Raw genomic sequence first — 71,727 nt, 5'->3', positions numbered from 1 at the left:
TTTCATCTATTTAACATGGCTAATGTAGATGAAAAAAATTATATAAATGTGGACTGAACTAGATATAATACTAGCTGGTGGTCTAATACACCATAGAAACTAGAAAAAACATCCCCAATTTGTAACTTGTAAAGATTCAGGCAAGTGTTTTCTAGCAACCGTTGAATGTGTACACCATTCACTGTTTTTTCTTGTTGTAAACAAAATTTAGCAAAACCATCAGCTACAAGGGTTCCTTTCTCTGCAAGTACGTCCAGTGAAGTTTGAAAGATGGATGGGATAGAGAGAGCTCCACAATATCCATGTTGATTGAACTAATTTCCCATGGTAGTGTCTGAGAGTTCTTTGTGAGGGCTCGTTTATGGAGGATATGTTGAAGCCCAAACATTCCTTAACACAATAGTACAAAATATTAGGATATGGATATTTATCGATATTCAATTTCTAGATATGTATCGTGGATATATCTTTCTCTTTAGAGATATTTGATATTGTTTCACATGCAAATATCGTAGATATATCCAAAATATCAACAAATATCGTAGATATTGTGGATATTTCTTGATATATCATGATACATTATTTATATTTATTTGAAATATAATGCTAAATATTAAATAAAATTGTTATATATACAAAATATCACCAAATATCGCAAAATATCCCCAAATATTACAAATATCATAAATATTATCAAAATATTACTGATATTTGCAGTTGTATATATCTCTAAACATATCGTGATATTTATATATTTTTTTCTGAAATATGGATAGATATCTCCAAATATCGTGATATATCGGGATATTTTGTACTATGCTTAACACTCCACAAGCTCCTGCAGAACCTTTATTGCCAATACGAGAGCCACCTAATGACTATAGAAGTTGAGTTAATCACCCAACTATAAACCCTTATTATAAGATCTAATTAAATCGCCACGATGTCACATGCGAAAACAGATACCAAAGATTAAAGGAAAGAGATTGAAACCAGACTAAATACTTATCATAGAAAAGATGGTTTTAGATCTGATGCGATAAAGTCTTCTTTGCCTTGAGGTTCCAAACCTCCACTGCGTACTGAATATATGGCTCACATTTTTGAGAAGCTCTTCTGAAAACTGTTAACTTTGGTGCCAGAGTTTTTAAAAAAGGACTGTAACAAAATTCCCCTTCTTTACACTTGGTAGTGAAGACTCTACTAAGTACTAGTAATCTGAGAAAAACCAAATGAAATTGTATGTAATCCATGCAAACCCGTATGTAAACATTGATATTTCCAGAGGTTACATCGCACTTGGAGACTTGGGCTTGCAGCACTAAACAGACCGTCTGACATCTCTGTAAACTATTTTAAACTGAAAACTATTTTCAGAGCATTAAATGAAGAATACACCCAAATGTAGGTGAGATGAAGAATCAAACTTCAAAACCATCTCAAATTTCCTAAGAACAAATCAACTACAAAAAGAATTAACCAACAATACAAAATCCAATACCTACTTCTAAAGTTTCTAGCACTAAACTCTAAGTCTAGCATTCCAGTACTCTATCCCTTTTGTCCCTCTTCTTCCATTTCTCTACTCGCTACAAATATTTTCATCTACTGCTTCTATCTCTTTTGGCCCATCTCTGTACAAATAACACAAGAACCACAACACCTGAAAGAAAGCCAGATCGAATGAAAGGAGAAAAGAGCTCATCGCCTAATGACGTATGCCTGTCCATTCACATGTATTCATTCCAAATTCTGAAGCCTGGCAAGAACTCAGTTACTGGCTCATCCATCTCATCGCTTGATAACTCAAAGTCAGTCTTGTTCCTCATTTCCAACACTTTCTTGTGGGAGTTGGAATGCAGTTTTGGAACAAAAGTTGGGCTTGCTGCAGGCCGATATTCAGGGAACAGCCGACCGGACTTGTAGCGAACACCACATGCATTACAAAGAGTCTTTGGCCCCAAAGGACCTGCCCTCCACTGAGGAGTCTTTGTTATCTCACAGTGCAAACATTTCCTAATAGCCATAGGATGTGCCGACATTGATTGGTCTATTGAGCTTGAGTTGGGTGACAGTTTTTTCTTCTTTCTCTTTTTCTTGTCAGTAGAAAAAGGTTCTGCAAATTTTGTTGACAGATTGGACTCTGCGAAATTGTCAGATTCTGAAACTAATTCAATAGAAGATGAGGGAGGGGTAGGGTCAGTCACTGAGGAGGTGAGGGAGACAAGTGAAATGACTGGGCGAGAGTTGAAGGTGGTGGGACGTGGACGTTTACTTCGAGCTCGGCCAGGGACAACAGTTTCAGGACTAATAAGCATTGTCCTTCCTCCAGAGGAGGAGCTGCTACTCTCAAGGACAGAGACGGGGCTGGGGGTCCGAAATTGATGGATGTCACTATTATTGTTGTTGTTGTCGTCATCATCATTGATGTTGCTATTGTTCTTCTTGAGCTTCTTCTGGTGGTTGTTGTTGTTGTTGTTGTTGGTTCTTACGAAGTCTTCATTAAGAGTGATAGTGCCTGCTGAAAATGAGTCCTCCACAAAAGTTGACAACCATTCTAGCTGAGCAATGTCTTCATCCTGAAATGAGAGTAGAAATTTCAGAGGTGCAACTTGCAAAGCAATTGTAAACAATAGTGTGAATCAAAGAAGAGGTATTGCATGGAAGGTTATTAAAACAAGTAATTAATTGCGTTGATGCTTAGTGTATAACATTGTACGATCACTTAGGGGTATGTTTGATTCCCTCACAATGAAGAAATAGAACCACTATTACCTACTAAAAGAGTTTTTCAATTGGAAATGTCCCACAAATCGAACACACCATATAAAATGGTGTAAACATTGCTTCATTTTCTCAAGAAATTACTGATGCAACAAAATAAAGAGAATGGAACTTAAATCTCAATTTTTTTTAAAAAAAACCACTCAGTCTTGTTATTGCTGTAAAGACTTTTCTATAACTTGTAAAAAAAATCATAGTACAGCTTATCCAATTCTTAATGCCCTGCCCAATTGAATTGCGCAAACTTGGATTACGATTGTTGTTCGACACTATGTTTAAACATTTGAAAATTAATAGCACTGATACAATAAGAAGAAATAATGGATTCATAATACAAAACTAATAATTCTTATTAACTTCAACAAAAAAAAAAAAAAAATAGATTTAATATTGGCATTTCCTTGGAACATAAAACATAGGAATTTTTTGAACAAGATTTTCAAGTTTTATTTTTGGTGCCTCATAGTAATATTCATAGCATGCTGAAATATATAAATAAAGAAAAGGAAAATAAAAAAGGAGAAACAGAAACTCACCGGAACAGAGAGGTCAGTGGGAAAAGCAGAATGGTTGTTGGGGTTAGAAAACAAAGGGCTGCAAGCATCAACAGGAGGAGATTGCCAAACACCATGAAACCCTCCATTAGTATTATGAGAAACAACACAATCCCCACCAACAAGTATATCACCACCACCTTGAATATCTTCAGCAGGGAAATCAAGCAAATCATCAATATGGTCAAATAAGTCTCCACAAAAGTCCAAGTTCATATCCTTATCATCCATGCAACCATGTCCTTCTTCCGTACTACTCATCTTTCCTTAACCCTGGACATATAAATTATCAAAACACATAAAAATGATAGAAACAAATGTTTTGAAAAAATGAATAAAAATGATAATACAACGCGTACTTTGACTTTTTGGGACATAAAACAAAAGTAAAACAAAAAAAAACTCTGGAACGTTCTTTGTTTAACTTTGTTTTATTTCGGCGGTGGCAATGGTGTTCCGGGCTTTTCTATTTAGACTGAAACTGAATATTTACCTATACAGCTAATACACCGCGTTGGTGATTCACGTGTGGCGCATTTTTGTAGTTATTGTTTTCTAGCTGTTACTCTTTTTTTTTTCTTGATTATGAATGAGTTTGAAAAATTGAATGGCAATGCCCATTGCCAAATATGTACCTAGCTTATTTTAGGCCCGGCTCCTATTCTAGAGAGAATCTAGAGTGTGTGATTTTGAGTGAATCATTTACAAAGATTTCCCCAATATTTGTCATGTTTATTTGGTGAATCTTATATTTGTTCTCTATTTGTTAAGGGTGGTAAATACATAATCTTACATTTATTCATAAGAACATATTGTTTTCTTTGGTAACTAAGAACATATTGTTATTATGGGTACATATTTTATCATTTACGGCGAACAATTTCTGAGTATTCGTAGCAACTCGCAAACCCACCAATAAAATGTAATCACTTGACACAATGGAAGCATAGAATAATCAAGGACTTGCCACGATGCATTCGATATGAATTTATATCTAATGTTTCGTTAACAAAAAAATTACTGATCTTTAGTTAGTTAGTATGTAGGCTGCTTTACGTTATCGAAAAAAAAAAATGTAGGCTGCTTTGGATGTGAATGAATTAGCATTGACTTGTTTATAAAGTTACCATGACTAATTTGGATGCAAAGATTAACGAAAATCAAAAAGATTTGGACTTACATTATAATAATAATGAAGAATTAGTAAAATAGTTGACCAAACAGTGGAAGGAAAAAAAAATCTTGAAATATTGACTAAGACAATAATTGAAGGAATGTGGGGACAAAAGATCAACAATCTCGCATGTTATCATGCTTGAGTACAGATTGAGTAAGAAATCATTATTAACGAAGAAATTCAGTGAGCGTAACATGCCACATGATACCCAGCCCACTAATTGCTTGTCTAGATCACTGGGTCAAACTAAAATAATTCACTGGACCCCCAATACATCACCATCACTAGTCTGTCGAACTTAAATAACAAAAGACATCTTTTATCATGCTTGAGTACTTGAAAAATAACAAAAGACATGGATACCCAGCCCACTAATTGGGAAAAACTAAAATTTCAACCCCAATTTAGTCTGTCGAACTTAAATAACAAAAGACATCTTTATATAACAAAAGAGGAGTATAATTGGATTGCCCCAATAAGCTGGTCTAGCCGTCTAGCAACCCGAATATAACATTGCTTATTTGAAAAAACAAACAGTGTTAAAATAAGTAAGATTGACTAAAAGCTTTCGAAAAATTGCAAACATAACACATTACCACCTCATAGAAAAAAATTCATAATTTTCCTTTGGCATTCTGTCAATTTAAAATGTACTCAAAATTTAAATGGGCTAGCTCCAAAATAAATATACATAAATAATGTAATTTTCGTTAGGTGGTATGTAAAAACTCAACGACTAGAGTTGTTTCTGAGCATTTCTCATAAAAGACAAAAGAAACGCCATTTCTGGAATTTAGTAGAGCACATTTGAACTGAAGCAATCAAAAGCAGAAATTGAAGGTTACAAAATCAATCAAATTTGATGAAAGTTATTTTTCCAAAAGTTTATTATTTGAAGATAATAAACACCCAAGTCCTAAGACAATTTACTAAAAACAAACAAAAATAAGAAGTTGAATAATCTGGTGGTGAAGCAAACCTTAAAGTTATCTGCTGGAAGCTAAAGTAGTCTCTTTTTTAAGGTTTGGGTACTGGTCAAAATCCTAAATTGGACACAGAGGGTGAAGACTTGAAGGTGAAGCAGACCAAAAATGTTGACTAATAATGCATTGTGGAAGATAACTGAAGCTTCTCAAAGTCCTCCTATACACAAGAAATAAACCAACAGTTAGAAAGAAACAATATTTGCAAGATCCAAGAAACATACAGGACGAAGTGCAAACCTGTGTTTAAAAACTCTAGACGAACACTGCAACTAGACTTGATGAAAATGTGTGAACGAAAGAAGAAACTTCTAAGTCCTACACCTAATAAGATTCTTCTAAGAAAACTATATGCTTCTTGGTATGAAATGGTTAGGCGGGTATGTAAATAAGAAGAAGAGAGAAGGAGTGAGAAAGAATCCTTAAAAAAAGGGAGAAGAGAACGTGAGGAGGGAGAAGGGGATGGATACTGCTTCTTCTTCTGGTAGGTGAGCCTTTTGCTTTCACTGCTGAGCTGTCTTTTACCTTCTTCCTCTTTACTGTCTTGATGTTGAAGTCTTCAACCACTGTCTTAGCTATGCTCTCTTTTTTCTTCTTTTTTTTTCTGGTCCCACACTACTCACCGTTGGATTTTTCGTCAAGTTTTTTTTTTTAATCTGGCAGTTAAAAGAAGACAGAGAAGATTCTCCTGTAAAAAGTGGGTCTAACTTTTAGACTTTTATTCAGAATTTTACACATGTCTCGAGGCTAAAAGACCAAATGAGTAAAATATACACCAAGTCTTGTATTTTTATACTAAACAACTACACTGTATATACACGTATGTGTGTAAGTCTAAGTCAATGATGAGTATAGAGAAAGCACAGTAGATGTCGATGGAGTGGGCTCCATTTGATAGCAGGCAAGACTGACGATCTGGCACTTTACTTCTTTACTTTGAAATCGAATTGATCTCAAGTTTGAATCAGAACAGTGCATTTGCCGTACTCTTTTTGTTGGTTGCGTGTAATCATATAGCTTGGGGAATATCTCACAATAGAATACAGTAGTGGATCACGGTACAAAATTCTGCTTTGGGTACATTTAGACAACCAAGACGAACGAAAATATCGAGAAATCTTTTACTTTTTAATATTTCACGGGTACATAGTTTTGATATGTTCTGATTTTTTATGGACATAAGTTTAACTATTTATGTCGATATCTTCCGTGTTGGGGCATCTTAATTGGAATACTTTTTAGAAAATTATTTTCAGGTATGTTTGTCAATCCCAATGTTTGGAGCGGCTCCACCTGATTGAAGTCTCAAAACTCAAAAGTCCAAAACTTATCTAATTTAGAACGTGTCTACATGACTATGCATCCGCATATGTTCCGAAGTTAAAATGCTACTTGTAAATGTTCAAAGAAAAAAAAAAGATAAAAAAAAGAAGAAAATAAATGATATTAAGAAAAACAAACATGATACATGAAAGATGGCTTGGTTTGAACCTAGTTTAATTTAACTTGAATTTTACTCTTTTCGGATGCCTTCTGATTGAAAAGCTCTCTGCAGATTACAGACTACAAAGGTCCCATTGGCATTGTTATATCTCAGCATTTAGAAAAGGTTGAGCATCCAAGTCTTGTTTCATCTAATAACTTGGGTTGCACTCTTCGCACCATTTCCTTCTAAAGTACTCCCTCTTTATTTCGCGCACCAGCTGCACACACACGCTTTGAAATGCTCGCAGGAGTCACAGCATTCTCACGCCTCTTTAGTCTTTACCATTGAAAGAAATCATTCCATGCCCTGGCCTCCTGATTTTCTGATAAGCATTGGTTGTAAACTTGTAATTTGAACCAACTATTTTAACGGTTTCCTTCTGTGTGGGTGCTCGACCATACTCTGGGCCTGTGGCCTAGTAGTTAGCTAAGTGGGTCTTAGCCAATGATTGTACTGATAGTTTCGTATTCATTTCTCCTCGACCCTGATAAGCGTAAAATACTTCCCGAAAATATACACATTGTCTAGTTTTACTTAACAGTACGTTTAAACTCCATGTCAACTGCCATAAACAATTAAACACCCACAAGTTTCGGCCAATAACTTATTTTTCAAAAGTTAGTTGGAACTTTCACTTACAAGAGAACTAACAAAAGAAAAGAGAGTAAACTGTTCACAAAATTATTGCTGTTAATGGTATTTGGCTTAAATGGAAAGAAAAAAAAAATCTATATCAACTAGAAATACGGAATAACTTTGTGGTAATATGTCTCTATTCGTTACTAAATAGCTTCACTTGATCAGGCTGATGAGTAATGACAAAGAAATTGAATTCAATTTACCTTGAATGATAGAAACATGTCATCAAATAATTGTTTTATTAGTGTGTTTTGCTAAATTGTATTCTGTTTATTAGGCAATCAGGAGCTTTGTTTATTCTATTTTTTGAACAAACTCAACCCTATTTTTAGTGAATCAGTCCCTTAAAAACAAGACCAATGGATACAAGAATTAGCTTTTAAATGTATGAAGGCGACTAGCGATGAGTGTGATATGATGTGAATCAAGACCCAAGAGATCTACGTTTTTTTTTTTTGCTCACATTCCAACTGGCAATATATCATAATCACCTGTAATCAACTGGTTGATAATGCCATTAACGTGTACATGTTTGATGATTAGGAAAACAATCTTGCGTGTATGTGGTTCTCAACACCTTCGGTGTGTCGGTATTGGAATAATATTGATTGTGAATGAAGAACTAATAGCACGAGAGATTGCAGTGCTGCACCATGACTAAGAGACTACCTGGCTAAGCTTATCAGTATCAACGTGGAATATAGGGTTATTTAGGTTTTAGTCTTACTTTTTATGTGGTATTTAGGTGTTTGTCCTAAAATTATTGATTATTAGGTTTATATCCTATTTCCATCTGTTGACCGTTAGTTGTCTCACTTGACTATGGTCACTCTGTTTAATCCTGTTCGATTTTCTCAAATGGCCATAATACCCTTAGAGCGTGCTTGTCACGCTACTTGAAATTAGGTAAAAGTAGGACCCAACCCTAATTTACCCAATTATAGTAAGAGGAAATCCTAAAACTGAAATTCTAACATTTTCTTAACATGGAAGTAGGATTTTTTTTTATAAAAAAATAGGTGTATGACAATCCCATCTTCATTTTACTTTATAATCAGAAATTTATGCAAAATAAAATCTATTGAATTTTGAGCATAAAATATAAATAAATAAATAAAAACATCTCCATTTTACTTTTTTAATATGAAATTTAGGCTAAATAAAATCTATTGAATTTTGAGCATAAAATAAAAATAAAAATAAATAAATAAATAACAATCAGTTGCATTAATCCGAAATTTCTATGAATGGCTAAATAAAATAACAAAATCGCGCAACGCCGCGTGCCCAAAGACTAGTATGGTTTTAAAGTGTGACCCTTCGCCTTTTGTCCAACACTCCATCAACAGTGTCAATTAGCTAGTGTTAATCTTGTTTTAAGACCAAAATCGGGTATGTCGTTAAAGTTGTAGTTTGTTTATCACTTGTAAATGGTTGTTTCCATTGGTTCATCATCTCTTTCTTGGCTTGCTTCTTTTTCTTCTTGTCATTCTAATAATCTTACGAGATTGCCCAAGCTATCTTATTTTTTGGTCTTATTAAATTTATATACTTGTATCATATCAACATAGCAACAGGGAAGTTGGACATGCTTTTTTGTGTTGTTGTATTGTTTTTTATTATTGAATCCCCAACTCTTCATGTCATTCGAATTTCTGATGTGCAAGGAAGTTTATCAAACGGATTGTTTGATAGGTAAGAATCTGGTCTTACACACCTGTGTACTACGGGTAAGTGGAAAATGGGCAGTTGGAAATCTTTATCCCTAAAATATAATTTGTAAGTTAGCTCACTGGGTTTAGTCACGATAATAAAATTTTATTATCAATTTTAAGTCTGGTTTTAGCCACAAATTTATCAATTTTAACTCCACGACTTGAAATTTAGTGCATGTCAAAGTTGTTAGAATTAGTAAATTAGGGTTTGGTCTTACTTTTACCCAATTTCAAGTCGCGTGATAAGCATGCACTAAGGGCATTTTGGCCATTTGAGAAAATAGTAGAAGATTAAATAGTTTGACCATGGTCAATTGAGACAACTAACGGTCAACAACAGATGGAAATAGGATATAAACATAATAATCGATAATTTTAGAACAAAAGCCTAGATACCGTACCCCATAAAAAATAGGACTAAAACCTTAATAACCTGGAATATAATTGTGATTTCCACATTGTCACTTAACTCTACAGTAAAGCCACATCCCTATACCTGTTGGACGACTGTTATTGATACTTAATTAATCTAAGCTTTGATATTAAGTTGGATACTTGAGCATAAATTTGTGAGATTATTTAAAGCGTAGATTATTATGAGATTCAAATCTATGATATACCCCCATGTAGTTGGTACCTCACTGTCCTTTGTCCTTATTATTTATTAATTGTTTATTTGTTCCACATTTGCTTCTGAAAAGAAAAGGACAGTGTAACCTATGGATCATATATTCGGGAACCAAATTACCCTTAATAAATACTCCAAACACCCCAAACACCAAATGACCATTTCAATGGGGCAGTTAGATTTGTGATCTTGTTTAGCAGCTGCCATAATTAAGTTGCGGGAGACAAATGGTATAATTAAATTGTAACGGACGGTAGAAATTCTACCATCTGTCTATTTTTAATTTAATGGATGGACGACAGAAACTCAGTCGTTTACATGGAAGCTAAACGAACTGTTGAGAATTCTTTTATCTTCTTTCATAAACTCCACAATCCATGCAAACATTAATCCATTCCACAATCCATTCAACCAAACACAATCCATTAATAAAACAAACATAATTCATTTATTAATTAAACAAACATCCATCCATACAAACATAGAACACATAATCCAAACTAACTTCGGCTCGAGCGCTCCAAACATAATCCAAACTAACTAATTATTAGATACCATTATCTTCCACCAAGTGTTCACAGATTGCCAACTGTTGGATAACTTTAATCCTACATCTTTAACATGCTAATCTAGTATTGATCAAAAAAATAATTAAAAGAAAAATACCTTCAAAGCCGCCGAAATTAGAGATTGACAGTAAATAGAAACTTTCCAAAACTGAATCCAAATCACGTAGTCTTCAGCCTACTAGTAGTATTCACCACAAAACACTTTTGCTTTTCTCTTACTTTTAGTTGTACTTTTTCTGGAAAGACTAATGGTCCATTTCTCCAAAAAATTATTCTTAGGATTCCAAGTCTTATCTTAAGAAAACAAGTCCTTGTCATACAAGTACTTGTACTTGATATATTAAAACCCCTTTAATATATATCTCTTTAATATGGAAAGTGCCCATTAACAAATTCATATTTACAATAAGGCCCTTGAAACTTTCAAGAAAGTCCTTTCCTACCATTAATTATATCTAAGTCTCTCTACTTTACTTGTATTCACAATTAGACCATTAGGAATTTGTTCTTCACTGTCACACCCATGTCTAATTGACTCAATTTGACATTTAACATCAATTGAGCATTAAGAAACTATTTCTTATACCGGCCGGGTTTGAGCTCAATTAGTTATGTCACAATTTCCTAATACATAACTCCGTAGAGTGGTGGATCCTTTATTAGAATTCATGATTCAAGACGTTCTACATTCATTATCCAAAATGTCAAGTCTAGTCTATGAATAGACATTACTTTTTAACATCTCAAAGTAATAAATTTGAGACACAATGAATTTTCACAATTTCTCAAGTCTAGGGATTAATTGGTAGAGTGAGATTTGCACACTAACCTTAACAGCGAATTTATAGTGTGTTCTCACTTTGATCCCCTTAGTGTCAGTCATGTGACTACACCAATATACAAACTTAGAGTCATACTCAAATGATTGAGATATCATCATCCTATCATATAGCAATTATGTATATTACAGCCTTATAAATGAAGCGTCCGACTTCACCCCTAACTGTGAGCATTCTAGGTAAATAGATATAATCAAATCTCCTGCACATGACTCTCCATATGCTTGATTGTTCTAATTCTATTACTTATGGAACTTATGGTTTCATCATATGATATTAGTTCACCCATATGCATAATAATAAGATTCGTGTATTTAATTAAACATCATCATGTATAAACAATAAATGTTCATTGGCTTTGTAAAGGCCAAATATCCCAACAAGCCAACAACATTGCAATTTCATCTCCCCCACCTCATAAGAAACATTTAATCAAACACTTTGTAAACAATAAACAAACTACTAATTTTCTACCAAAAAATAAAATAACGATCAAATGTTTACCATGTTAACGCTCACACAAGCCAAAATGTTAGTTTCTGGGTTTATGGCCAATGTAGGGTGCGTGAGTGGATCGATTGTGTTGGGAAACGGAACGGGGTTTAGACGAGTGTATTGCTCGTATTGTTCTTCGTTACCAAGCCTCGTCGTGGACTCTTCTCTCAATCTACAAAGAGATTTTTCGACCGAAAAATCTCTACCCTATGTTACTCATTTTGATTTCGTTTGTTTGGTTGAGAATTGGAGTGTGGAGAGGTTGGAGAAGTTTGAGAGACAATAAAATGGGAGGGAAGGAAAAAGAAACTTGAGTTTATGGTATGGACTATATATATACATATGGTACAGTTTTTATCGTTTCTACCGCTCGTCCCTCGATGTTATAACTGCTAAAAACACTATGATTAGAATGGTTTTTTGAGTTTGGCATGCCAAATTCAAGCTAAAAATCCTATGTGGCACCATTTTAGCAACCCATTTTACTAATTGGACTTGCTCTACTATAAAAATTGTCCTCACAATGCATACATGCATGTTTAACTAAGCATGTTTCCAAATGGATAGGAGAAATCTTCCGAGTTGTATGCAGAAGCTTAACTTGAACCCTGTGTTCCTTTAAAATATTTAATATATATATATACTAATAATAATAATATGTCGGGTTGAAACTTGAAAATTTGAAAGTGTTCAAATTTTTTTTCCACCAAACCATTTTAAGCTCTCAAGCTTTTACATGAGTTCATCTATATTATTACATTTTGGAATTATTGATATAGAAGTTCACATGCATATTTCTAAATCAAAATAGATAAGGTGAGAAAACACATTAGCAACACATTTTAATTTATGTGATTTGCCACTTGAAAATAGCTATTATGACTCATTTATTTGTTGATGTAATTGTAAAGTGTTTTTTCCCTTAATTTGTATTTCAAACTCTTTCATAATTCTCTTATTTTAAACTGAAACTATTGTCCAAAAATTGGTCTTAAAAGTATGAGTAGAAAAGTACTGTACAAACAAAAAACTAGTTTATTCATCAAATCCTAAGAGCAAGTCCAAAGGGAAGCTGTTAAAATAGGGCAGCTAAAAGGGTGCCACATAGGATTTTTAAACTTTTTAGCTTGACAGCCAAATTTGGCATGCCAAAACATGAAAAAACAGTCCAAAAGGCCTTTTCTAGCCATTTTTGTCATCCGTCACTGTTTAGTTAAAAGTGAGCAGTACTGTAAATAGTGACATACGGCAGTGAATACTGACCATGTGAACAGTATAGATGGTAGAAAATTGGCCGCCTGTTGCAATTTATGGCACGGACGGTAGAAATTGTGTGTTGTCAATCTCCTGGAACTTATTTTTAGCAGCTGCTAAACAAAACTACAAATTTACCGGGTATATCATACAAGTCAAATTTATGACTCGATCTTCTAGCTACCCTATTGGAATGGTTATTTGGTGTCTAGGGTGTTATATGGGCTGCCGTATATAGTACCGATTGGACTTGCTCTAATGTTTTAGATTGGGATTTGTATTTTTCTTTTTGATCAGTAAAAAGTGTTATATTATATATAAAGTAAAATAAAATTGTGTTACAATTTGGTACTGGCTCTCCGGCCATGTCGAGAGCCATGTCAGTGAAAGACAGTGTGACTGCGATTTGTATGGTTGAAACCATGTTATAAAGATCAAACAATTCATTGGGGTTAAAACTACGAAAGTAAAGGAAGCATTTTAGAACTTCAGTTATGCCAACTGGGGCCTTAGCCCATGCGACAGTTCTCGTGCTATTAAGTTTAAATTCAAACTTTACATCAGTTTACAACATCCAGACCCGCACACCATGTTAAGACGTCAACACTCCACCTACATAATTTGGTGTCGGTACGTAGTATGCTTTGTAACAATCATCCTTAAAGCCAACCCTTAACACCTGTTTACTTTTAATTAATACGAATCATGTAACAAAATTGGAGTGTTTTATTTCGTGTGTACAGTATTATATATAGAGTGTGTCGGTGCCGACAGCATGCATGGCATATAGGCCTACGTACAGATTTGCATGTTATGTCAAGTGTGAGTGTGATACGATCTAATTAGTCCCATTCCTCCTCAATTCCATATTATAGATTTTGAGGAACAGGAAGCACGTGAAGGTAAGTATAGTAGGGAGGGAGAAGTGAGGGGATGTTGAGATCAAATATTGAAATCTAAGGTTTGAGGCGAGGGGTGTCGGTGCGTTGTTTATTTCCATGACTTTGGTGGCTACGTGTTTTTTAACGGCTGTATTCCAGGTCCTCGACCGTTGACTTTTTAATACTTCTTGTTTCATATTTTGTTTTCTACTTTCTAGTCAAGTTAACTTATACAATTAGAGTCCGGTTCCTCTATAACCGGTTACATAGATTGATCTTTGTACCACATACACATCTTGTATCTCGGCGCACACACACGTCTCGAAACACACACACAGGTATCGAGGCACACACACACATCTTATATTCGGATCAACGGCGAGATAACATGGTTACAGAGATGATCTCTGTACCTGGTTGTAGAGAGCTCGAGTCCATACAATTATACGTGGTATCAAGGGCGGACCTAGGAGAGGGCTGGACTAGGCTTCAGCCCAGGGTCCTTTAGCTACAAAACAAAAAATACTATACTACCTAAACTACCTAAAACCCAACTGCTCAAGGCAAAAAAGTCTGCCCACATACTTAGAGCATCTCTAGGTGGTAGTATCACCTCTAAATTTGCTTCCAAAACTCGGAATTTTGTGAAAAACCAACTTTAAGTGGAAGCAAATCTGGTAGTATCACATGTCTAGCCGCATCCCTGAATGCAAATTTTCGATTTCGGATGTGGATCTTGCTATAATGGTAATAATGTCGCCGCCATTCCAAATGTCGCGTGGGTTTTTTTTTTTTTAGGCACAACATTCGCGATTTGGGAATTTTATGTTTTTTTTTTTTTTTTTTTTTTAAATTTGGGGCTTACATTGAGAGTGTCGCGAGAAGATCTAATGACGCCACAAAAATTTGCGGCTACCTAGAGTTAGTCAGATTTTGAGAAAAGTTTTGTCAAATTTCGGAAGCAAATCTGCAGGTGATACTACCACCACCTAGAAATGCTCTTAGAACTTGGGCTTGAAGGATTACACAATGGCATGACTATCATCTTTTAGGCTTTTAGCCCGGAGAGAGTTGAAGTCCTGGGTTCGCCCCTGCGTGGTATGTGTAGGAGACGTGCTCGCCATGACATGTGCTTAGAAATATATGGTGATCCATGATGTTGTTATTATTAATAGTATTATATTTTCATTATTTAAAAAAAAATCTTATTTAATTTTTGCAAATGATAATGAAGTGTCAAGTGTCACTTGAATGTGAGGCATTACAAAAAAAGTGCTTTGATTTTTATTTGGGTTAACTAGTATTATCCCTGACTAGATGAGCCAATTAGGATTTCCCTCTCACTAGAAAGGAAATTAGGATCCTCCAAAGTACACAAAAAAAAACCAACTTGGTTTGACCGTATTTTTTTTTGTGTGTATTTAGGGATGGGAGTGAGAGAGATTCCTAATTTCCCATCTAATATGAGGGAAATCCTAATTGGCTCATCTAGTGGGGGTAATACTCCTTAATTCTTTTTATTTTCTCACGTTGCATCTGGGATGATAAATAAAAAGTGCAATAGTTTTCTTTGATTTCAAAATCTAAACCTGCCTACGTTTATAATCTTTACACTCACAAAAACAAATGAAATCCTAGCTTTAATTTACAATCTCCATTAGCTCATCGTGCTTGACTACTGCTGATCATGTCTAAGTACAAAAAATAAACAGGGAATGATCAAAGGGCCGAAGGTCAGTAAGCTACAAAAGAAAGAGAAAGGAAGAGTCTTCTTAATTTTAGCAATGACAAAGAGGATATGATCCAAGTGTTGTTGCAAACTATATTAGATCCAAAATTCCCAAGACAACTTGCAATTCATAACTAGACATTAAGCGTTTTAAAGTGTTAGCTTAGCCTAACAATACAAAGCTGCCGAATTCCAGATTCAACTATGGGAAAATAATATGTCAGTTACAGCATACGGTTCTGATTGGTACTCGACGGCTACATTTGGATGTTGACAATAGAATCAAGTTCCGTCAATGACGCTGTGAATGGGAACATGAGAACTGCGAAGGAGACTTTTATTCCATGAGAAAAGGAAATACATTTTTACATGTTGAACTAAGACGCAAGTCCAATGGGTGCTATATGGGCTGCTGAAGGTGCTATACAGGGCCGGCGCTTGGCCTATACGGTCTAATAAGCCCTTATATGGCCCCCCCCCCAAAAAAAATCAAGATCAAAGCCCCCATTCAACCTTTAAAAACCCATTATATTAAGCAGATCCAGTACAAAACCCCATATAATTAAACAGATAAAATAAACAAAAAAAGCCCAATTGAAGAGTTTGCATTGGGACTTTTGAAATTCAGGCCAGCTCTTGTATAGCACCCCAAACACCCAAATGTCATTATAATGGAAATGCTAAAAGGGTTTTAAATTTGGCTAGTGTGATAAACCCAATTAAATTTGTAGTCTTGTCTAACAGCTGTCATAATTATATTCTGGGAGACGGACGGGGTCTGTATGTTAAATTTTGACAAACGATACACTTTCTGCCATCTGTACTTTAAACTTTTAATTTAAAGTTTAGAAAATATTGGACGGACGACACACTTTCTACCGTATCAATTTGACACTTCAATTTTAAAACCTCAATTGGAACTGTTTTTCAGTTTTCACATGACAAATTTGACTTGGCTAATTAAAACTGTCAAAAAAAAAAAACTTAGGTAGCATGTTTTAGTAGCGCCCTATTGGACTTGCTGTAACAAATTATCTTAAATGTGACTAGTGCAGAAAATCTAATTCAAGACACAAGAAGACATTTCAGATAGGTAGAGTACAACCATATATGCATCTCATTCAATCTTAAATTAATTTAACCATCCAGTGTAGTGCACCTAATTGATCATTCGAGTAGAAAATGCAGAACGAGTTTATCTTTAGCTATTAGAATTACACTAGCTTTCGAACCCGTCCTACGAACGGGTGCCGTTATATTAAATTATTCTAAAAAATATTAGTAACTATTCATAGCTATGAGATATGAAAATTATATTAATCACTTGTTCAAAATTTCTAGCACCACTCTCTATCAAAAGAAAGCACCAAACCTTGGTAAAACTCATCGATTTATTTTTGTTGTTATGTTTAATAATAGAAGTTTGATTGAAATTTTGTGAGAATGCCCAATGTGGCGAAGATGATATTGAAGCTACTTAAATAGCAAGGCATTTCCAATCATAATAAAATAATTATAATAAACACTACTTAAAATGCAAAACTATACTTGTTGAAATATTATATTCTCCCTATATATAATACAACTATGTTTCGAGGTTAGTTTAATGTATTTGCATCAAGTTTCCGATTTTACGTTAATTATTCTTTGAGGCTAGTTCAATGTAGTTGGATCTAGTTTTTGATTTCCCATTAATTATTCTTTGAGGTTAATTCAATGTAGTTGTATCAAGTTTCTGATTTTCCGTTAATTATTATTTGAGGTTAGTTCAGTGCAGTTGCACCAAGTTTACGATTTTTCCGTTAGTTATTCATTAAGGTAAATTCAGTGTAGTTCCATCTAGTTTTAAATGTTTCGTTAATTACTCTTTGAGATTAGTTAATTGCATTTGCATTAAGGTTCCAATTTTCCGTTAATTATTCTTTGAGGTTAGTTTAATACATCTGCATCCAGTTTCTGATTTCCCGTTAATTATTTTTCGAAGTTAGTTCGCATCTAGCTTCAAATTTCCGGTTATTTATGCTTTGAGGGTAGTTTGATGTAGTTACATCTGGTTTCCGATTTCTAGTTAGCTATTCTTTGAGATTATTTCAATGCATTTGCATCCAGTTTCTGATTTTCCGTTAAATATTCATCAAGGATATTACATCCAATTTATGATTTCCTGGCTTGTTAGTTAATATATGATTTTAGTTTAATACAGTTGCATCCAGTTTTCGATTTTCCATTAATTATTTTTTGAGGTTAGTTCAATGCGGTTGCATCCAATTTTCGATTTCCGTTAATTGTTATTTGAGGTTAGTTGTTTAATGCATTTTGCAAAGCAAGTTTTCGATTTCCCATTAATTTTTTTAGGTTTGTTCAATACTGATTTGCATCAAATTTATGATATCCCGTTAATTATTCATTGAGGTTAGTTTAGTGCATTTGCATCCATTTTTTTTTTATATTTCTATATTCGTTAATTAGTTTTTAGATTAGTTCATTGCATTTGCATCCAGCTTTCGATTTCTCATTAATAACTCTTTGAGGTTAGTTCAAGACATCTGCATCTAGTTTATGATTTCTGATTATTTATGCTTTGAGGTTAGTTCGATGCAATTTCATCCGGTTTCTGATTTCCCATTAACTATTTTTTGAGATTATTTCAATTCATTTGCATATAATTTCTGATTTCCCGTCAATTATTCTATGATGTTAGTTCAATGCAGTTGCATTTGGTTTTTTATTTTCTATTAATTATATTTTGAGGTTAGTTCAATGCATTTGCATCCAGTTTCTGATTCACCGTTAATTATTATTTGAGGTTTGTTTGATGCATTTTTGCATACCATTTTCGATTTCCCGTTAAATATTTTTCAAGAATTTGTATCCAATTTCTAATTTCCCATTAGTTATTCTCTGACATTAGTTTAATGCAGTTGCATCCAATTTCCGATTTCTAGTTAATTACTTTTTGAGTTTAGTTTATTGCATTTGCATAAAGTTTTTGATTTTCCATTAATTACTCTTTGAGCTCAGTTCAATGTATTTGAATCTAGTTTTCGATTTCCTTTTAATTATCCAATGTGGTGTGTAACACCAACTTTCTACCTATCTATCTGTAGTGTCCTTGCAAACATGACATAAAAATAAATCATGTTTGATATACTATATGGGATCATCAAAGATTATTCAGTTCCCAATTTCCCGTTAATTATTCTTTAAATTATATACCTGACTCACTATGTGGGATCTTCAAAGATTATCTACGAACGGGTCTTGTCATATTAATTATTCTGAAAAATATATGCATAACAATTATATACAAATATTATATTGATCACTCATCCAAATTTCTTATAACATGAAAACCCCACATACTCTCTATTAAAAAAAAACTCGCTATTGATAAAACCCTTCAACTTCATTTGTTGTTTAATAATAGAAGTTTGATTGAAGTTTTGTGAGATTGTCTAATAAGACGAAGTTCATATTGAAGCTACTTGAATAGCAAAGTGTCCCCAATTATACGAAAAAATATAAGATAAACACCGTTTTAAATGCAAAACTATACTTATCGGGACATTCCCACAATATATAACACAACTATATTTTGAGGTTAGTTCAATGCATTTGCATCAAATTTCTGATTTTCTGTTATTTATTTTTTAAGGTTAATTCAATGCAGTTGCATCCAGTTTCCGATTTCTTGTTAATTATTCTTTGCAATCAGTTTAATGCATTTGCATCTAATTTCCAATTTCCTACTAATTATTCTTCGAGCTCAGTTCAATGTATTTGCATCAAGTTTTCGATTTCCCGTTAATCATTTTATGAGATTAGTTTAATACATTTGCATCCATTTTCTGATTTCTTGTTTATTATTCGATGAGGTTGCATTTGCATATAGTTTCTGATTTCCTGTTAATTATTGTTTGAGGTTAGTTTAATGAATTTGCATCCAGTTTTCGATTTTTCGTTAATTATTTCTTGAGGTTAGCTCACTGCATTTGCATCCAATTTATTTTTTGAAATTAGTTCAGTGTAGTTGCATCCAGTTTTCGATTTCCCGTTAATTATTTTTAAATATTAGTTTCACGCATTTGCATAATGTTTCCAATTTATAGTTATTTTTTTTAGGTTAGTTCAATACAGTTGCATCAAGTTTTCGATTTTCCGTTAATTTAATCTTTGAGGGTTAGTTTAATGCATTTGCATCCAATTTCTGATTTACCGATAATTATTTTTTGGTGTTAGTTTGATGTATGTGCATCCAAGTTTTGATTTCCCGTTAATTATTATTTGAGGTTAGTTTAATGCTTGCATGTGCATCTAATTTCCGATTTCCCGTTAAATATTATATGAAGTTAGTTCGATGCATTTGCATCTAGTTTTCTGTTTCTCGTCAATTGATCTTTGACATTAGTTTCAGTATTATATATATTTTAAAATATTTGTCATTATTGGGGGGTTTTTTTTTTATTTGTTATTGTATATTTTGTGATGTTATTTTTTGTATAATTTAATTTTCCACATGTAATTTGTTTTGGTTTGATTTGGTTTGGTATATAATTTATTTAAGCCCAACGTCCACTTTAACTAAATCAATAGTTATATGATTTATTTAAGTCAACGTCCGTTTTAACTGAATCCGATTATTCCGCTAAAATTGGAAATTATAAAATTCATAAATTTAATTAGAATATGTCGTAATTATTGTGGCCTATGATTTTTGAAATTCTTAACTATGACTAAATGTCTAAATCCCACAGTGGATGACACCTCAAATTGATCCAACTTTATTTGTTAGAGCCATATATATAGTGCATACAATACAATTTTATTGTTTTGGGTATACACTATTACTTATTTTGTGATTAGTTTATTTTTTTTTCCTTTTTTCCCAGTCACATGTATGGTTAACAAATGCATAAAGTAAATGTTCAAGCAACTCAATTCATTTTTTCCTTTGTTCTTTCATAGTTTCATTATCATTTTCTAGAAATAAACTTTGTTATGTTAAACTTCACCTGAGATTAGTGTGGAAACTATTCTTTTTGATGTAAGGATTTTAGGAAAATCATTTTTGGTTGAAAATAATGTTTTTTGCAATTTAGTAAATTTTTTTTTCGTAATTAGCTATATTGTTTAGGAAAAGTTGGAGACTATGTGAAATTCTAGATGGGATTGTTTCTTTATTTATATTATACTTTTTCATAATTAGTAATAGAGTTTAGAAAAAACTGGAGTCTCTGTGAGTGCTCCAAAAAATAGATTAATTGGTGAAGGTATAACTATAATATATATCTCAGGATTTTGAATCCTTTTTTTTCATAATTAGTATTAGAATTTACAAAAAATTAGAGACTCTATTAAGCCTTGAAAAATAGAGCAAAAAAGGTATAACTATAATATACTAGCCATTTGGCCCGGCCTATGGCCGGACTTGCTACATAGATAGCTAATTACTAAAAAACCTAAAGTCCACTTGAATAAATAATATATATATATTGATAGCTAATTATTCATTACATATTTTGTTTGAAAGGTTTATGTTTTTCTAATATTTTTTGAAGGAGATTGCAAGCTCTCAAACCTTGATCTAGTAAGTGTAAAGCGTACATATATCTTTTCTGGCTGATACATCAGCCATGAGCGAAAGACAAATCGATATCAATTTCAAATCTAGATGAGAGTCCTACCTTAGCTTTCTCAGCTGCTTGACGAAGCATTTGGACAGCTAACTTGGCGATTATATTGTAGCATCAATCCCATGAATGCATTTGATCTCACTCACCAAATACTCCACTATGACATTGCCAAAGTCCTCCCCACCCAAGAAAGGATCGTGTTTTCCTACAATGTTGACCGACCGATCGATAGCCAAAAGAATCGATTTCTTGAGAGGTCAATCTTCAGGAACACATTTTATAGTCTGTTTGATATGCAAATAAATTGGATTTCCAGTCCCAATTGATGTATGGATGAGTTGCCTGCCAAGTTTTGTGAGTGTAAATCCGGATATCAATCTTAGAACTATATCGAACCACTACTTGTATCTAAAATTGACTTCTTCCAAGGTCCACTCAATGCAAGATCATTTAGAGGACCAACAGAGTAGGGAATAACATACAAAGAACTATTCAAGGGAAACCCGAGCAAGTTGGCATATAAGTGATATGCCACAGTTGCTCTTAAAAACAAATGGCTAACGATATTTCAATTATGTAATCTTTACTCCTACATACTAATGCATCATAATAGTTATAAATAAGAATCGAGATCCTATTTTAATCATTAATCAAACTAAACGAAGTTAATACACAATTGTTTGTGTTGTGGCGACAATCAATGATTTAATGACATTTATTTACATTCGGAGTTCTATACATAGAAATAATGAAAATCAGTAAACTCATAATGACTCTTTAGTTACCTAGATGTATATACAATTTTACAATTTATAAAAGATATATTTGAGAGCAGAATCCCAAGTCTCAACACACATTTTACAATGAAACATTCAATACAAAAGCAGTGTAATCTCCTATATTGTGACTATGTCTTTGTAACTGTCCCATACCTGTAGCACAATTACTATGAATTAGTTGGATTACAAAGTAAGGTAACAAAAGTGTGCATGTTAGTGTGATTATCAGCTCTATATCCAATCACAACATTACAAATCTAAATTAAATATCCAAATGCAACTCCCTTTGAGAACTCAAACAAATCCAAGTATCTATAATGAAATCAAACACCCTTAATGAACTTGCTATCCTCACCAAACTCATCCACAATTTCACTCTCACCTCCACCACAATATAATGGATTATTCCCAAAACTTGTATGATCAAAATTCCTAACCAGATATTGTTCTCTATAACTCCATGGCGGCTGGTTTTGCAAAAACCGACAATTTCAACACGCCATAACTCTTCATTAGAATTGTCCACTTGGGACTGTATCATTATGACTACTTATTCCCATCTCTTCAAAGTAAGGCATGTTCAACCAAATTAGTTTGTTTTCATATTTAAATTTGCTTGGATTTAAATATGAAAACCAAAACCAAAACCGACCACAGTTCCACATGCTTTTTCATTCTTCTTCCTGTTCTTATTATTTTTATTAGTGAAGCCATCTCTTTCACATAATCACATTAATCTTGACAACCAAGAAAACACAATCCGCGAGGCTAATGTTGCTCCCAACGTTAAGGTCAATTAGACCAGATTAAGGCAACTAACTCAAAGATAAGATTAAGGCAATGCATGTCTTGTTTGTGAGTGTGCCCAACTTCCACAACAGGTACCACCTTGACCAATCTCATTCTTACTAACTGAACTGTTCTGTTTCCCAAAAGATACACACAGACCAAGAATCCCACATATCTTTACATCCTTCAATGTCACATCAAAGTACTAAATTATTTACGATGTGGTAGTGGGCTAAGGTTTCAAGATACTCACTTCTCCCCACCCATCAAGTGGCGATTAATGGATGTGGTAGTGGGCTAGGGTTTCCGATCCAAGATACTACAAATCTCAAGTATATGGCCATTTGTTATCCAGAGCAACCATCACTTTGTATATAATAGCCCCCAAATAACTCTCCCAAAGAGAAAGCATCACAATGAAGGCAAAGATGGTGTATGTTTCAAGAATGACATAGTTAAAGCCAATTAGGACTTATTTTGATAAAATACATTAGTTTTACATTGGAACATCTTAGTTGTAATAGAATTTATTTACAAAAGAGAGTAGTGATGATATTGTGTGGATGCTTTTTCCTTCGCCTTTTTATAGTACTTCCCCGAGCAATTGGATTGGACTTGGTTCGAATACATGGGGTGACCTCGATGGTGATTGACGGCAAACCCCTCGTCGAATTTGAGGAGGAACATGTCGCCAGCTATAAGCAATTACCACTGATTCCTTTCAACTATCTGCAGGTTTTATTGGATTTCATATTCTTAAAAATTGATGAGATTTGTAATGAAGCCCGTGGTCTGAAAGCTTCGGAATGGCCCATATATTTTGAAAAAGATATTCGGAAAGCCCGTAGGCAATCCATTCAACACACCTAATTTTAAATGCCAGCCCATCCCTCAAGTTTAGAGGGCTTCATGTTTGTTGTTGCTCCCCCAGCCTTGCCCATTTGACAGCGAGTAGTGATGGCGATGTCCATCTAGAATTCTAGAGTCTAGACCGAAACCCGACCAAAAAAATTGCACCAAACCTAAACCCGTAAAACTCCCAACCCGAAGTCCCGAACCCAGACCCAAAAGCATAAAGTTTGGTTTGGATATACTGAAATACTATATCAGAAAAAGAGAGTCTTCCAAAGAGAGAGTGTGAGATAGAAAATAGTGTTCTATGCAGTGATATCTAATACAAAGCTTGACATCAGTAACTGAGTCTGATCACTGTCACTGAATTATTTACTTCACTTTCTCTCTCTTACTAACATCTGCAGGTAATGACCAAACCAATTTAGTAAAAAAAGTGAAAGTAGATCCAATTATCAGATTCTCATAGCCACCATTTCAATGTTTTGTCATTTCTTTATCACAGTGTCCACCAATCTAAAGTAGAAAATTTTGAAACCCCCCATCCAGTGATACACAGGAACATGGCTAGCTTCTATTTCAATATTTGGTCCTCTCCTTTTCAAATGTTCAAATTCAGAATTTGATTTATTATCAATCAATACGAAAATATACGATTATCTCAAAACATCCTAAGCAAAGTCGTTATAAATTATCAAAAGACGATGAAAGATTATTAAAAGACGGGAAGGGGCATATCATTAGCAGTCAACATATAATTATTTTGGATGAATAGTAGAAGTCAATAACTTATACTTCCCGTCCAGATTTATCTCTTAATTAAGTTTGTAGCCAAATCTCACTCTTTTCCTTTCATTTATTTTCGTCTTTACTTCAAACAATGGGGACTGTACCTATTTAAACATAGTTATTCAGGAAGATACCATCAAATAACCCAGTTTACCTTACGAAGAGTGTAAAAGGATTCTAAGTATCTGCAAAGTGAAGGCGCATCATTCAAATTCCGCAGAGGTTTGAGAAGGTTCTGTAGCACAACTATATCTGATAAAGCTACTGTCATCCCTCCACCAGTCAAAGGATGGCACATGTTGAATGCATCTCCCATTAATAGAGCACCGGGAGTCAGATGGGGAGCGGCTGGCATGCTTCTGTTTGGCATTGTTTTTATGTGTCCTTTATCAATTGCAGCTATGAAGGAATCATATAGCTCAGGAGGGACCTGAAATGCAAATGTTGCCAAGTAAGTAATGCCTTCAAAAAAAAAAATTTAAAAGATGTAAAAAGTCACGTACACCAGCTAGTATATACCTGAGGAGCTACCACGGTCTTCAAATAATTGGCCATTTCACCGCTATCGCCAACTCAAATATGGTATTCATTCTATATATCCTTACAAAGTCACAATGAGATTTCAAAAGCAATTAGGTACTCAACAATGTGCACCTTCTGATTCTCATATTTAGTTCCGACATCCAAGCTCAAATGGAATTGTTTCATGTCATACCGAAGTAAACTGCATGCGAACCTACACGAAGAAACAAAGATATTCAGACGCAGTAAATACAATAATGAACATACATTTTAAGTATCAGTACGGTCCATCCGCTTGGCCATGGTTTTCTAGTGAAAAAAAAGGTTAGCATGTACTAACGAACTCTTTCTGAAGGTAAGTGTAGTGGTATAAGGAATTAAGGATAACCATAAAAAACGAACTGTGCAAGAAAACCACTCATACCCAATGTTGACTGCAGTCTCTTTCTTATCTCCTGTGAGTAACCAAATCTTCAATCCTGCTTGGGCAAGTTTGTCTATGCAGTTAGGAACCTGAATTTTAAGTTGACACCAATCTTCAGTAATAATCAATACAATTCAATTACGTACTATATTAGACGATAGGTGAGACTGAATTGGAGATTCATTTAATAAACTCACTGACCCCATTTAAAGAATAAATAAAAGAGCGAAAGCTATAGAAATAGAAGTCGCAGCTATCATACGCACGTTGAGACATTTATCTTCTAATCGCTTATTCGAGCACATCATTTTTACCCCCCACACCAAAAAAAAAAAAAAAAACAGAGTCCTTTTTAATGGTTGTGCAATTAATCACAGGGCTTACAGTAAGAGCGGCAAAGCGGCAAAAAGCAGATCCACTGGCATTAGTACCAGCGTACTCATCATATTGGGCCTCCAATAAACGACGTTCTGCTGCTGCCATTGCCACAAACCGAGGATCATGCAAACCAACAGGAGTTCCAGATATCAGCCACCCTCCACTGAAATAAACAAAAAAAGGGGAATGTGAACAGTGCTGCTTGGATCTTCATTCAACATGTTAAATACTAAATAAGTGTCTTTCAATCTTCAAAGAATAAAATTAAATATAATAAAAAATCAGAGATAAAACTTGCCTGATATCAATGGTGGTATCATCAGGGCGGGGTTGAGATGGAACAGGCGCAGTATATCCAGGCTGGTAAGTCTGAACTTAAGAAAAAATCTGAGTTAGCAACTGGTCCAAACTCCATCATATTGCAGCAGAAAACAAATATGGGCAAGTTTGGTTGATTGATATACATATCAAGTTCAAAGCTCAATGAACATAAAAAGCAATGAGAGAGGAGCATATGGATGTAGATAGGGTTGTAGGGAAAAAAATAAAGAAACACACACACACACACACACAGAGAAAAAGAAAAGAAGAAGGCCTGAAGCCCTGAGCAAAATGAATCATATTCCTAAAAATCTTTTTGTCAGAAACAGAACAGTAGCCACCAACCCAGTTGTGCAAAGAGCTAATGACCTTTAATTACAGACAGCTGCATCTGGTAATCTTTGCGAATCATGTAGTCATGAGTTGCGACCCAAAAGTTTTGGGAATGACCATCATCATGCTAAGGTCCTCAAAAAGATAGAATGGTAATCTTTCCTCACCAGTGCATGCTCGAAGCTCCATTAAAGATTTCCAACACTGGTTTTGTTCCTCGAGTTCTAGTCAAGCAGCTAGAGTTGAACCGGAGGCCAATGGTCGTGCTTGCACAGTCATGGACACTATGAGGCTTTCAATAGTTCATGTATGTAAAGCATCATAGTAACTCTAATCTAGTAATCCTGCCGACGTCAGACAGCTTCCAAGTCTCTGTAATAATTTGAAGAACTTGACGTATTACTGTTGAGTGTCCAATCTTTGGAATCAGTAATCCAGGCTATTTGTAACTCTGTTTTCATGTTAAACAGGTTTAAAAGCATCAGTGATGTTTTGCAGCTCTTTGGAGTCTATGTTAATCAGCTTATTGTATAACTATAAACTTTTCAATAATGGTCTGTTTTCGTCGTATGTAAATGGTTCGACTTAATATGATGTTGGACTTAATGGAGTTCTTGGAAGTTTGTGCGTAACTGGGACTCTTTTCGTTTTTGTTTTTGTACTGTAATTCCCAGCCATTTCTCCAGTGTCGTAATTCGTCTCTCTTGTTTCTCAAATCCGACAAATGTTGGTTGATTGACATATAATCTTTTCTCTAAGTGTGGCCACCTGATGAACAGAGGTGTTTACATTACAACCTCACTTTAATTCCAGTCAGCTTACTCTGCCAGCCAGAGTGAAGACAAAATCCATAACCGGTTCTTCAGGAATAACTGTAGGTCATTTGTGAATCACATTATTCATCTGCTGATATGCTTGAATGGGTTGGGTATCTCCATTTTCAAAACTCTGACAGGCAAAACGCAAAGCAAAGGCTCTTTCATGTGTCAAAGCAAAGGCAAACGCAAAGCAAAGGCAAAACGCAACTATATGGTAATTTGTGAGACTGGAATAGAATAATATTATACTATGGATTAAAAATGATACTATACAGTTGAGTCCTTGAGGCTAGTGTACACATACATAGAATCAGCCATAACCAGAAGAAACAAAGTAACACAAAAGTGACACCCTTCTTCAGTTGAATCAATGTAAAACTCTACATGACCTGCGATTTCCTTGCAAAGCAACTTTGCCTCCGCTGCCAACTCCATTGCATGGAATTTTCCTCTAAAGCTCGTTTTCCATTGTAGTTTACAGCATTATCAGGATTGCCGTGTCTAGGTTGTTCATAAATAGCACCACTTTTTCCACTAATAGAATCCACTGCTTCATGAAGTACAGCATCTTCAGGAGAAACTATGGAGTTTTCAGCTGCAATTCCCTCTTCAATGAAATTTCCAGCATCGTCAGCATTGCTTTTTCTAGCCTCTTCATGAAGAGAACCATCTTTCCCACTAACAGCAACCATCGGCTCATGAACCACAGTGTCTTCAGGAGAAACTACACCATCAGCTGCACATATTGTTACGGCTTGAGGAAGGGACTTCAATGATATCTCCTGCTGTGAATAAATAGGCTCCTGTTCATTCACCTCTATGCTACTAATTGCTGTTTTGCAGGCCGTGGAACCTGGAAAGCCTTCCATTTCATGTGATTCTGGACAGAAAGGCATTGTTGCCCAGGGTAGGCCAAGTTCAGGTTTTCCCTTGTTATATGGACATATGTCATAACAATCATATGGAAACTAAAAATTCCATGATACCTTGGCAACGAAAGATAGTAAACCTGCCAAACCTACAGGAAATGCCTAAGAAGGATTAATGACGACAAATAAACTATCGAACTGAGACATTACACTGAAAGCTAAAACTACCTACTTCTGTTCAAATGCCGTATCGAACCGAGACGTTCCCACTATCAATTAGTGATGCAAATAGAAATATCAACCACAACACAATTGTAAGCTTTTCTATTAGCAGGAATCATAAATAGCCGATGCGTCCAGATAGAGAAAAAAACCCTTTCAGGTATAGGAAATCGGCAACAGGCAATACGGCAGTCACAGCTGAGCCTGAAGTAACTGAGACAACTTTAACTTATGAAGATGAATTTTTGGTAAGCACTCTATCTGCCCATCAAACTAATTTGGAATGATAATTTTAATCCTTGGAAATGTCAAGACGGGTGCATGTTCAGAAGCCTGACAGAGTAGGATGTGGCAGCTAGCACAGTCTATAAATCTACTATCTTCTCTACGGTTTTAATGTCTCCTTGAGATTGTTTACTTCAAAACACTTGGGGAGCTTCATTTATCCAACTCCCTAGGAATGTTCAAGCTCAAATGTTGTTTAAATTTATTTTTTCATCTTTTTTAGCTAAGCCATGAAGTATTGAGCCTAGTATTTTTTTAGTTAAGCCGTGAAGTATTGAGCCTAGTAGGGGGTAATACTAAAACATCCTAAAACAAATAGTGAAGTAAACTGAATATGGTGTAATTTATTCTGAGCTTGGTACCTGATCAAAATTGCAATCCAAGGTTGTTGGCTCTGTGGATGTCTTTGTAAACAACCTTTCGAGCATGACATCAATTAAGTCATGTAAAGCTCCATTCTTGACCAAACTTTGGCTGTAATTTTTAAGACTCCTCATGACATGTAACTGCTCATGACTCAACATGGTCCAATGGTCCAATAAGTAGATACCAATCTGTAAGTAGAAACAGAAAAGCACCATAAAACAAATACACTAATATATAATGCGATGTCTAATAAAAAGAAAAAACTAATTACCTGTTGGAAAGTGTTGAGGGAGGCTAAAAAACACATTTCTTGTTTTTCAGTTGTACCCCTAGAATAAACTTACGATCTTAGTTTCTAAATTCCTTCTTAACCATGTTAATTTTTTCTAAGAAACTCCTTCCCAAAAAAAATGAACAACTAACAAAACCACTTCGATATCCGACACAGACTAACAGCTAGCTACGAACATGTTGACTACGAACATGTTGAAAGCCTTCACCACTACACTATCACCAAATAGCTGAACTGACCCCATAGATATCAGTAAATCACACTTCAACAATGTTCACCTAAAAAACAACATAAATCCTAACCAAAACAACTGACCTCACAGATTTGAGAAGCATACACAAAAATAAAAAATAATGAAAAAAAACACCCAAAAGAATCCCAGAAGTTCCAGTTATCAAAAAAATAAAATTCGATAAGGAAATATTCCTGGTGATTTGAGTCGTCCTCACGACGATCGTGTTCGTGGGAGTAGGGTTTAATGTCTGTATTTTCTCCTTTGGACATTAATCCAAAACGATGGAAGTTTGAAATCAATTAGCAGTTCGAAATCTATTTGCACCTAGATGCCGATTAGGCATTAATTAATCAATGCTACTTTAGAGGCTTCACTCAAACTCACAGAATGGACTAAATCCACTATCTCCAAATAACACTGCATAAGCTCGAGTCTCGTAAGTCTTGACCATTGTCTGAAGAGAACTATGGCCACATGAAACATGCTTGACCATTGTCTGAAGAGAACTATGGCCACATGAAACATGCTTCGGTGAACAACTCATGCTGGCTAAACCTGCAACTTCAATCATCACAGAAACTGAAATCCAATGATTCTAGGGATACAACAACAAATTCATAACAAAATGTATAGAATTTTGCTTAGATCGCTTATACATACATTTTGTTTTTTATTAGCAAATGTATTTTAGTAGATAGTTGGAACTAAAAGCAGCTACCTGACACACTCAAAAACAATAAGAGTTGTAATTAGTAATTAATGACGAAGCTTCTTTTATTAGCTGTATCACAAGAGACATTTTTGTTGGATTACGGTATTAATCAGAAGACATGAGAGGCATACCTCCTGCCTAGCAAGCTTGAGCTCTGCCTCCAGTGGTGCAAGAATGGCTTCAATTGGTGGCATTTCATCATCCTTTTGAGCAGCATTCGAAGAGTGGCTTCTGCTGCAAATTGAGCAGCCATGGACGCTTTCTTCTGTAAATCAAGAAATACATAACTAATTGTTTTCGTGCTTGTGATAAATAATAGGTAATGGCTAGTGGACTTTGGGATGTGGTTAGCAATGAAGACGTTGTATCCATTATCAGAGACACTGTTAAAGAACCCGGAATATGCTCCAAGAGGATGGTTACAGAAGCTGGTGAACGTGGCAGCAAAGATAACATCACAGCCATAGTTATCTTTCTGTGTCCCGTCTCTACTGCCGAGAGGATTTACTGAACCTCCTCTTTGTATGTGTTAAAGATATACACATTAATAAAAATTAGCCTACCAGGTGTTAAAGGCATACACATTAATAAAAATTAGCCTACCATAAAAGGAAAAGAACTACTCAACTACTAATAATATTGGATGATAGGATTCAAAGTTTTAGTCTCAACAAAAACAAATGTACAATGAGAGGAGAAATGCCTTGAACCCATATAAAATACTTTAAAATCCATCAAAAACGTCAACTCTATTAGTAACAGGTGTCGTATCGAACCGAGACGTTCCCACTATCAATGAGAGAGAATGTAGGGGATTTTAATCAGTGATGCAAATAGAAATATCAACCACAACACAATAGTAAGCTTTTCTATTAGCAGGAATCATAAATAGCCGATTTATAAGACCATACTAAACAAATACTAACTTCTGTAACATAAAAAAACACTGGTTATGCCAGGCATGACACACTCAACAATCTCGATACCTTTTGATCCTTTAGTATCTGTGGAATAGGATAGCATAGTGATCAAAGGACTCTATCCTATGGGACTCGCTGTATAGCATATTAGCATTACATCCTTAAGTCTATAAATTAGACTCATCAAATCAAGATGGATATAGAATGTACTATCAATGAGAGAGAATGTATGGGATTTTAATCAGTGATGCAAATAGAAATATCAACCACAACACAATAGTAAGCTTTTCTATTAGCAGGAATCATAAATAGCCGATTTATAAGACCATACTAAACAAATACTAACTTCTGTAACATCAAAAAACACTGGTTATGCCAGGCATGACACACTCAACAATCTCGATACCTTTTGATCCTTTAGTATCTGTGGAATAGGATAGCATAGTGATCAAAGGACTCTATCCTATGGGACTCGCTGTATAGCATATTAGCATTACATCCTTAAGTCTATAAATTAGACTCATCAAATCAAGATGGATATAGAAAGAAATGTATCTCATCATAAAAGAAAGGATAAGAAAACTGAAAAAACATCATAAAATTGTGGGCTGACAAAGACATCATTATATTTTTAAGAAAACTGAAAAAACAAACAAAAGGAAAAGAAATCAGTGGGTGTAAAGATTGTGGGCTGACAAAGAGACGAATGCGTCAAGAATACCTTAAATAGATGCTTGTGAGGGGAAATGCATCATAAAATATATGCACAGGTAATTAAGTATAGGTAGTCCATTCTGACCAAGAGTTTGGGATAACCAAGACCTTGATGAACCAAGAGACTGACCAGTGAAACTTCATTAAACTTGAAAACCAAGCAATCAATACTTTAAATCCCAACTCGATTTATTAATTTCCAGGAGGCCATAACCTCAAGTATCTATAAATTAGACTCATCAAATCAAGATGGATATAGAAAGAAATGTATCTCATCATAAAAGAAAGGATAAGAAAACTGAAAAAACATCATAAAATTGTGGGCTGACAAAGACATCATTATATTTTTAAGAAAACTGAAAAAACAAACAAAAGGAAAAGAAATCAGTGGGTGTAACGTCAAGAATACCTTAAATAGATGCTTGTGAGGGGAAATGCATCATAAAATATATGCACAGGTAATTAAGTATAGGTAGTCCATTCTGACTAAGAGTTTGGGATAACCAAGACTTTGATGAACCAAGAGACTGACCAGTGAAACTTCCTTAAACTTGAAAACCAAGCAATCAATACTTTAAATCCCAACTCGATTTATTAATTTCCAGGAGGCCATAACCTCAAGTATCCACAACTTTAAACGAAAAGATTATAATTTTTTTGGTCTTATAGCCATATACCCAATCATTTCCATGAGTAGACAAATACTTAATGAGAATTTCTAGAGCAAGAAACGAATAGAAGGTATAAGCAAGTCCCAAAAGCATAAAGCATGATTGACTTAGTTTCAAAATCAAAAGAAACTAAACTTTACATACCGTCCATGAAGAACATGCACATCATCTTTGGAAGAATTAGGCGATATATCTAGTTCAATTACTCTGACCCCTCTTTTCAGCGCCTTTTCAATTGGGACTTCACTGCATTCACTACTTAGTTGGTTCCCAGTTAGATATGAATTGTGACCTGTATATATGAAATAATGGGACAGCGGAGCCATCATATCATGGTAACCGTTTGCATACCTGGTTTCGAATAGCGGAGTTAAGATCATCAGAAAAGAGATAAGACTGAAAATCTTCAGGTGTCTAGCCTACCATTTCAGAAGCAGAATCGGGAAAATTGGTAAAGAAAAGGACTTCTAGAAAAGTAACAACCCATCAAAAAGATGATTGTGCGTCAGAGGAGTTTCTTTGTGGAGAAGAAAGGGTTTTGGTGAATGAAGAGTTTTGGAGTTTTTTGTTTTAGTTTGAACTTTTTGAAGTCGAAGGGGTTTTTTTTTTTGAATCAATTTTGCTGTTTGTATGATTCGTAGATATTGTTTTCTCATAATTTTATGGATCTCGAAAACATATAACCAATCTAGAGCAAATCAAAATACTGTCCTAATTTTTAATTAATTTTGGGTACCTACTTAAAAATTGTGCTGACGTGGCCTCCTTCTAGCGATGGCAATCATGTATATGCTACTGAGAAGTAAAGTTCTCGCGGAAAAGGTTTGAGAAGTACCTTGAAGTTTCTCTCGATCATTTGATATCTTGCCTCTCGTTGATTGTATGCTCTACAATTTGCCTCTCGTCTTTCAAATGCAGTTGTTCAGAGCTCCTGGCAAGACGGTATAGAGCATCCCGGAAACAAATACGTGTTTCTTGCGTCAACTACTCAAAGGCCAAAAGGACATAACGTTAGATAGAATAATTAAATTATGCCGTCTTGAACTTTTTCAACAATCAAATTCCTCTCCTTATACCTGTGTCATAGCCACTTCAAGCTCCTCTGCAGCATTTTTCTTCCATTGATGTCTCCTCATCCAACTGTCCATCTGCCATGGGGGATGTGTTTGTTTCACTGCCCAATGCCTGACATTATCAGTTTATTTCATCAAACCTAATTATTAGTCGAAATATCAATGAACATAGAATAAAAGCAAGTCTATTGTATGGAAGTAACAATAAGGACATAAAATGAGGTACGTTAAATAAATGGTTTGTGTTTATGCGCCTTACCTTGTCATAAAAAAATGAAAATGAAAATAAATCATAAACTGGTTCAATAAACATTGATGATTCAAGACGCAAATAAGAAATATTCAGGTCTGAGTTCATCTACTCAACTGCCTCTGCACCCCTTATTTTTGTATACCTTTTTTTAGCAAGATAAGATTGAGAATATTCAAGTATTTATCTTATTGAGCCTTTACCAAAGAAAAAAAAAGGTGTAGTCTTATTGATCTTAAGTATATGTTAAGTAGGAACAGCCAGTTTTCCTCTTAAAAAAGGACTGAAACAGATGGGTGTTATCAAAGCAAATATTCTGTACAAACCTTTTCAAAGTAGCTGTTAAATCCTGCTCCTCTTTGTATTAAGATGAATGAAATGGATGGCAGCAGTTTACTGGATAAAACCAACGACGGCCCAGAATCCAGGTTAAGTGGAAACTCAAGTATCAAATCCCCTTCTGCATCCAGTTCTCATCCTCTCAAATCTGTTGTTACTAAAAAATCTGAGCTACTTGCTGGCACTAAACGATCAGCCCCATGCTGGCGAGAAAAAGTTTTATTTTCAGTTGAAGGTTTTTGTTTTTTTAAGGATTTGTAGTTTGAGGCGATGGGAAGGTTTTTTTCAGCTAAAGGTTTTTCGTTTTTTGAGGATTCATAGTTTGAGGCGATGGGATTATCACATTGAACCAACATAGGACTCCACCATAATTGTAACTGTATTGTGAAGGAATGTCTTAACTTTCAATACCATAGAAGCATCTTCACTTGGTTACATGTATAGGGAGACAGACAGAGTACATTGCAACAAAAAAACAGCAATCAGTTTGCTTATGTGGGTTTACACTGGTGCAATGCACTGGGGTACACATGGAGTATTTTTTCCTCGAACTTCTAGGTTCAATAATAAGATGTTAAAACTATAGCAGCACTCCTGGTAACGTTTCATATACATTTCAATATCAGTTTAACTTATTCCAATATTCCATTGGGGCCACAATTCATGAAAACTGAATGAGATTTGAAGGTATATGGACATACCTGGTGGCAGATTTCACAAGTGATGCCCTTCTTTTCGTCACACCATCCCTGTACACAGCTCCTGTGAGCATACTGAATCAAACAGTATTAGAATCCACATAATTCAACTGCATGAAGATACTTACATGACCTTTTTCTGGATTAAAATTATTATCTGTAAGCTGCCTGCAGTCTTCTTCATCCTGTTGTTGTTCAAAGCATGGTTCACCTTTTTCTGAATTCAGTGCTCACCATAGAATTTAATCACGATAAATATGGTACAGAATACAGAAGAAGCAAGTCAAGTTCAGTTTTCATATTTTGTTTCTCTCCATGACTATATTATCTTTAGTTCTAAGGCTATTTCTTTCCGGTCACATCAAATATATCATGCAATGAAGACAAATGAGTTAACAATACCCGAAAGATCTCAAATGAATCCAAGAAGATCTAGCCAAAGCAATAACATAAGCAATTGTTCCCCAAACAATTCTGGAAACCGTTCTCTACACTTGGAGAATATCTTCCTCTTGAACCTTGGCACTCCTCTTTCTTGAACTATTAGTATTCTCATCACCTTCAACATAAGCATAGTACCTCAATGCAAAAGCAAGTGATAAAACCACCCATTCTAAGCAAAAGATCAAAATACAAAGACTTCCAGCTAATCTCAAGATCATAACACCATCTTCTTCTCTAACATAAGACTTCAATTTCCCAAGAAATTCACCACTTCGTGTAAAAATGAGTACAGATACTGATCCTTGAAATATAGCTGTAAGTACTGTAAACACCATGTGAGAAGCGTACCATTTATTAGTCCCATTCGACGCAACAGTGCAACCGAATACAACACCAGTAATTGTGAAAACGTGAAGTAAAATGAGGAAGAATCCACAAAGTGAAGGGAATAGACGAAGGGAGAGTGTGAGGAAAATGCAACTTAATGCAGCACCTAAGATAATGTAATTGCTTAGTAAGAAGACCTTGTGAGTACGGTGATGTGATTGGTTTATCGCAGATGACCCATTGTCAATTGACAATCCCATTATAAAAAAATTGAAAGAATCAAGGAAAGAAAGTTGCTTTGGATGTTAATTTCAGTTGATGGGGTAATGCGAGAGATTTCAATGACCTGAAATGGTGAGTGGAGGAGAGAAAGATAAGCAGAGAGATAAATGAAGTGGGGATATACAGCAGTGAGAAGAATTGAGATCCGAATAAGAAGAAGATAAATTTGATCTGAAACACGGTAGTAAAATGAAAAAGAATGAGATAAGATTTAAGAACGGGTTAAGAATGGAGATAAAATTTAAGAATTGAGATAAGATTTAAGAAAGGTTTTTATCAACTTATCTATGGGCTACGAACAATTGAAATCGCAAAAAAAGGGCGTAAATATGGGTGTAGAATTCATTTTTTAGGTAAAATATGATGTGTCAGTCCCAGAGAAAAAAGAGGGGCTGACGTGGGTCACTGGGAGCATTCTCCACTACTCAGTATTAATGGTCTTTGATATCTAAAGATAATTACTACCTCTTTCGCTCTTGACTTTACCTCGAAATCCTATTTCCTTTGCACTTTTTTCATCATAATGCCCTCATCATTCTCATTTTATCAAACTGTGAATTGCGGTGTGGCTGTTTTCACTCCTACGAACAAAACTACAACCCTGCAACACCATTTTTTTCCTTAAATCCGGTTCATCATGGCAGAGTCAATAGGCATAGAACCACTACATAGTAGTCTCTGCCTAAACATCCATTGCAAAGAAGCCAAAAAACTTATATATGAAGCGTCAAATCCAGTGATCCACATGGCAATGTCTTTAGCATGTATTTGGGAGTGGACTTGACTTATACATTGCAGTGATTTGTAGATTTGTTGCATAAGGACGTGTTACATGGCACAGTAAAATTTTCCTTAATCCACATTGACAATTTCATTGTCATTGCACGATAAGTTGACTGCAAAAGCGTTCGATCTTTTGCCTCTTTAGCTGTTTAGTGGTATGATTAAGGTTGTCGGTGAATACCGTTTAATTCGTGAATGGGTCTTCTTGGCCAACAAAATTTGGTAACGAATAACTATATAGATTGCAATCAGAACTACAGGGCTTAAGTTTAACTGTTTAAGGGACACAGGGTGCACGCATGGTCGGAGAAGTTTTTCACTTTCTAGTTGTCAGAACATCTCATCGGCAAGTTCGTTCTCGAAAGAACACCAGAACACCACAATCTGACCCCTAATCACCCTTTTTCTTTTCCCTGATTTTTTTTTTTTTTTGTTTTGTCCACAATTCGTGCCTTAGTGAGCATGCCAAAGGCATACAGCACAATCTTTCATGACCAAAGAAATCACCATTACCAAAGAGTACACTTTTGCTGGCACACGTGAAACGCACCCTAACTTGGCGAGAAACGTAGGGGTTTTGAAAGAAGAACCAAAAGAGTTACTTTGTCAAATTAGTATAAACAATGTGCATGCAACATTACCCTAGGAGGGCAAAAACACGACCCCTGTAGCAAAATGTTTCTGTATAATTTAGCAAGCCGCACAAACAAGCTATAGAATTTGTTGTTTTTCATTTTTTCTTTGAATACTTAAAATGCCATAATTTTTCATCTCATGTTTATGAGTTTCTGACCTCTCTCCTAAGTTTAATAAGCCAAGTCAGACTCTAATCAAACAATTCTACAATCCTACTCAATCACGAGCGAGTGCTGCACATGAAATGCAGTCGACTTACAATTTAGTCATGTCCTGCCAAAGTTGGAGTCTACGACACTTGCATTTTAACATCTGAAAAGTATTTCACGGTTGCACTATTGAAACAGATTTCAAGAAATTTGTTAAGATAACAAAAGAAGAAAAAAAGAAAGCCAACTCCTGGATAAATCCAACATACTTCAGCTGCAGCAGAAACAACATTCTCCCACTTGAGCACAGAAAACCTTTCTCAGCAGTACTATACCTGCACATAAATCACGATGAGCCTGGGCTGAACATCCAGTTCCAGGCCAAGTTTCTATCTACCCAACCCTCCAGCTGCTTTTTGCAACTCCTAACCAAAGAAATTAATTTCATATTTTGAGTTTCAACGTTCTTCTTCTTACGTTTACAATCATAAATATAAGAACAATAAATAAGATAATTGAGAACCCTAACGAAAATTCCTTCCACGAAATGACTCTATATGAGTTGCTGAATGCATACTGTTGCCTCTCCTGCAATTTTGAACAGTATAAATAACCGAATTAAGCATGGAACACGATGAAGATAACAAACATGAGCTAGTAACAATTTTTCTTTGGTAAAAACTCAAGATGGCATCAATAAGACCCAGTTCAAGTAAAGAACAAGAACTCAAGAAGTCACGAACATATTGGTCACCACAAAGATCCCCACCCCATTGTTGGAGGAGACCCAAGCCAGAAAACATAATACTTACCAACCTAATATTTGTCTTTATATGGTCTACCAGTCAAAACCAAAAGCTTTCAGATGGGTAAAAACATATGATGTTCTTGTGAATTTGTCGGTATCATCGCTCAAGTATTCGAGATCGGCAAACAAGAAGCTTGTGTGCAATCCAATCAACATTATAGTCTTTACATGAAAACAGGCCGTAACCAGATTCTGATTTATGGCACCTCCTTCCCCAACAAGAGACCTTATAGGAGTTATAGCTACCCAAACAGTTATCTCAAGACCTTATAGCAAAGTTTGGAATAATAGAGTTCCATCCAAAGTGTCATTCTTTGTTTGGGCTTTATGCTTGGGGAGGTCCTTGACGTGCGATAATCTTTGAAAGAGAGGCAAAATCCTAGTCAACAGGTGTGTCATGTGTACTAAGGAGGAGGAAACCATTCAGCACTTGTTCATGGATTGTGAAATGGCACAAATAATATGGGATTATTTCATGCATTCTCTTAAGTGTCATGGTGACGCATCACAAGGTCTGATGGGCCAGTTCAACTGCAAGCCAGATGGTAGAATTTCCACTGTCGGTTGGATACCGTCAAAGGTTATGCTCACGCAGTTACATGGTCCATATGGTTGGAACGCAATCTTTTTTTTTTGGTTGGAAAGCGAGGTTTTTATAGAGGTCCCCTACCCCTTTTCATAAATAAAAATCATAGCTTGTTACATTCTCTTACATATGGTTGGAACGCAATCGTCAAACTTTCGATGATGAGTCTAGGGATGTCCAACAACTTATTGTCAAATGTAAAACACTTATGTGGGCATGGGTGTCTTTCTTACCTAGTGTTAGAGGTTTGAAATTGGATGACCTCATTTTTAGATGGGAGTCTGTGGTTGAGGGGTAGCATTTATATGTAATTCTAGTAGTGTGAACCTCTCACACTACATCTTCATTATTATTAATATAAAGTATTGTTTTGCTGATAAAAAAAAAAAAAAAAAAAAAAAAAAGTTATATCAACTCAACCAATATTCATACTTGATCAAACTGTGTATAATGTTTATAATCTCTATCCTGGTCAAACCCATGGGCAGACCTACACTAGGCTCAGGATGGGGAGCCGCCCACCCGACTATTTGGAACATTGGTCACCCAAATAACAGTTTTGATGGTGTACTAGAAGTCGAAAATTTGACAACAGACTGCCCTTGACCCCCATCAGTCAAAAGCTTGGGTCCTCCCTGGACTCAAACCAGTATACAAGTATACAGCACTAAAATTGAATCGGTGTACGACACGCTGACCTACAAAATAACTTGGTGCATAAATTCAAATGAAGGGCATCCACGTGTTTGAAATGTTGGGTATCACAAAATGGTGTGCTTTGCTATTGTGTAAATGTAGAAATTGAGACCAATTTTGGAAATCTGATCTAAAGAGTCAGCAACACATTCAAGATGAAGCTCGATTAAATTTAGACAACAACCCAATCTTAGAAAGATAGAGGACTTACTGCTTCAAAAAGTTTTTCTGTAAGACGTTTCCCCTGCTGTGCAAATATATATTTTGCATGCTTATAAAGCTCCACATCGAGGCTGTTCAGTGATATTATGTTCTGGAGGACCACTTCAGAAATCTGAAGACGTGCCTGTGCTCCAAATTTCCAGCAATCAGTGAGATACGATACAACAGAATAACATATGCAAATTTATAAAGAGCTCCCAGTGATATAAAATAGAAGTGCCCAACTGCATGACCAAAACTTTCACCAAATGCTTGAAAACAAAACACCAACTGTCATATTGTTTTCATTCTTTGGTAAGAGTTTACTGTTATGCCAATGGCACGTGGTACATCATATTGTTTTTGTTTTCTGGTCAAAGTTTACAGTTATGCCAATGCCACATAGCACTTAACCCGCATGAGACATTCTACCATGTTTCTTATATGCATGTATGGGAAGGGATAGGCCGACAAACTAGCTGGACATTTTAAAACTCCAGTAACTGTCCGATTCCAAAAGTGGGGTACATAATGAACTTAAGACTGATTTTTGTCAAACACGATCTCCTACCACGGAGATCTCCTCACAATGTCAAGTTTCGAATATCTTGAATCTTTGTGAAAACTTTGGCGAATAAAAAAAAAACAGCACAATTTCTCAATTCTTTATGACCTCATTTGAGTATTTGACAAAGAAAAAAGTATTAATCCAATCCATGTGAAAGTCTTTCAAGTTTCACCATGGTCAATGATATCTACATTCCGGTTCATACCATCATATGCCCTTGTCTAATAATATCAAGCATTTCATATATCTCACCGAGAAGGGATCATGAAGAGGGCCAGACTGCCAGCACAATGACAGTACACAAATAATATCCATGCTGTGATTCACTCAAATGTTTCACACGCGGGTATCTTAATCAACTGATTAATCAAATGAGAATTTTTTTCGTATTCACCCCAAGAAACCATGCCAACACGTCGGAAGCAGATGAGAACCGATCTGTGACCGTCTGACCGACCATATCTCAATGTGTTAAACCAGACAGGTCCTGATCATGAGTAGTATGATTACTACAGTTCAATGGGGCACTACGGTAAGAGTGTCCCAGTAGTGCAAAAGTTAGACTAGTTTAATTTGGACTTCCGGAAGAGGAACATGTCAAAGTACATAAAGTTCCCCATCATTCATACATCTAGCAATACAAATTCAGGTCACACAGAAGGTACCTTATACCTCTAATTGACTTGTTCTTTGGGGGAGGGAACCTTGAAGTCTATTCCAACTAAATTTTGCCTTATGGTCAATCACTGAACAGTTATTACCAAAACTTGGGTCCATCCTCCAATGATTTACACGTCAAAGAAGGTATTACTGTCGCATGATCTAGAATGTCCTAAAATTCCATATGCAGTAATTTATAACAGATCCAAAATTGCAGGAAGGCTTACCTCCTTCGAAAAGTTTGCAGGGGCTACTCTTTTCAAAGAAGCAGTCCGCCGACGAGCTTGCGCCTTCCGCAAACTAGATATGCATACTTCATATGAATTCATCAAATCCCCAACAGTCATCTAAAAGTGGAGTCCAAATCAGCAAATTTATATACAAATGAAAAATAAACGAAATAAGCATGGTAAAATAAATGAGAGACAAACGTAATGATCTATCCAACGAAAGAGGAAGGCATCAACCCCAAAATTAGTTGAAACTTGCAAGTATTTTAAATCTTTTAACCACAGATATTGGTCTTACAGTTTCATTGATTGTTTCGGCATTTCCAGTTGAAGATAACCTTTTTCCCTTTTCATCCTTTGTGCTGTTCTGTCATGCAAAGGAAAGATCGTGGTGATCATTCTGCTGAAGTCAATAATCAAAGAATCTTGCAGTCTGTGAATCAAAGTTTGCTAAGTCTATGCCACTACCTGAAGGTGATCTGTATCATGATCAGTGTCTTCAAGTGATGAACTCATATCTGTGGCGAAAGAAGCAAGTTCAAATCTTTCAATAAAATTTTCTTCTATTTTTATCAGTAACAATCATTAACATCTCAAAATTATAATCTTACAAGTAGTGGGCCACATAACTAGAAGGTACATTATGCCCAAGAAGATCCCCTCTACCCACTTACAAGCCATTTTTATAGTACAAGAGTATTGTAATTAATTACAAATAAAGTTTTGGTAGGTCACCCATTTGAAACATGGGTTAGCACATGGGGCGATCATGGCCAAATCCTTCAATATCAAAACAATAAGAAAACAAAACACCTTTTTACATGAAAATACGAACAAAAAATTGCAAACTGGAAATAACACAGACGTAGATGTTACATGCTAAACACAGCCAAAGTAATTATCCCAAAAGGATAGCAAATGCATGTTACTGCCTGCCAAGGGTCCAGTGCCTGGCAGTCCCTTTGTGAGGAACTGAGGACTACAATGCATAAAATAAATATTGTTTCCACTTAAATATTTTGTGTAAAGGTGAATCAGAAAGAAGTAAACGGTAAAGAACAATCTGTGTTCAACCAAATTGAAGCATATGAGATAGCCATGAAGTCAGAAAGTCAATAGTATGAGTGAAACTATGCTTCACAAATCACACGAGTTTAATAGTTTATGTACTAGTCTCTCTCTCTCTCTCTCTCTCTCTCTCTCTCCACTACATATTTATACCCTTTCCTGACACACTCTACTTAGTCTAGTCTCTGCCACCCAGGCCACTCTGCTTCTATTTGCCACCTACCGTACCATCCTCCAATTCGTACTGCTCTTCACACTCAACTGCTAGCATTTAAAAATCTCAATCACCGGACTCAAGGTGGTATACTCACCACATGACCAGCAATGCTTGTACGATGCACCAACGCCCTTATGTTGGCATTGGCTGATACATCAGAATCTGGTTAAACCAAGTAAAAGAAAACAATCTTTTTACTCTGGAATGCACTCCTTTAGATGGAAGAACATCTTATTATAAAGAAAATTGATCCACCTAAAGTGACTCTTCAACTCCATGGACTTTGTGATGCACGAGCATGGAAGTTTCAATTTTAGTTATAGTATTTAGTTCTATTTTAACTAGGGAATAGTTGTATTAGTAGTTTCTATTTTGGAATCCAACTAGAATTAGGAATGAGGATTATTATATAAAGGCAAGCTAACCTTCATTGTAAGTTGGTTGTTATTGAATATTATTTCTTTCTTCATGTTGAAGGTTTAAACCCTAGTTTTAGGTGTTTGTTTTATTAAATCTAATTGATGTGTATGGATTGTTGAAGCTTCCGTCAACAAGATACATCACTTTGTTTTTTCTAATTATAAACTTATTTCTCTATTCACATTACATTATCACAATAAGACCTAATCAGTCAATATTACATCAAATAAGGGGAAAACGTAATTACATCAAATAAGGGGAAAACGTAATTCAATCAATATATATCCTCTACAACCTTTGTGGCATTATATGGAGGTGGCAACCATTTTCTTAATTTATCACTTGAGTTGAAACAGTTTCGGGGCCCTGTACATTACCTTACGTGTTGTCATCATCTAATCAGATTGAGTATGTACCAACTAAACTTGTACACACCAACTTAAACAGCTAGCTCATTCCCTTTTCTTCTTTTTTAAAACATATTTAAATTAATAAGTAAAATTGTTATGAAATACATAATTAAGCTTACAAAAATCAACATTAATGATATCATCTTCTCATTTTCCTTTCAATTACGAATTTGCAATCGAGAAGCAGGCGCAGGCACGCAGCGCGCGTGCACAAAAACTAGTTACTTATAAAAAGTTTCAATACAAAACAAAGTTTTGAGTTTTAATCAGTGTGACTTTTATCTATTTGAATTAGCTGTAAGCTTCATTTGCTTCTCATATGGTTCCCAGCCCTTCATTTGACTTGCAGTTACAAATAAAAACGGAGAATTGGTCCCCCTCACGGTTCACTTACTTGCAAAGGGGCAGTGGACGGGCTAATCAAATATTTAGTCCCAAGTATTTGCTGAACACTAATACCTAGTGTTTATGCAAGGGAATGCAAAATCAGCCCTTCACCCTCTAAAAGACTTTGGATGGGGAAAAAAATTGGACTCCCCCACTAAAACAATAAATAAACACCTATACATTGAACATTTTCACTCGAAAATAGGTTTTCACTCCAACAATACATTCTAAATTTTTACCTAAAATTAGATAAGTACATACTTCATCAAAAAATGTGGATGCAATATGCATTATGCATCCAGGTTACCTGGATCCGCCATACACGATTCATCCATCTGTGTGCGAGCAAAGTGCATGTCACATCCAAGTTGGCCAAAAACGTCTTCGTTAGAAGGTATACACTAGTTTTATATTGGATTAGTCCCACATAGTTCCAGCAGAGTAGAGTCCTTGTAGTTTCATGTTATTGTTCACTTCGCCTTAAATATATTAAACAATAAATAAATCAACAGTCTTAATTGACCAGACTACCCTTGCATTTTACCAAAGTACATCGCAACTTCTCACGACCCAATATAAAGCTGCTTAACAATGTGGAAAATGATCAGAGTACCCCCAATTTTGTCCAAACGATCCCCAAGACAGGAAATCAATTTCTTAAGCCCCAAGATAAGAAATCAATTTCTTAAGCCCAAAACTGTTAGAGAAAGCTAATGGGTATAATGGTCTCTGGCCCAATTCTATGAAATAAAAATGAAGGTTAACAAAAGGAAAGGAAAAGAAAGACGAAAAAAGAGAATGACCACTCGGCAAACCACACCTGTCTCGTTGTAGGCAGCTTTCTTAATATTGGAGCTCAAAGCATGCAACTGTGAGAGCACCTGTCCTCCCACCACATTTGCAAACATAGTCGCAGATCCTTTGTGATCCTCAGTAAGACCAACATACAGCATATCATCTAATCTCTTCTGCAAGATTTACAGGGAACTACTTGATAGACATTTTATGAAGGAAAAGGAGTTTAAACTCCGGCAATGCAAAAGAAACAGTCATTTGAAACTATGCTTTGTGTTACCTTCGCAACATCAAGGACATAACCTCCAAGAGATCTATACTTCCTCACACATTGACGCACCTCATGAGCTTCAGCTAAACAAGAGTTATTTGTCAGTCCAGCCACCTGTAATTAGTAAGCAAGACCCTGTTATTGTATGTTTCACGGAATTTTGTTTTCACCATAAGATCATGGACAGAAATCAATTGAGGGAACCATTGTGCTACTAGCCATTTTGGAAGGTTTACCAAGTATTCCAGAGTTACATCAGAAGCCAACGGTTTAATTCCCCGAAATTTAGTGTAGCCGTTACCATCTTAAAAAAGACTTCTGATAAAACCAAAGGTAATATCTTAAAAAAGACTAGAAATAAATAGTCTTCCGAGAAAAGCTGTGATTTTTCCTGAGGGTATTAGTGAATATATCTGTACTTTTCCTATTGGAGGTTAATAAGTAGTTGATGAGTTGTTAAGCCAATATGCTTCCTTAATGTAAGCAGAACATCAGAAATGATAGCTGCAATAATGACATAAATTCTTGCAACGCCCGGCAACACCCTGCGTAAGATGTCAGGTGTAAAGTTGTTTCCCTTAACATTTACCTATTTTCAATGTATAAGAAAACTTTATCAAAGAAAAAGGATTTCCAATGGCTATAATTGCCAAGGCACACGGGGACGGATGAAAGAAAGCTGAGGTAATACAAGGATTTGATGACACCTCCCAACCTTCTTCTTTTTTCTTTTTCTTGACAAGGAGTGAGCAGGTGGGAGCAATCCTATTAAAGTATGGGGCTTCGAAACCATAGTGCGTGCGCTGCTGAAACCAACCTGATGCCCGGTAGCTCGCTAACACACAAATAGTATGGCGCAGCCGTACTAAAGGAAGGTGCTTCGAAACTTTAGGTGAAGTTGCACTTTGTCATGAAACCTCGTATTAAAGCAACATCACTATATCTTTTAAAAAAAGACGCTTTGAGGACCGATATTTACGAATATGATCTTTCCACTAAGGAGATTGTCTAGACAAAGAATCAGCTCCTTTTACATATCATGCTTGGTCTTAGAACTCATAAATGCCTACCCAATTATATGTGTATACCATGCATGTACAGATATATTTTAACAAGGACAAAAAAAAATTAACGGGAAACATTGCTACGCATGTACGAGTTATATTGTACAACTATTCCATCAAGAGGATACCTCCACGTCATTTAGAATCTTTTTAACATATCATGTCATACAAAAAAAAACACCTAATTTACCTACAGAATGAAAAGATAACAATTTGATCATAATGCAACGCCTAAGTCATGCACTTTAAAGAGTAGATAAAAATTGGAGAAAAATGAGAAAACCAAGGACATAATACCGGAAGATTTAATGTACATATAGAGTCATCTCAAACATGATGATTCACAGACTAAGATACCTGAAAAGTAGCTCCATTGTGAATGATCTCATGAGCTACAGGGTCATTGATGAATTCGTGTAGTGGCATAACAATTCCCTGTATATTATAGGGATCATTGCTTTCTTTAAAATCATTAAACTCACCACGTTTTCTGCCCTCTCTCTGTCCATCAGAAAAAAAACAAAAGGAGTAATTAGACATGACCATCCCGCTAAACAAATTAAGTGTTAATATATTTTTCCAGTTGCACAAAAAAATATCTTTAAACTGCTTTAAACTTTGCTTTAATTCATTATCTTAAGCTTTTCAATTCTTAGACACAAGATTCTTGATGGCAATTCATCAACAAAATACATTCTCTCAATAACTTGTTTCCGAAGCAACATATTTGATTTTGTTTTTTGTTTTGAATCAGCAAGCAGGGTGCTTTTATAGAGGTCCCTTACCCCTTTTCAGTAAAGGAAATAATAACTTGGTTGAAATCTAGGTAATTAGAATCATCAAACACAATCTTCCTAATGTCCTCAGAGAAAGAACTAAGTACAATTTCAACATAACTGAGTGTAGGAGTATTAGAGGCTTATGCATCAGCAAGTTTATTTGCTTCTCTGTAAATGTGCTTGATAAATGGAGTTCAAGACCGGCTATCATCTTCCTTATCCTTTGCATTAAGTTGTTAAGTTTCCATGGATGACTGTCATTGTTGTTGATGAACGACACCACGTTTGAAGAATCAGTTAGTGCCCTGATCCTTCAAGTGTATTTTCTAAGAGAAAGTGCTAATCTTTGTTCAAGCCCTTGTAGTGCTATGAAAGAAACTGCATTGCGATTTCTATATTAATGACCTGTAACTTGTTTTTCTCAGAAAACAAATATTTTGCTATAAAGGAAAAAAGTAGCTCAAACGCTGCAACTAAAAGAGTACAAGAAAGTCTGGAAAGCAAAAGTAGTATTTTATCGCACCCACTCCTTAGGCCATTAAAATTAAACTATTCACACCCCTGGACAATATATTCAGAAACACGCATAGAAGATTTCATTTTGCAACAATATAAACCAAACGTTCCACTAGAAGGCATAAGGGAACATTTGCCAAAAATGCATACGAATGGACAATGGTGAAAGGTTAAGACCTTTTTAATTGTAAAGAACCTCTTAGAGCAATAAAAGGATCTTATCACCCAAGGCATCTACTTCTGGGTACTTCACAGCAGGATATGAAAGATCGTCATCTAAATATATTGGCAACATTGAAGAAAACTTTACGAGAAGCATAAATTTCACCAAGAGGGAAACATAAAATTCACCAAGGAATTAAGAGAGAATAAATGAAGCCTAATGTAACATGTAAATCCAATATAGTTCTGGAACAAAAAGCGATTGTGGGATTCTAATAGTGTAAAAGTGGCATAGCTTCAGCTCTGAAATTTATACCAAACTTTAACCCCTTTCGCAGAGGTAGTCTAAATAAAACTTGACGTAGTCATAATGTTGAAGAAAATCTCAAAGGCTATCACTTACAGAAAGCACAAAAGGACAAACCAGTTAATCTTAAGTATAAGAAAAATACCCGGGAAAATAGGTCCTCCCTCATCCAAGGAACCAAGTATTTCCACGGCCAAATATCCAATGTACTTACTCCATTACTCTTTGGACGTATTCTTCCTGTCATTTGTGTTGCAGAAGTTAGGTTTGGATGCACTAAAAACCTAGCTGCGACCTCCACAGAAAATTCGTAAGTGCTAAGTACACGATCAACTGGTTTCCGTAGTATGGTTACCACAGAAGTTTTCTCGTCAGGCAGCCTAGACATCATGCTATAGTCATCATGAGTAACCATCAGTCGGCAATTTGGCTTGCTGCATTTAAAATTAGATAAATCTATTCAATGTTTATAAAAATAAATCCTACTTGCTTCGTTTTCAGTAGCTGGTTGAGAAACATAATAATAAAACTAACAATAAATGCTCGTCATAAATGGCAAGCCTAACAACTTTCTGACATATGATCACACAACAGAAAAGCTGTCCGCTAAATTACCATGTGGTCAACGTCTCATAAACTTTTCAGAAAATAGAATAAATTACATATCTCATTCCCAACATATACATTAGGTAGTCTAACTAAAGCTAATAATTTTTGGTTGTCTTTATTTCATGACAAAAAAGAAGATTCGTAGAGCTCTTGAAAGGTGTACTGGGAATGTCATCCACTTTTGACTAGCAGAAGTTATATTCAAAAGATCTAAACAAAACAGGTATAGAAGTATGTTTATACTTTAGATAGTTTACAAACAAAAAATAGTACAATATAAATCTGAAGTCCCAAATTATTAGTTCATTAGGAAGCAAGGAGATGGAGATCGTAGTGCTGGTGAAAATAAGCACTTGTGAGAGGATTTTCCTGGTGGTGTAATATTTCGTTTTAATATCATCAAGCTGGTAAATTCAGCATTATGTTAACAGCATAGGACCCAAATGGCCAAAAAAAAATCAACTGCTTGTTATTGTTTTTGTTGGAATTAAACTGCTGTTCCATTTGGCTTTTTCAGTAATTATGCCTTTCAGGAAAATCTAAGGTTTAACCGAAAAAAAAAAAAAATCTAGAGCAATACAAAGTGAGCAGAAGTTAATGAGCTACATGGCATTCATCTTACACCATGTCTAATTGGATAAGAAGTTTTACAAATGAACAGGTGCTTAGGGAAGTAGATGTCTAATGAATCATCCTCACCAAATGAATGTTGATATGAAGACACAGTGCATATATGAGCTAAGAAGGAAGAAATAGTACCTTGGATCAAAGCGTAACTTGTCATAAGAACGGGGACACTCAAGGTAGGTAGAATAAAGTTTTCGCAAAAAGCTGCAAGAAGAGAAAATAATAGTTAGAATGAAATTCCATATGGAAACGAAAGTGATAAAAAAAAAAAAAAAAAAAAAACGTACCAGTGAAAGTAAGTTCGCCCTCCTGTCCTAGGAACATGGAGAAAGAAGAGTAAGTCTTGAAGAGTATGTTTGTCTTTCTTAACTTGTTCATCAAGTGAAGAAGCTGCCCATTTCTTGACACCACTTTCACACTTGACAAAATCATCCTCACTAGATTTGACATGTACTGTTCTGGTAACTGAAAGAATTGCATGGGTAGGATTGTCACTCTAGTAATTAAGTTTGAATAAATGGATAACAAAAGTAAAACCTGTCATACCGAGGAGAAGAAGCATCAGTGACAGAAGGCATCGAGCAGCAGAAGCCATCCACTAATTTCACAACTAAATAGAATCTGATGATCAGACCATCAGACCAAAGTTTGTATAGACCAAAACAAATGAAGATGGGATGGCTTTTCTTGGGCCTCGAAATCGTGTTCATAAATTCATTCCACCAATTCATCTGGGTCCACCACTCACACTCTCTCCAGAACCTTCCTTTGAGGTCATCTGTTTTTCAGCTGATAATTTTCGTAATATTAAAGTCATGCAAGATGATCTAGATTCTAGCAGTGGTGTGAGCTCCACTAGTAGAGGGTAATCACGGAAATTGCTTTAGATGAGTCCGATTCCCGATATACGCTTCGGTTCGATCTAGATGGTCCTGTCTTTGAACAAGTTGACCGTGGAAGAATTTGTTGCCCCCGCCAATTGTGTTGGGGCCCAACTCGGCCCAATTTGGGCTCTTTACTTGTTGGGCACAACACACCAAATTATACACCACCCACCAAAGAACAAACAACCTACAAACTGGTTACCAGCCTTTTCGTAGCAGCTTTTGTCTTCGGTGGCGGAGCCAGGAAAGTAAGTTAGGGTGAGCCAGCCAGAAAAAAACCAAGCATAAAAAAATAATAAAAATAAAAATATATATATTATATATATTAATGTATTAGAAAAAAAAATCAAATCTAAACAAGTACTTGTTTATAGTTGTTCTCGGCAGCCTTCTTTTTCGTCATCCTCTTTCATCTTCTGGAAGTGTTGTAGGATCAACTCGGTATCAATGCTATCAAAAACTTCTTTTTCAATGTATGTTATTAAACAATCATTCAACCATTCATCCGCCATCCGATTGCGCAGACGATTTTTTATGATATTCATAGCAGAAAATGCTTTCTCCATAGTGGCAATAGCAACAGGTAAAATCCACGCCAATTTAATCAACAAAGAAACAAGTGGGTACACAATGTCTTTTTTCTTCTCAACCATTTTTTTGGCTAGGTCGCTAATTCCATTTATTTCACTAAACTTAGTATCGGAACGTACATCAATGATATAATTTTCAAGTTGATATGCTAATTCCATCCGATCTATCTCTGAAAAATCATCGGGATAAAGTCGAGCAAAACGGATCAATGTTTGCTTATCGAAAGCAACAAACGATTCACTAGGATCAAGACATGTCATACAAAGAAGAAATTTTGTGTTTACTTCATTAAATCGGTCGTTTAACTCTTGAATTTGCAAATCAATACAGTGATAGAATAATTCAACACAATAGTAATGTAAATTGGTGTTTCCTTCTGCTCTTCGTCGAGAGCCCCCTCGAGCCATATATCTCTCTTCCATATTTGGAACAACCACATCATGTTTGGCACATAGTGAAAAAACTTCAGTCAAGAGACTATCCCACCCATTATCTCTCATCGCCTATAAGCGTACCTTTGTTATTTTAACAAGAGTCATGGCATTGACAATGTCTTAGTCCTCACGCTGGAAAGCCTTTGACAAATCATTGCTAATTCATAGTATCGTTTTCATCAAATGCAAATTGAAGATAAATTCAAAAGACTGCACTGAATCCAATAATCCGTAAGCCTCACCTCTTTGTTCTGAGCTTGAACCATTTTCCGCTACATTATCAAGCACATCAACTACTGAACCATAAGTGGTTATCATGCCAAGAAGTGTATAATAGTGTGAGCCCCATCGAGTGTCACAAGATCGTTTAAGACTAGTCTCTTGATTCAACCATTTGCCACTTGAAATTTCTCTGCTTTGTAACGCTACAACAAATTTAACCTTCATTGCATCGCGCAACATATCTCGTCGCTTACATGATGCTCCAACAGTATTTACCACATTAGAGATAATACTAAAAAGGTTAGCGATTGACTCATGGTTCTTTGCAACTGCTACAAGGGCTAACTAAAGCTGATGGGCAAAACAATGAATATAAAATGCAGACTCATTCTCCTTCATTACAAGTGCTGTTAGGCCATTCAAATCACCTTGCATATTGTTGGCCCCATCATACCTTTGTCCACGCAGTCTAGATATGCTCAACCCATACTTGGAGAACAACTCATCGATTGCCTTTTTAAGTGTTACTGCACTGGTTTTCTTAACATGCACAACTCTAAAAAATTTCTCAATCACGCAACCTTTCTTGTCCACATAATGCAAAACAACTGCCATTTGCTCCTTAATTGATATATCACGTGCTTCATCAACTAAAATAGCAAATAATGAATTTCCATAATCTTTTAGAATAGCATTTGTAGTTTCCATAGCAGCTGAATTCACAATATCTCTTTGGATATTAGGTGAGGCCAATTTTCGATTTTTAAAAGCATTATCAATAACTTTCTTAATGACTTCGATATGACCTTTATTAATCGACTCATCTGATTCATCATGACCACAGAAAGCTAAACCTTGTCTAAAAAAAAACCTAACGCAATCAGTTATTGCAGTTAGGTGTATTCGATAATCCCTTCGAACTTGATCAGATTGCCTGTGAAGAAATGTCCCAATATGCTGCTCTTGATTTAACAAAGCTTGTCCTGCCCAGTAAGCAATATTATGAGCACTATTTGGTCCTCCAACGTGCTCTTTTAATTTGGTTTTTTTTCCCAATTAGTAAACCCTCTGTGAGAAAAAAGATCTCCACCTCCTTGTTCCCCCTTATTATGTTTAAAGAGATAACAATATAGACAAAATGCGGCATCCTCGTGAATACTATATTCCAACCAGCTAAACTCCTCATACCACTCTTTTCGAAAGCGTCAGATTCTCTTGCCTCTTGTTCTTGGAGGAAAAACATGATTAGGCTGGCAAGGACCCCTAAGCAAATATGTTCTTCTCACCGAGTCTTGATCATTAGGATGATAATTTGAAATCTTTTTCCTCAGTGCAGGGTCTCCCTAAAGACCAAACAAGTCAAGTTCTTCACGATTTTCACGTTGAATCCGCTTTGATGTGGGTTGTTCAACACCACCATCCTCAGTTTCTTGGTGACTTCGCTTTGAGGAGGATCCTACTTCAACACTGACAATATTATTTGTGTTATTAAGTGGTTGGGTAGGTTGAGCGGGCAACGACTTTCCTTTGATCAAATACTTTAACATATATGTTTAAATAATTAAAATAAACCATGGATCAACTGAATTGAAATTGCACTAATTAAAATAAACTACCAATGTTATTATGATATTCACAAAATAAAATAAAATAAAAATATGTGGTTTAATAAATTCACAAAAAGAATACAAAAAAACTAAAAAACATAGTTTAGGAATCAACTTAACATGAAAAAATAAAAAATAATACAAGAAATTTAATAATATTAGGCTTACCTAGCAAACTTTAGAAATTAATCAAATTATGGATAGCTAATTAGAATAACATAGAGAAAGGTGGAATTGTGGAATTGTGGAAAAGTGGGGTAAGTGGCGTGGGTTTTGTAATTTTGTTTAACTTTTTGATGAGGCAAAGAGTCAAACTTGAGTAAAGTATTGGGGTTTTTTTTTGTTTGGTTTTGGTGTGTGTGCTGTGCTTTTATTTTGTCTTTTGTCGGTTTTTAGTTCAAGTTGAATACTGTTGAGTCATGGTAATAGTCTAAATTCTAATTCAAGTTGAATACTGATGAGTCACGGAAATAGTCTAAATTCTAAAAGACACTGTTGAGTCCGTTATGGACTTTAGTACTTTATGGACTTTTGTCATTTAGTTTGTTGTGCTTTTAGTTTCTGCAAACAGTGAAACTACTTTTTTTTTTGCCGAAAATTGAGGGTGAGCCAAGGCGTACCCTGGCCCTCCTGGCTCCGCCACTGTTTGTCTCCAACTTTCGTCTCCTTCACCTACTAGTATACTACATTTGCAATGGGGGCATGAGCGGAGCATAACATTTCGTTAATTATAAATTATATTCTTCAATTTAATTAATTATAAAAATCTCACACTAAAATTAAAAGACTTTGAAAAAAATTCAAAATGTTCAAATAAAAAATTAGGCAAACCACGTAACCATGTTCAGTTAAAATATTGAAATATTATGTTCTATTAAAATTAGCCTAACTATATAACCCTATTACTCAAACACTTTGAAATTAGGAAAACAATCATAAGTCCACAGTGCCACTTTGGCATAATTAAACCGAGTTCTACAAAATGATTTTTTTTTATTTTATCATGACCCAAATCCCTTTAACAGTCTCAACAATTACTAATGTGGTCATTGTACTGGTAGTCTATGTCATGAATAATCTATAATTCAAGTAGCCTTTCAAAATATTCTATTTTCTAACATAGTTTCCAAACTATGTTAGAACGATATACTTAAAAGTCCCACCTATTAAATTGTCATACGATAACACAAATGTAAGAATGCCAAAAAATATATTAACAAAATAAGTCTAATGTTAATGTAATTGTAATAACAACCAAACATCACAAGACATTACTAAGACTAAAATCAAATTAGTTGTACATCAACCTCATTTTTACTCCTATATATATATATATATATATATATATATATATATATATATATATATATATTTTTTATAGAGTCTCTTCTGTAATTTCAACATGAAATCATATCTCCACGCTATACCCAGAAAACACCATCCAAAATTTTGATAGAGTCTCCTCTGTAATTTCAACATTAAATCATATCTCCACATTATATCTGTAAAACACCATCCAAAAACATATATATATATATATATATATATATATATATATTTTATAGAGTCTCCTCTGTAATTTCAACATGAAATCATATCTCCACGTTATACCTGTAAAACACCATCCAAAATTTTGATAGAGTCTCCTCTGTAATTTCAACATTAAAACATATCTCCACATTATATCTGTAAAACACCATCCAAAAACATAATACATACAACAACCTAAGATATACAACACCATCCAAAATTTTGACAGAGCCTCCTCTGTAATTTCAACATTAAAATATATTTACAAAAAACTAAGATATATAACACCATCCAAAAACAAAAGTACACAACAATTTACATCCTATAAGTTCAAAAACATAATATATACAACAAAATATGCGTAAGACTTTACAAAATATGGTGCATATTTACACTAGTAATCAAGCTTAACGAAGATGGGGGTGGAGGTGAATCAAAGTCCAGTAGGAACAGATAAGATACATTGGCATCAGATGAAGTGAATAATCAAATATGCAGCAAGTGTCAAAAAATGTTCTTCATGGTTGGTATTTGCCAAGTCCCCACATAGATTTTTTTTTAAAAACAACAACTTTATCAAAGTAATAAAAAGAAAACATTCTTCAAGGTAATGACATAGACATTCTTCAAAGTAAAAACATGATAATTGTAGGCTTAACCGCAAATGTAAAATTGAACTTAAGCAAATATAATATATACATACTGCTTATCTAACTAGATAACAAGAAATATTGAATGTGCAAACTAGTAAAATTGGTAAAACCTTTGGGTGATAAACCACACCAATGAGCTACTGTTCTTGTTTAAAAACAGGTTTGCCAATAAAAAAAAATAAAAAATAAAAATAAGAAACATTAGGAAACACATTTGTAAGTGTCAAACTATGGAAAACCAATGTGTGCGACATCCCTTTTAAGATCCCACTTAAGATTTAATTACGATATTATAAGAAACATATTTTGTCTAACTTTAGGGATGTTTAAAGGTACATATAGATGAATCAACTATAAAATGCAATCACGAATTAACATACCGAGAATATAAACAAAATCTCAAGATAAGTGTAGTTTCAACTAATGCTTGTAGTTGACATGTGGAGCAAATAAACAACTCTCCTCTTGCAATCGGTCTTTAAGACCAACACAACTTCCAATTATTTGTAGTCTATCTAAAGTGAACATAGGGCTAAATGCTAGATCACACAACTTTTTGGTACGTGACAAAGCAACAAATGTCAAACCGAGGCTTTCTCTTTCACCAATATCTACCACAGCCTGATCAAAAGTGAGCCCTTGACTTTTATGAATTATTATAACCCAACACAAAACTAGAGGAATCTGAGTTCTTTGGCATGAAGTATCATTTGTCTTCCAATGAGTTATTTGTGGAGCAATTGGTATTATATTGGAATCTGGATGGAATATAGGACCACGGTAGTTATCAAAGTCAACCATGACCGTAAGAGGAATATCTTATGGGGATTTGCAACCATTTGCATAGACAATGTCCACAATAATGCCCATTGCACCATTAACTAGACCATTGCGTGTGGTAATGTTTGATCGAAGCATAACACATGCACCAACTGATAAACACAAAACTAATTCCAAGACTTTTGCATCATCAGACAAAGCCCTGGACGCAATATCACAATTATTTTTTGATACAATTCGAGCAATAGGTTTCCCAAGCTCAATTAGTCGATTGAGATTGTAATCATGTACAACTTGCTTGGTCGAAAATATACGCAAAATATATTTGAAGGTGTTAATTTCTTCCGCACTTAGCGAGGAAAAGTCTCTAGTCAAAAATAATTTCCAGTCATCGATCGTGGATGTTCCATCACTGAGTCTCATCAATGCTTTCCGGAACAATGCTTGCCTGCTTGTCGAAATATATGAGATAACCGAACACATTTATCAAGAAAAGAGTACACAAGTACACCGTATAGTTGCTGAGGACTACCACCTCCTTTATACAATGCCCTATCGCATATAGGAGGTAACTCATGTATATCACCAACAAGGAGAATAGAGACATTACCAAATGGCTCGTTAGGCCTAAAAATATCTCGATAACGACGGTTAATATTCGCAAGTTATATAAGTAAAAACGATAGTTTTACCTACGCATAAATGATGAAACTTAAACGCAAGTAAAACTAAAACTAATCTTTACGAGTGTTATCAAAGTTATTCTACTCTCGAATGCTATCACAATAGAGTTGGAGTAGAAGACTCGTTTCACTCCTAGTTCTTTAGCATTAGCGTTTTCTATTATTATCAGTTATATCCAAAGTCAATGAGAGTAATGTGGGAATTATACTACGATGTCAATTCAAATACTAAACAAGATACGAATAACGAAATGATGGAAATACTAAGGTTTGAATCTAGATAAAGAATTAGGGGGGATTGATTCTGCCTTAACTCGACTTAATTTACTAATGAAGAATCATCGTAATCCGAATTGAACTGCTTTCACATAACAATTGGTTCTTCGTAATCCCTAGTTGTTCATGGTAATCTCTACCAACTAACATCTAGCATGTGAAACAATCAAACCCATTCTCATGGTGAACTACTCGTTTTCTAGAATGGAATGGAAAATCACGACTATTCTACGTGATAAACGTAAAAATTGAATAGTCTACCTACGAAATGAACGATGAAACTCAAAACGTAAGTAAATTAAAACTATTTATGATGCTATATTTTATCAAAGTTTCTACTCTCTTTCTATTGAACAGATATAATGGAGTAGGAAGTTCGTTCCACTCCTAGTTCTCTAGCATGGAATGTTTTCTAATCTAATTAGTCGGTCTTAAGTCTAATGAGAGCTTTACGAAGGGGAATTATACTACGATGCAATATGAAAAGCAATATGTTGAATGTCACTACGAAATATATGGAAATACTAATGTTCTTGAATCTAGATAAAGAATTAGAGGGAATTGAATCCACCTCGAATCCAACTTAATCACCTAGAATAGATCTGTTGTAATCCAATTCTTACGTTCTTACGGTAAGAATTGCTCGCTCTAATCCCTAATTAACATGGCATTTCTACCAATTATAACTAGCATGTGAGGTTGTCCACCCATTCTCATGGCTTAAACACCCACCTTCTAGAATGGAATAGACTCTACAACGCTTCTACACTATACAACTAAGTTTTCATCAAGGCTTCATCAACCCCTCTAATGGAGGTTTTAGCCTTGATTCATCAAACCATCATTTCCCATTGAAATTGAATACAACATATTACAAAGATTCTAACTTTATGAAATTTAACTAAACAATAATCGAAATCTAATTAATAACTAAGAATTGAATGATAACAAGAATTGAAATTAGATCTAATAAATTGTAAATGACAAAAATCGAAATTGAATAATAATAACTATTTTATTTATCTAATTAAATGACGAACAATCATTCAAGGAATTAAATAAAAAACAAGATATGAAACTAATTAAATTAAACTAATTAAATCTAAGGAAAACTAGATCTAGAATTAATTAATGGAGGCTACTAATCTAATCTTTAATCTAGGTCTAACTATCTACCATTAACAAAGAGCTAATATTTTGTTTTTATACTTTCATATCCAAAAATCGTGCATGGGCTTGGAGCCATGTTTTGGGCCAGAGAATCAGGCCCAAAACCCAATTCTTTCAGTCCAAAAAGGCCTCTTCAGCTGTAGTTGGCTTCAACAGATTTTTCGTATACTTCTTCTCCTCTGATTGGGTCAAGGCTTGACCATTGGAAAGCTATTTCCGAGTCGGTCGTTTTGACATAAGGTAGGCCCCATTCTGAAGTCTGAGTCCAAAGATACGGCCTTCGAAGTTCTCACGACTTGTCTTTGTTTCTACCCACGTCGACTTTTCAGCTTTTGACCGGGCTTTAGAAAGGCTTTATCTTCTTGAATCTTGGCCTTTAATCACGGTCCAAGGGTGGGTGGGTGAAATGGGACTTAAAAATGACCAATTATTCTATGAAAACAATGCTAAAGTGAAACTAAGATGGCAGCGGCGCCATTTGATAAACGTAAAAATTGAATAGTCTACCTACAAAATGAACGATGAAACTCAAAACGTAAGTAAACTAAAACAATTTATGATGCTATATTTTATCAAAGTTTCTACTCTCTTTCTATTGAACAGATATAGTGGAGTAGGAAGTTCGTTCCACTCCTAGTTCTCTAGCATGGAATGTTTTCTAATCTAATTAGTCGGTCTTAAGTCTAATGAGAGCTTTACGAAGGGGAATTATACTACGATGCAATATGAAAAGCAATATGTTGAATGTCACTACGAAATATATGGAAATACTAATTTTCTTGAATCTAGATAAAGAATTAGAGGGGAATTGAATCCACCTCGAATCCAACTTAATCACCTAGAATAGATCATTGTAATCCAATTCTTACGTTCTTACGGTAAGAATTGCTCGTTCCAATCCCTAATTAACATGGCATTTCTACCAATTATAACTAGCATGTGAGGTCGTCCACCCATTCTCATGGTGAAACACGACCTTCTAGAATAGAATAGACTCTACAACGCTTCTACACTATACAACTAAGTTTTCATCAAGGCTTCATCAACCCCTCTAATGGAGGTTTTAGCCTTGATTCATCAAACCATCATTTCCCATTGAAATTGAATACAAAATATTACAAAGATTCTAACTTTATGAAATTTAACTAAACAATAATCGAAATCTAATTAATAACTAAGAATTGAATGATAACAAGAATTGAAATTAGATCTAATAAATTGTAAATGACAAAAATCGAAATTGAATAATAATAACTATTTTATTTATCTAATTAAATGACGAACAATCATTCAAGGAATTAAATAAAAAACAAGATATGAAACTAATTAAATTAAACTAATTAAATCTAAGGAAAACTAGATCTAGAATTAATTAATGGAGGCTCCTAATCTAATCTTTAATCTAGGTCTAACTATCTACCATTAACAAAGAGCTAAACTTTTATTTTTATACTTTCATATCCAAAAATCGTGCATGGGCTTGGAGCCATGTTTTGGGCCAGAGAATCAGGCCCAAAACCCAATTCTTTTCAAATTCAAAAGGCCTCTTCAGTTATAGTTGGCTTCAACAGACTTTTTGTCCACTTCTACTCCTCTGATTGGGTCAAGGCTTGGACCATTGGAAAGCTCTTTCCGATCCGGTCGTTTTGACATAAGGTAGGCCCCATTCCGAGGTCTAAGTCCAATGATACGGCCTTCGGAAGTTCTGCTGACTTGTGTACTGTTTCTGCCCGCGTCGACTTTTCAGCTTTTGACCAGGCTTTAGAAAGGCTTTATCTTCTTGAATCTTGGCCTTTAATCACGGAACTCCTTAGTAACCGACCTTTGCTCCTTTATCTCGCTAAAGTGGCACATTTCTGCATATAATGGACTTTGAAGCCTGAAATGCATAAAAACACGTAATCAGTGTTAACTCTTAATTATTACTCACATAATTGGTCTAAAAGTATGATTATTAAGGGGTTAAAACTACAGTTTTGGGCTCTTATCACTACGCTAACACAAATCAAGCTTCATCAAGGCTTCTTCAACCCCCTCTAATGGAGGTTTAGCCTAGAATCATTATGCTATCATTTCCAATTGAATTTAAACAAGACATGATATCAAGATTATAACTTTAATATATTGATCTAATCAAGAATTCAAATCTAAATTAGCAACTAAAAAATGATTAACAACTAAAACTGAAATGATCTAAGTAATTTAATAAACCAAAATTGAAATCATGAATAACTAACTACTTTTATTAATCTAATGAAGGAATAACAATGATTCAATAATCTAAATTAAAACAAGGTAATAGAAACTAATTAAATGAATTCTAAAAACTAATTAATTGAATGTAAAAACTAGATCTATAATTATTCTCTAATGGCTACTTGCTACCTAAAGCTAAGAATTGCTTAAGAGTTAAGTCTTGTGTGTTGAAATGGAAGAGACCAGATCCACATTTTCGTGCACGGGCTGAGGAGGCATGTTTTGGGCCGGAAAATCGAGCCCAAAACCCAATTTCTTCAGTCTACAGAGGCCTTTTCCACTGGATTTTGCTTCAATAGACTTTTCATCCACTTTTGCTCCTCTGATTAGGTCAAGTCTTACACCATTGGAAAGCTCTTTCTGAGCCGGTCATTTTGACACAAGGTAGACCCAATTCTGAGGTCTGAGTCCAAAGATACGCCTTCTAAGTTCTGGCGACTTTTGTCGCTTTGTTCCTTATCGACTTTGACTTTTCAGCTTTGACCGGGATTTTAAAAAGGTTTTTTCTCCTTGAATCTTGGCTTTTAATCACAGAACTTCTTAGCAACCAACCCTTGCTCCTTTATCTCGCCAAAGTGACACATTTCTCGCATTAATTGACTCCAATGCCCGAAAATACATAAAACACACGTAATCACACTACTACGAAAAGCTCATATACCATCAAGTATTTACAAAGGGTAAAAAGCCTTTAGCCAATGTTTTCATACCGTGGTAACAACCACCGTGACAAATACTTCTAACAAAACCATGGGGAAAAGTACCTCTTATATACCACGGTTTTGAGTAAAACAGTGGTATTAGGATTTACAAACCGTGGTTAATAGTCTTTACAATTTTCTCTATCCGAGGTGTACCGTGGGAAATAGTGATACTATATATGACGGTTGGATAAAAACCGTGGTTTATAGAATCTCCTTATACATCAGTTCTTACAAAACCGTGGTTTATAGACATTTATAAAAAAAATAAATAAAAACCCCTAATTATTCGATTCTCATCATATTCAACCCTAGAACACGCAACTGTCCATTTTCACCATATCCACATTGGATTTAAAACACATTGTTCAAATAAACAATTCATAGTGCAACAAACAAAATAAATAAATTTAGACATTGAATTGCTAAAAGAAGTTTGAACTTGTTCCATCCGCCAAAAACATCAAAATAATAATTACCAACTTGTTCCATCTAAAACATCAAAATAATGGTGAGATCAACCAAGTACCAAATCTTAACTGGAAAGGGTCAAAACCTAGCTAAGACAACGCTTTGGGCTCAAACGCTCCATTATCTTTGGATGAATCTAAGAATTTCAAGTCGAACAACATCAAGTTCCTCTTGTATGTATGTATCTTTGAGGCTTAGATTTGTCATCTACACGATCAAAGATCAAAAGGTAATATAATAACTAAATAATTAATGAAGAATAACACAAAAAACAGAGAATGCTAATGTATGACGACTTCTACTTTACAGCCGAGAGTAAGGCCATATCAATGGGATTGAAAAATGTCGCAAAGACCGGAGGGCGCCTATTAGGAGTAATTGACAAGCTTACTATGTCCACCCGCCTTGGGCAGCCTGGGAATATAATAATGGCAATGAAGAAAAATATAAGATCTTACAAAATGCATATTTATAATATCTAGTTGTGCATGCATGTGTGTGTCCGTGGGCGTGGAGTACAAGGATTAATTTGCATCGTAGAGATGCTACCATTAGGTGAGTCTCCATATTTATTTATTTATCCTTTTTTTTATACGTAAAAAGTGGGTCTCCATAGTTATCTGTAGATAAAGTTAAGAAAAAATTGGACAGACCGAAGAATCATTTGCATCTTGGAATGTTGCGGATCATCGTTAGAAACGTGAGTTTATCCCAAGTAATGACAGAGTTACATATTGCGCGTTGGACACCAATATGAGGTGTCCAACATGAAGACTTCACCCAAAATGTTAATGAGGTGCATTGATGTTAAAAGTGATTTCTTATCCGTACTTGGGAAAAAAGGAAATGCATCGGATGCACTTGCAGAGAAACTGCACCTAGTGATTATAGCCGACCGATAGTACTCACTCAATAATCACGGTGAATGTACAACTCGCATACAAAAATAGAAGCATCAATATGTTATTGAAATTTGAAAGTACTCGTAACAACTATAAACAATTAATATCTAAATAGGATAAGCAAACTACTAGCGGTAACTAAGTTGTCTTTATGTTTCTCTTGTTGATAAGGAACGAGATAACGCCATGTTGATAACTAGAAATAATAATTAGAAGTTATATCAACATTTATATATGATAAATAATATAAATCTAAACTACAATGAGTGTTGCAAAAAGAAATTATGTCCGTAAAGTCAGTACTTGATAGTTGCAACCAACACTAGATATTCATGGATTTCATAGATAACTAATTAATCAACATGTGTACCGGTCAATGGCAAAGAACAACATCTGCAAATGAAGCCTCCAAAACTCTTGTACAATGCCTTGTAGACCGAAATGCTGAAACAGATTTTCAGACATAAAAAATGTCTACTTACATCAAACTCTGACATGGAAATAATACTTTACTATTTATTTACTAATGTACCATCGACCGGAAAAATAAGTAGACAATGAACTACTTGAAATATAACAGCAACATCATATATAGCTACATTCCTATTAATGTCCTTTTATGTGTAGAAGGTGGTAGAGTCAGATGGTTTCAACACAAACATCATCAAAGTATATAATTCTTGACATAATCTCCTTGAGGTTAAGTACATACTTAGTAAAACAGGTTTGAAGGCTCCTCCTTGTAAAAGAAGCCTAAGCAACAACAAAATCCTTGCTTCACTTTTCCATGTGAAAGAAGTCGTAGCAATTACAATCCACGCTTCTTTTTTCCTAGCAAAAAAGCCTAAGCAGCCACAATCCATGTTGCACTACTTGATTAAATCCAATGAGAAAGTCAGACCCTAGCCAACATGAAAACAAAGTTATATTCTAAACCTGCAAAAAATTGCACTTCAACTCATGAAACAATTCCATATATAGGAGTAATAGAATAACCGAATGACATCCATAAGTGATTCTCAGAGCTACATATCCAACAATAAATAAAATTGACAAAACACTATCTCTTATATATACTAGAAAAGACTACATGATTATTCTATTTTATTAATTCTACCAATTACCAAAAGACTAACTATCAGGCAACATAGGCATAGTAGAAACAATGAGAAGCATTAAAATGCGCCTTACCTCAAAGGCTTAAAAAAGGCAATTCCTATAGTTTTCAAAGGCAAAAAAAAAGTCGGGTTTCTGCTGACCCTATCCAATTCCTATACTTTTCAAAACTTAAAAGTACAACAACCCCATCACATAAGTACGAAGCATTAATTACATTTTAAGTAGCTTATACAAACTAGTCAAAGTAAGCAACATTGAACATGTTCACTTAAAGGGCTATGGCCTCAATCAAATCAAATGATTAGAGAAGGATTGTGTTAGTAAAGCCTCCACTGCACAAGCTTTGCATCACTAAACACAAAACCAACATTGAGTATTTGAGTCTAAACAATTGATGGGGATCCACTATCCTGTTTCTACATCAGAATAAAAATGGGTTTAGACTCATTACCAAATGGCTTAATCCAGCAAATCTTATAGTGCTAGTTATAATACAAAATCAATGTTGAATTCAAGTACCTTGTTTGTCTTCTTCTCTTTAGTACCCACACGACAACTTCGACATCCATTGCTTTCACAACACATCACAACTTAATAAAAGAAGGATGTGCGAGTTAGATGAGACTAGAAGTTTTACAAATCCATCAAATGAAATAAACATTGTGCCTATTATGCTACAACTTCAACCTGAGCATAGTTGAATATTTTCATTAACATTTCAAAAACATAACCCAACCCGATATAGACAAGCATTCAAACAGTTCAAGTGCTTTTTACAACTATACTAATAACCAACAAAATGAAATCAGTGAAGCATCCAGGCCTGGAAGTATCACCGCAAGAAAAAAAATTATGGAAAACCCATTGTTACCAATAAAACATTAGAAAAGATTGATCTTTTCTAGGGATTAAAAAGGGCGAAATTGAAAAATTCAAACCCAAGCAAACAACCAATCATGGAAACCAAACCCTAATGCATTGAATGGTGTTTCATTGCAGAGTACAAAACCGCAATAAATTGAACGGGGTTTGATATTGTACAGTAAATTACTGATTACCTCAAAAATCTCGGTCCAAGATGATCAAGGATGGCTGCAGCCCATAGCGATTCAAGTAGATTAAGGAAGAGAGGGAGTTGTATCTCAAATTTTCTTTTGGAGAACTTTGCTGATCCATATCGATGCAAGTAGATTAGGCATGCGAAGGTTGCCCAATCTCAAATTCTTTAAGTTTTTTTTTTTTTTGATGATAAATTCTTAAAGTGGTTAGTGCTAAATGATGTTCATTATCGAAAAAAAAAAAAAAATATGATGACCCCTTTATCCACGGTAGGGTTATTTTTTCCAAAACATTAGCCACATTTTAAGCGGAAACGGTAGGGTATATGAAAATCAAAAAACAAATCAGGCGATATTGGGTAGTTCCGTGGTAAATGTCATCTATATACCACTGCTTTACGAGACCAGTGGTATTTGATTGTACTAAAATTAAAAAAGCCATGTACCGTGGTTAATGACTATTAGCCACCGTTATTAGGCAAACCGTGGTATATACTAGTTGACCAACCGTGGCTAATGTGCATTTCTGTAGTAGTGTCATCATTAACTTTTATTTATTACTCGCATAATTGGTCTAAAAGTATTATTGTTAGGGGGTTTAAACTACAATTTTGGGCTCTTATCAAACCACCCCCAAACAGCATTTTGCTTGTCCTTAAGCAAATATTAGAAATTAGAATAAGTGACCAAAAATAGAGTTCTAACTACTCTTGTTTCACCGAGTGCGATTGCATTGACCATATGCAACAAGGCCTTAAACCACTAGGAATTCCCTAGTGGACAAGTTATAGCCTCGTGAGAGTTTTTCAGTGAAGGTACTCACAAACTTCATCTATACTACAACGACTAAGAAATAAAACTATTGTTTCCTTATTTATGTCTCAATTATCTATACATCTCACTAGCAATGAATACAAAATAATCAAGTCGAAACATAAGCTAATATATGTATAATAATCAATCATCTACGAATAAATATATATACAATGAGTACTACTATGAAATGCACCAGCAGGTCCGTTTCTGAAAACTCGGAATAACGTCCTTAAGTAGGTCCTCACATAAATGTCAAGACAAAAATACTCTGATTTTTCTGCTCAAGTTTCGCTACTCCAGTGTGCAGTGGGCACATTTTACCTTGCAATCTCAATGACACACAAGAAAGTCGGAGTCGATCAAACACATCTGTCACTTACTATCACACTAACCTATTCCTAATTGAGCTAGAGGTCTTTATTAGGTGTTGCGGGGATTAGGAGATGGTTTAAGAAGGAAGAAAATGGATATTCAAAACGGACAAGTCTGAGATAATAGAGTCTTCATATTATGTAACTAGAGAAAACCTTGTTCTTTACTTTTGCTTCTACACTTTGTTTCCATCCTTAGCCATATTTTTTTTTTTTTTTTCCTTTGGCTTTTGACTCCTTCGATTCTATTTTTTTTTGGAGTTCTAACTCTTTATTTTATTTATTTATTTTATTTAGATGGAACTTTCTTTTCTTATCTGAAGCAACTAACAAATTCTTGATTTCAAAGGTCTTTCTCTTTTCTATTCTTCATCTCTATTCTCAGACTCATTCAAAGAATGGGTAGGTTTATTTTTTTTTTTTTTTTTTTTATTTTGTTTTGTTTTTGTAACAGGGTAAAGGATTTGCAGTTTATGAAAGGCTAAAGAAAGGCTCAGAGGGGCGACTAGCGGAAAATAATTCATAGGTTTGAATTTTAAGCTATATCGATCCAAAGAGGGCCTAAATTCTCGCTTAGGATATGGTATAGTGATCAAGCAAGTGGACGTGTGATTTCTCTATCCGGATTTTACTTCTCCCTTGTGTCATTTCTCAAATGTTTCACTCATATAAGGCTTTAGGCTATATTCTCACAGGATTTGTAGAATAGGTACTCTAGCCTAGATTTCAAAAAATTACTGCCAAACAATCATAGATACTCATGTAATATATTTATAGATAGATGCAAGGGTTATTACCTATATATTAACCTAAATTTCTAAAAATTATTCTAATGCAAAAGCTACGTGAGACTTCTAGATTATTTAGAGCATAGAGAAAGAAAACAATACCAATATTCCTAAGTGTATAACATAACTTTTTATTTATTTATTTTTTTGAAATTTTGAAATTTTTACTAGAAAACAAGTGCATACTGTACATATCTATATCCTAACAGATGCTTTAATTACACATGTTTCTATGCCCCCCCCAAACAAGAAGCATGATTTGTCCTCAGAGTATTTAAATAAAAAGGGTAGAGAAATACCATGGAAACGCGTGAAATTCTGGAACATCTACAAAACAAGGTTAAAACATAGTAATATATAAAAAGAAAAACATACGCAACTTTATATGAGTTCCACCCGTTATGGGGTTAACAAGAATCAAATTGCTTGGGACATAAGCAGACACTAACTGAAACTAAAAATTTACCTTAACTCCCGTTTAAGCGTCATCCTCCTCATCTTCCTCTCCAAAGAGATGAGGTTCCTTCGCGTCCTGTCATGCCATGATAACTTGCTAAGCCCGCCGCCGTGTGTCATCAACTTATGCTAACCTGTTGAGTGCTACTATGTCTGATGGGATGTAAGGAGCAACCAAATGAGGATGCACCTGCCATCCCGGCCAAGTCATAACTCGAAATGAACGAACCACCCAATTGGTGGGTCTCGTGACTTCAACCATTTTCCAATCCGTGAACTGGGTACAGAATACAGGTAAACAACCACACATGATGCGGCAAACCAAAACAGGCATAAGAAGATACTATGTCTCATGCTTTGGGCTCTCTTAAGACTAGCCACTAATACTCGGGGAATGTCATATCGGTGACGTCCCTCATCTAAAGCAAGGAAAACGTCACCAGCGGTACTATTCGCATAAGTAAACTGCCACTCCCCCCAAAATATTCATCATGATGAATAACATGGTGGTTCCTACATTCAGGGACATGCTACCAATGGCTATGTTATAACGCCCTTGGTCCATTATACGAAACACCCCTCCCCCATAATACTCATAGAAATATGTATAGTCATAGAGGTATGCATTATCGGTCATATATCCCCATGTGTGAATATGATCAGGTATTAATTGGTAATCCCGAAAGTAACGCTACCAAATACTTATTGAATTCTAGTGGCGTGTTATCAACTACGACGGATAATTCTTGTTCTCCATCTTGGTTACAATAGAAATTAACATGGTCGTAGAAATAAGCAGTAAGCTGAGGTGAATACAAGTCATCATCACTTACCAGTAGATGCCTCCATCCTAACTGCAAGATCCTATCACGGAACCAACCTCCATAAGTTTTGCTTCCTAACAAGTCTTTGAAAGACTACTCCGATATGACTATAGGTGATGTCATCACAAAACTACTCTCTAGAACAGTTGCAAACGATCCTAGAACAATCCACAAAAAATTGGAATTTTTCGTGCCTACGGATGTCAGAGTGCAGGGGGCGCTCAAACTATGCCTGGGTAGGGCACAGGGTGCGCTCAAGCTAAGGTCGAGTTCCAGGCACTTAGGTGCAGGGCGCGCTCACTTTTTGCTAGGGACGGGCGCGGGGTGCGCTCTAGTCTAAATTGAGTGATGTGCACTTAGCGCAGTGCGCCGCCACTTTTGCTGGGATGGGCGCTGGTCGCGCTCTAGTCTAAATTGAGTGACAAGCACTTAAGCGCAGGGCGCGCTCACTTTTTGCCTGGGATGGGCACAGGTCGCGCTTAGGTGAATTTCGAGTTACAGGTGGGCAAGCGCAGGTGGAGCTCAACTGAGGCGCAGGTGCAGGTGCGCTCCCTGCAGCTGAAGTGCTAAAGTGAAGAAGAAAAGAGGGAAACTTGGGAGTGAAAGGTGAGAGATGAAAGTGAGATGTAGTGTGGGTTGTGAGGGTAAAATGAAGGAAGTTTATATAGGTTTTGAGTTTCCAAAATGAATCGGCAAGTTGCCAAAAAGTTTTAAGGCAATTGCCGGAAACAAAATATTTTCAAAACCAAAACGAAACAACCCAAAATCTCTATTCTAAAACAAACCTAATATCTTTTAGGTGGAATTTAGAATAGTAACTTCTAAACTCTTTTAGATTTCATCCTACCACCATATCTACTCATAGCCATACCCATATCGGCAACATTCCTAATAATCATCGCAAAATTATATAATAAATTTTGGATCATATAAAAAACCATGCTATAAGAAATAATACCACCCCCCAAACAATTCGGGAAGGTGGGATTAACAATAAAATCAACGTATAATTTGAAAAGAACCAACTTATATTAAAATTTAAATTTAAATACAATTAACTACCGAATTCAAATCTAACTATTGAATTCAAAAACTTAACATCCGAACTAATAAAAACAAATAAAAAACAATATCAACTCATAATATCCCTAAACCACGCGCTGCTGGTAGAGGATGGAGCATGAGATGAGGATGGGCCCTGAGCTCCTGATGGGCCTGAGCCATCCGTCCTTCGGCGACGACGCTCGTGCCTCACAAATGCCTCCTCAGAAGAAGAACTCCGTGGGGTAGGAAGGGTTCAAGCATATCTTCTCGGAACTTGCGTTGTGCATCCATCTCTGTCTTCATCTGTTCCTAACGCTCATCCTCGCGTTGGGCACAACTCTTATAGTTACGATGTATGATAGTCTGGCGAGTCCGAAGATCTTCACAAATAGTATTGAGAGAATGCATACCACGATGAAGTACCGACATGCGTTCTGCATCAGACGTATATCTCTCCAAGGCATCGACATCAAAACATGTCGTGTCCTCCTCATCATCATCTGAATCAGTCTCTTCCATGACCCTCTCTCCAGGAAACCTCCAAACCTTCTAAACACAGTCCGTATATGTTATGGCATTCGTATGCAACTTAATCATAGTACGCTCAGTTTTCGGAGTTGCTCTCAAAGTCATCATGATCTTTGTTATCAAAACGGGAGAGGTGCAATACTCTTCCCAACTCCCCTAATCATATTACTCAAAAACTCGAGAATATAGAATACATAATTCATACTTCTGCTCCTGGAGTATCCATAGAACGTGAAGGCAGTTCAGACTGATGTCACTGACCTTCTCCTTCCCGATGACATTCCTACCAATCCACTGAGCTACAACCAGCTAGTTGGTTTGCAGAGACGACTGGCGAACACAATGCGAGCTGCAATTGTAGTTTCCCTCCAACACCGTCGCATTCATCAAAGGCTTGATCCCACCAAATTGGGATTCCTGCAATGTGGCGTCGAGATGGTGTCTAGGCGGAATGCCTAAAATCTCAACCAGCAACCTCGTAGATACTTCTCTCCTCGTCCCGGCCACCTTAACAAAAATTCTATTCCCATCTAACTCCCTCGTCCTATAAAATTGTTGAACCAAATCTTCGTGATAAAAATCGTTTGTTGAATACCATAAATGCCTCCAATCTCTCCTAATCATCTCGTCACTGTAAAACGGCGCGAAACGGTCGGCCGTAAAAACTTGTTCCGGCAAAATTCTTCGTCTTTGAGCCATTGGAGTTTTGATAAGATTTGTGGGTTTGAATAAGGTAGGGAGACGAGTTTTGAAACAAACTCACTAAAAATAATGGGAGGAGGCGTGGTGGTGGCGGTGGCAGTTCGAAATTTGTGAATTTTTGTATGTTTTCGGTGGTGGGAAAGGTTTGAAATGGTGTGGGAGAGGTTTGGAGGAGTTTTTGGATTTGGTTTAACTTTGGGCGTGGGTAGGGGTGTAATACGGGGAGGGCCGGGTCAATCACGGGTTAAATAGTGATGGGTCGGGTCGGGGCGGGTCTAGGGGATACAAACCCAATGGTCACCAACAGGACGGGGGGTCGAGTGAAAATTATCATTTTAAACCAATTTCACCCAGAAAAAAACTTTCTAATTCTGCAAGTAATATATTTCCAATTCACAACATAGAGAAAAAAAATATAATCAATTAATTAAAAATAAACAAAAATAAAAAACTTGAATTAAAACCCAAAACCATATTTGTAAATTTGAATTTTTTTTTCGTGATTTATCATTTGTAAATTGATTATTTTTCATAACATGATAAAATAAAGATGGGAGCGATGATCTATGGTACAAAACAATAAAATATAAACTAAATGAATTCGAAATTAACACAAAGATGAATGATTAATCTTCTCTAAAATTCGAAAGTTGAATTTAAAAGTTTGTGTTCATATTTCCCAAATTTCTACAAAAGTTAAAAGAAAATATAAACAAAATACAAAAATATTAGAGTTAGAGTTTTGAAATTGTGCGGGTCAATGGGGTTGGGTCAACGACTTTTGACACGGTACGGGTCGGGCGGCTTGACAGGTCGGGTTTGAACATAGAACCTATACCCATAACCCGACCACGTAAAAATGGTGGCGGGGCGGGGCGGGTCTGTTTTTGGTTCGGTGCGGGTTTGGGTGGCGGGTGAATACCGGATATCCTACCGGATGATGGGTCAACGGGTTTTTTTACACTCCCTAGGCGTGGGTGGGTTTAGGTTTTTTTTTTTTTAGGGTTTATAAGCTTCGTTAATGGCGGAGGTGAAGGGGAAAACTCGCAATCTATTTTGGGTTGAAGAAAGAGGATGCGCATGCGTGGCACGTGCATACGAGAGTTTGGGCCCAAGCCCAATTCGATTTTCGAAATCTGCCGATTTTTCGCGCAACTTCAAACTAAAATTGCCGCTTCGTTACCGGTCCAATTTTTTCGAATGAGATATGGAAATGATAAGGAGAGAATTTCCAATCCAATGATCCATAAAACACTCTATTCCAACCGTGGGTGACATATAAGAAGATGGAAAACGCTTCGAAGTGCGTGCGTGACGTAAGTTTTGCGAACGAATAAAATCTAAATTCATAGATAATGTCAACCCGAATTGAAATACGATTAAACAGCCTAAGCAACAAAAATGAAAAGTTGAGTAATCAAGGATTGAAAAACGAATACCCCATTCCAAACAAATTTTAGATAACAGAGTTTAGAAAATTTGTTTTAAACGTGAGTCTTTTAAAGTCAGATTCCCGAGACTTCCTAAATTACTATTTTTTATGGTTTTGATATATTTTTTTTACTTTTTATAAATAATATTTAATATAAGAAAATAAAAAATAATAAAGACATAATTCACACCATAGAGAAACATGACTCAAAAACTGAGAAAACATACAAGAGTGAAAAACGTGAATTATGTTAACCGTGGACTTAGGATCCAGTACTTACAGCCACACACTCCATAGGGAGGGCCCAGTGACCTGAATGGTGCACTAACCAATATATAGAATTATAAGGAAGTACACCAAACAACAAAATGAGCCTTTTATAGTCAGATACTCTAGACTTTAACAAATAA

At 35.3% G+C, this 71,727-nt stretch overlaps 5 protein-coding genes across 16 annotated transcripts; all 5 read right to left on the bottom strand.

Moving 5' to 3' along the window:
- Positions 1-1,238: 1,238 nt before the first annotated feature.
- On the bottom strand, positions 1,239-6,044 carry LOC147510352 (GATA transcription factor 8-like). Of its 2 annotated transcripts, XM_086602343.1 has the most exons (4): positions 5,739-6,044; positions 5,495-5,658; positions 3,321-3,611; positions 1,239-2,579 (listed from the first exon to the last, which is right to left on the bottom strand). In XM_086602343.1, exons 3-4 carry the CDS (start codon positions 3,597-3,599, stop codon positions 1,731-1,733), a joined length of 1,128 nt encoding a protein of 375 aa, XP_086458469.1. In that variant the 5' UTR covers positions 3,600-3,611; positions 5,495-5,658; positions 5,739-6,044; the 3' UTR covers positions 1,239-1,730. The 2 variants fall into 2 exon arrangements, with proteins under 2 accessions (XP_086458469.1, XP_086458471.1); XM_086602345.1 differs by lacking the exons at positions 5,495-5,658; positions 5,739-6,044 and adding an exon at positions 3,698-3,895.
- A 16,043-nt stretch (positions 6,045-22,087) lies between these two features.
- Positions 22,088-27,486, bottom strand: LOC147510351 (squalene epoxidase 1-like). Of its 2 annotated transcripts, XM_086602341.1 has the most exons (7): positions 26,590-27,486; positions 26,198-26,268; positions 25,906-26,062; positions 25,522-25,610; positions 25,095-25,311; positions 24,730-25,005; positions 22,088-22,298 (listed from the first exon to the last, which is right to left on the bottom strand). In XM_086602341.1, the coding sequence occupies exons 5-7, from the start codon at positions 25,128-25,130 to the stop codon at positions 22,263-22,265; spliced, it is 348 nt and encodes a 115-aa protein (XP_086458467.1). In that variant the 5' UTR covers positions 25,131-25,311; positions 25,522-25,610; positions 25,906-26,062; positions 26,198-26,268; positions 26,590-27,486; the 3' UTR covers positions 22,088-22,262. The 2 variants fall into 2 exon arrangements, with proteins under 2 accessions (XP_086458467.1, XP_086458468.1); XM_086602342.1 differs by lacking the exons at positions 25,906-26,062; positions 26,198-26,268; positions 26,590-27,486 and adding an exon at positions 25,788-25,865.
- Positions 27,487-27,604: 118 nt separating this feature from the next.
- Positions 27,605-35,509, bottom strand: LOC147510350 (uncharacterized). Of its 9 annotated transcripts, XM_086602337.1 has the most exons (12): positions 35,420-35,459; positions 35,146-35,234; positions 35,021-35,068; positions 34,307-34,913; positions 33,734-33,842; positions 33,493-33,641; positions 32,802-33,008; positions 30,484-30,617; positions 29,110-29,301; positions 28,473-28,509; positions 28,358-28,402; positions 27,605-28,251 (listed from the first exon to the last, which is right to left on the bottom strand). In XM_086602337.1, the coding sequence occupies exons 7-12, from the start codon at positions 32,824-32,826 to the stop codon at positions 27,752-27,754; spliced, it is 933 nt and encodes a 310-aa protein (XP_086458463.1). In that variant the 5' UTR covers positions 32,827-33,008; positions 33,493-33,641; positions 33,734-33,842; positions 34,307-34,913; positions 35,021-35,068; positions 35,146-35,234; positions 35,420-35,459; the 3' UTR covers positions 27,605-27,751. The 9 variants fall into 9 exon arrangements, with proteins under 9 accessions (XP_086458463.1, XP_086458458.1, XP_086458460.1 ...); XM_086602332.1 differs by having other exon boundaries at positions 35,146-35,509; XM_086602334.1 differs by having other exon boundaries at positions 34,307-34,522; positions 35,146-35,509.
- Positions 35,510-37,792: 2,283 nt separating this feature from the next.
- Positions 37,793-49,933, bottom strand: TPST (tyrosylprotein sulfotransferase). 2 transcript variants are annotated; one of them, XM_086602330.1, is made up of 13 exons: positions 49,566-49,933; positions 49,307-49,484; positions 49,152-49,223; positions 47,929-48,217; positions 46,377-46,520; positions 44,965-45,069; positions 44,710-44,857; positions 41,856-41,905; positions 41,686-41,754; positions 41,385-41,504; positions 39,940-40,074; positions 38,168-38,226; positions 37,793-38,063 (listed from the first exon to the last, which is right to left on the bottom strand). In XM_086602330.1, exons 1-13 carry the CDS (start codon positions 49,612-49,614, stop codon positions 37,985-37,987), a joined length of 1,497 nt encoding a protein of 498 aa, XP_086458456.1. In that variant the 5' UTR covers positions 49,615-49,933; the 3' UTR covers positions 37,793-37,984. The 2 variants fall into 2 exon arrangements, with proteins under 2 accessions (XP_086458456.1, XP_086458455.1); XM_086602329.1 differs by having other exon boundaries at positions 37,793-38,226.
- A 1,562-nt stretch (positions 49,934-51,495) lies between these two features.
- On the bottom strand, positions 51,496-52,393 carry LOC147510348 (uncharacterized). The gene is made up of 2 exons (XM_086598103.1): positions 52,216-52,393; positions 51,496-52,133 (listed from the first exon to the last, which is right to left on the bottom strand). The coding sequence occupies exons 1-2, from the start codon at positions 52,391-52,393 to the stop codon at positions 51,496-51,498; spliced, it is 816 nt and encodes a 271-aa protein (XP_086454229.1).
- Between the last annotated feature and the right edge of the window lie 19,334 nt (positions 52,394-71,727).

The sequence above is a fragment of the Coptis chinensis genome, chromosome 3 (genome assembly GCF_015680905.1).
Source record: "Coptis chinensis isolate HL-2020 chromosome 3, ASM1568090v1, whole genome shotgun sequence".
NCBI lineage: Eukaryota > Viridiplantae > Streptophyta > Magnoliopsida > Ranunculales > Ranunculaceae > Coptis > Coptis chinensis.
This window is presented reverse-complemented; position numbering and strand designations above follow the sequence as displayed.

Bases quoted from the DNA above. Each gene is read 5' to 3' on its own strand.
- LOC147510350 (XM_086602331.1), bottom strand. From the start codon at position 32,826: ATGATGTGCATGTTCTTCATGGACG. The intron at 30,618-32,801 runs GTATGTAAAGTT...CTTGATTTACAG, and splicing joins GTGCATGTTCTTCATGGACG to AAGAAAGCGTCCATGGCTGC. The intron at 28,403-28,472 runs GTAGGTAGTTTT...AATCCTTCTTAG, and splicing joins GATACGGCATTTGAACAGAA to GCATTTCCTGTAGGTTTGGC.
- TPST (XM_086602329.1), bottom strand. From the start codon at position 49,614: ATGGCTTCTGCTGCTCGATGCCTTCTGTCACTGATGCTTCTTCTCCTC. The intron at 49,224-49,306 runs GTACGTTTTTTT...CTCTTCTTGCAG, and splicing joins GGGCGAACTTACTTTCACTG to CTTTTTGCGAAAACTTTATT. The intron at 41,505-41,685 runs GTAAGACCAATA...CTCCACTTTTAG, and splicing joins CCGAAACAATCAATGAAACT to ATGACTGTTGGGGATTTGAT.
- LOC147510348 (XM_086598103.1), bottom strand. From the start codon at position 52,393: ATGTTTTTCCTCCAAGAACAAGAGGCAAGAGAATCTGACGCTTTCGAA. The intron at 52,134-52,215 runs GTTTACTAATTG...CTTACTGGGCAG, and splicing joins GATCTTTTTTCTCACAGAGG to GACAAGCTTTGTTAAATCAA.
- LOC147510352 (XM_086602343.1), bottom strand. From the start codon at position 3,599: ATGAGTAGTACGGAAGAAGGACATGGTTGCATGGATGATAAGGATATG. The intron at 2,580-3,320 runs GTGAGTTTCTGT...CTCTCATTTCAG, and splicing joins CCACTGACCTCTCTGTTCCG to GATGAAGACATTGCTCAGCT.
- LOC147510351 (XM_086602341.1), bottom strand. From the start codon at position 25,130: ATGGCCAATTATTTGAAGACCGTGGTAGCTCCTCAG. The intron at 25,006-25,094 runs GTATATACTAGC...TTTGCATTTCAG, and splicing joins AGACCGTGGTAGCTCCTCAG to GTCCCTCCTGAGCTATATGA. The intron at 22,299-24,729 runs GTAAACTGGGTT...ATTGTGCTACAG, and splicing joins CCTTTTACACTCTTCGTAAG to GTATGGGACAGTTACAAAGA.